This window comes from Phodopus roborovskii, unplaced genomic scaffold (genome assembly GCF_943737965.1).
Source record: "Phodopus roborovskii unplaced genomic scaffold, PHOROB, whole genome shotgun sequence".
Lineage (NCBI taxonomy): Eukaryota > Metazoa > Chordata > Mammalia > Rodentia > Cricetidae > Phodopus > Phodopus roborovskii.
Window position 1 is genome coordinate 27227345 of NW_026126540.1, and position 68234 is coordinate 27295578.

General features: G+C 45.1%; 6 protein-coding genes and 1 long non-coding RNA gene across 9 annotated transcripts in view; 3 read left to right on the forward strand and 4 right to left on the reverse strand.

The window, feature by feature from the left end:
• Positions 1–5556: 5556 nt before the first annotated feature.
• Positions 5557–12488, reverse strand: Mrps21 (mitochondrial ribosomal protein S21). The gene is made up of 2 exons (XM_051199087.1): positions 12239–12488; positions 5557–5915 (listed from the first exon to the last, which is right to left on the reverse strand). Exons 1-2 carry the CDS (start codon positions 12319–12321, stop codon positions 5735–5737), a joined length of 264 nt encoding a protein of 87 aa, XP_051055044.1. The 5' UTR covers positions 12322–12488; the 3' UTR covers positions 5557–5734.
• A 552-nt stretch (positions 12489–13040) lies between these two features.
• On the forward strand, positions 13041–19865 carry LOC127232713 (uncharacterized). Its single transcript, XR_007835424.1, has 2 exons — positions 13041–13136; positions 19698–19865. It is a non-coding gene; the product is annotated as an uncharacterized LOC127232713 (long non-coding RNA).
• Positions 18099–21859, reverse strand: Ciart (circadian associated repressor of transcription). 2 transcript variants are annotated; one of them, XM_051198909.1, is made up of 6 exons: positions 21428–21859; positions 20468–20871; positions 20255–20330; positions 19909–19987; positions 19706–19817; positions 18099–18632 (listed from the first exon to the last, which is right to left on the reverse strand). In XM_051198909.1, exons 2-6 carry the CDS (start codon positions 20810–20812, stop codon positions 18117–18119), a joined length of 1128 nt encoding a protein of 375 aa, XP_051054866.1. In that variant the 5' UTR covers positions 20813–20871; positions 21428–21859; the 3' UTR covers positions 18099–18116. The 2 variants fall into 2 exon arrangements, with proteins under 2 accessions (XP_051054866.1, XP_051054865.1); XM_051198908.1 differs by having other exon boundaries at positions 21285–21434.
• A 1487-nt stretch (positions 21860–23346) lies between these two features.
• On the reverse strand, positions 23347–31082 carry CUNH1orf54 (chromosome unknown C1orf54 homolog). 2 transcript variants are annotated; one of them, XR_007835423.1, is made up of 6 exons: positions 30967–31082; positions 29190–29276; positions 28151–28209; positions 27359–27475; positions 24066–24382; positions 23347–23433 (listed from the first exon to the last, which is right to left on the reverse strand). XR_007835423.1 is itself a non-coding variant. In XM_051198911.1 (6 exons), exons 1-5 carry the CDS (start codon positions 31010–31012, stop codon positions 24287–24289), a joined length of 405 nt encoding a protein of 134 aa, XP_051054868.1. In that variant the 5' UTR covers positions 31013–31082; the 3' UTR covers positions 23347–23433; positions 24284–24286. The 2 variants fall into 2 exon arrangements, 1 of the variants encoding a protein (XP_051054868.1); XM_051198911.1 differs by having other exon boundaries at positions 24284–24382.
• A 3004-nt stretch (positions 31083–34086) lies between these two features.
• On the forward strand, positions 34087–37631 carry Aph1a (aph-1 homolog A, gamma-secretase subunit). The gene is made up of 7 exons (XM_051199343.1): positions 34087–34420; positions 34961–35131; positions 35278–35351; positions 35586–35708; positions 35862–35989; positions 36396–36519; positions 36850–37631. The coding sequence occupies exons 1-7, from the start codon at positions 34308–34310 to the stop codon at positions 36912–36914; spliced, it is 798 nt and encodes a 265-aa protein (XP_051055300.1). The 5' UTR covers positions 34087–34307; the 3' UTR covers positions 36915–37631.
• A 309-nt stretch (positions 37632–37940) lies between these two features.
• Ca14 (carbonic anhydrase 14) lies at positions 37941–44789 on the reverse strand. The gene is made up of 11 exons (XM_051199342.1): positions 44539–44789; positions 42294–42314; positions 41345–41524; positions 40565–40707; positions 40268–40363; positions 40060–40126; positions 39596–39753; positions 39400–39520; positions 39161–39181; positions 38985–39069; positions 37941–38373 (listed from the first exon to the last, which is right to left on the reverse strand). Exons 1-11 carry the CDS (start codon positions 44591–44593, stop codon positions 38307–38309), a joined length of 1014 nt encoding a protein of 337 aa, XP_051055299.1. The 5' UTR covers positions 44594–44789; the 3' UTR covers positions 37941–38306.
• Positions 44790–58720: 13931 nt separating this feature from the next.
• Anp32e (acidic nuclear phosphoprotein 32 family member E) overlaps positions 58721–68234 on the forward strand; it is a 16890-nt gene continuing 7376 nt past the window's right edge. The window contains exons 1-5 of the mRNA XM_051198750.1: positions 58721–59052; positions 62503–62652; positions 63663–63785; positions 65615–65780; positions 66476–66642. Of these exons, the coding sequence (XP_051054707.1) occupies positions 58999–59052; positions 62503–62652; positions 63663–63785; positions 65615–65780; positions 66476–66642 (660 nt within the window). The 5' untranslated portion in view covers positions 58721–58998. The remainder of the gene's footprint in view (positions 59053–62502; positions 62653–63662; positions 63786–65614; positions 65781–66475; positions 66643–68234) is intronic.

Consider the following 68234-nt stretch of genomic DNA (forward strand, 5'->3'; position numbering starts at 1 on the left):
CTCAGACTCACAGAGATCTGCCTGCCGCTGCCTCCTGAGTGCTGGGACCAAAGGCATGTGCCACCAACGCTTGGCTCCTATCTTCATTTCTTAAAGACTGAGATTACAGTCCTAAATCACCACACCCAACTCTCACAATATTTGTTAAGCAGGCTGTCCTTTCCCCTTGAGTAGCTTTGGCAGCCTTGTCAAAAAATGAGGTGAGGGCCACACTGTAAGCAGAGATGTCTGACAATGACCTAAATTTGATTTCAGGGTTCCATAAGGATGCAGGAGAAAATTGACTTCTAAGAGTTATCTTCAGATCTCCATGTACACACAATACAAATTTTAAAGAAAAGGTATTTTAAGTTAACCAGAACTTGGGATGTAGTTCAGTGCTATAGCACTTGCCTAGAGCATAGTTCAGACCTTAGGTGTGATACCCAGAACTACAATTTCAACAATCTGACCATATGAGTTTACTCTGTACTGTTCTGTTCATCCACATTTGTAGCTTATGCCAGTACCCCATCTAGTAGTATGTTTTACTATATTAGTCAATGCTCCTGATACCCTCTAAAGGGATTCCTATTTTTCCCTTCTCTGTCTGAGGTCTGTTTTCTCCAGATTGGCTTTGAATTCCTGGGCTCAAGTGACCCTTATTCTGCAGTTTGAATAGTTAGGATTAAATGTGTGTGTCACTGTACCTGAATCCTTTTGTCATTTCCTAATACAGGAAACAGTTCAGAAAACTTTGTTTTTCTGAACTTTTTTTGAGACAGGTTTCTTTGTGTAACAGTCCTGGCTGTCCTAGAACTCACTCTGAAGACCAGGCTGGTCTCTAACTCACAGAAGTTCACATGCCTCTGTCTCCCAAATGCTGGTAATTAAAGGTGCGCACTACCACCGCCAGGTGAGAAAATTGATTCAGCCACCAGCCAGAAAACTTATACAGAGGAATCACAGCCGGTAACTGAGAGATTAATACTTATTTTAAATTCATCTGATTAAATATTGAAAATAAAATCAGTCCCTCTAAAAACATTTCCCATAGAAAATTTAATCTAGATTGTTAAAAAGCACCGAAAAAAGGCAGGGCATGTTGGCTCAGGTTAATTCCAGCACTTGAGAGGCAAAGGCAGGCAGATCTTGGTGAGCTGAAAATCACTGTGAAAACCTGTCTCAAAAAAAAAAAAAAAAAAAAAAAAAAAAAAAGAATAATTTAGAATTACTGGAAATAATTCCAATAGAAAAAAATGGGAATACACTAATCAGAACACATTTTGGGGGAAAATCCATTTTATTCTTGAGACATTTCCAGCACTATCATCAAGGACCTTTTTGTCAGATTCTTGTAAAAACTAAGATTGGAAAATAGCCACAAACAGATGTGTTTGTCTAAAGACTGCACATGGCAGACAGTAGCCTCAAATTATGAGTACCTGAGCAATAGTAGCCCAGACTTCTCCAGCTTTATTCATATGCAGTGAACAACATGCACAGGTGCTGAGACAAAATGTGGCCCCAAATTACCATCTTGGGGTTGTGCTGGATAGGAATGGGGACAGTTTGCAGAAGACACCCTTGGCCAGCATTCCCAAATGAAGTGACTGTCAGACAGCTGCCTTCAGACTGGGACATGCTGGTACTAGGTGTTGTACATGTGAGACTGAGTGAGCTGAGCAACATGTCCATGCTACCCCACCTTGTCACTCAAAAGGCAGGTTTTATTCTGTTCTGTCATGTTATCCTAGCAGGGAAAGTGGTTTTGTTTGTTTGTTTGCTTTCTTTGTTTTTCAAGACAGGGTTTTTCTGTATTGCTTTGGAGCCTCTGCTGGAACTAGCTCTGTAGACCAAGCTGTCCCTGAACTCACAGAGATCCACCTGCCTCTGTTTCCCGAGTGCTGGGACTAAAGGCGTGTACCACCAACATCTGGCTGAAAGTGGGGTTTTGTAATTTTCAAAAGATTAAACTTATCTTTTAGCTGGGCAAGGTCCCCCATGCCTGGACTAAGGGCTGAGATCAACTATAAAGGAAGCTGATGTAGGAATTTTTTCTTTTTCAAGACAGGATTTCTCTGTAGCTCTGGCTGTCCTGGAACTTGCTATGTAGACCAAGCTGGCCTCAAATTCAGAGTGGGGTAGGAATATTACCCGTACCGGGGAGTTTAGGCCACCCTGAATAATGCAGCAAGAATCTCCTTCTTAAAGTCAGTCAATAAACTTTTCTTTACATTTTTTTTTTAATTATTCAATGGTATTTTGCTTGCATGAGGGTCTGGAGTTACAAACAGCTGTGAGCTGCCATGTGGGTGCTGGGAATTGAACCCGCATCCTCTGGAAGAACAGCCAGTGCTCTTGATTGCCGAACCCATCACTCCAGACCCTAATAAACGTCTATGTAGGTGGGCATTGATCCCCCCCACAAAACTAACAAACAAAAAAACCTGATACTACTGGGAAATTCTAATTCCCATCTTACTAGAAAATAACTGTATTTTCTGATGAGTCTACTACCAAGACAATATTTTGTAATTTTAATTTCTGTTGGGGCTGGTAAGATGGCTCCATGGGTAAATGTGCTTGCCACCAATTCTGGTAACCTGCATTTGATCCTCAGGACCCACAAGGTGGAAGAGAGCCAGTTCTCAAAAGTTGTTCTCTGACTTCCCAATGTACACTGTGCTATGTGCACATACAGAGCAAATAAATAAATGTAATTTTTAAAAGTTAGTGTTTGGCCTTGAGGTGGTGCACGCCTTTAATCCCAGCACTCAGAAGTCAGAGGCAGGGGGATCTCTGTGAGTTCGAGGTCATTTGGTTTACTGAGTTCCAGGGTAGATTCCAAAACTACAGAGAAGCCCTGTCTCAAAAAACCAAAAAGTTAGTTTTTGGCTGGGAATGATGGTGCATGCCTTCAATCTTAGCACTTACCAGACAGAGGTAGGCAGATCTCCAAGTTCCAGGCCAATATTTTGTACATAGTTAGTTCCAGGACAGTCAAGGCTGTACATCGAGGCCCTGTTTCAATTTTTTTTAAAGAATTATTAATGGTGCATACAATGTTCTGCCTGCATATATGCCTGCAGGCAGAAAGAGGGCACCAGATCTCATTACAGATGATTGTGAGCCACCATGTAGTTGCTGGGAATTGAACTCAGAACTCAGGACCTTTAGAACAGCCAGTGCTCTTAACCTCTGAGCTACTTCTCCAGCGATCCTCCCTCTCCATCTCAATTTTTTTTAAGTTTTTGTCTGGTTGGATGCAGGAAGATTAAGTGTTCAAGACCAGTTAACTACATATAGAGTTTGAGGTTAGTCTGGGCTGCAGGGAATACTGAAACCCAAGACCCCAGTAATATAGTTAAATTCTCATTAATATGAATGGTTCAAAGGCTTAAATTTTTAAAAGTATAAAAAAATTAAGAGCAAAAATTTATAAAACTGTTAGAAAAGGGTTAGTCTTCACAACACTGGATTTGGCAATGAATTTGTGGATGAGACACCAAAAACAAAGGCAACAAAGCAAACTGTACTTCACAGCTATGGAAAACTTCTGTGCACTGAGCTGGGCATGGTAGCAGATGCCAGTAATCCCTGGTTTGGGAGGCTGGGACAGGAGGCAGTTCCAAGCCAGCCAAGGCCATTTCACAACAAGCAAACATCAAAGGAAACAATCAACAGAATAAAAAGATAACCCAGAGTGGGTGGCAACATCTGCATGTCAGGTACCTGATGACAGACTTGGTCACAAGAAAGAAACAAACTCCAACTTGGAGGCCAAAAAATAATTTCAGAGGTGGCTAAGGACTTGAATGCTTCTTCAAGGGAGGCATGGTGAATAAGCTCAAGTAAGGGCTCAGCAGCTCCAGCCATTAGAGAAGCCTGTAGCCTCAACGGGAGAGGATAAGGCAGGTAGGTAGATTGTACATTTGAGGCCAGCTTGGGCTACCTAAAACCCTAACTCAAAAAAAGTGAAGGCGTTCTAGAAACCCAATGTGTTACACCACAAGGGGGCAATGTTTACACACTAACCTTAAATTCTATCCCTTAACTCCATGCACAGAAGGTCGTATCCTGGGAGAATACTGGCTAGCCTTCCTGCCTCTTCTACGGGTGCAGGTATCAATTCCTGGATTGCACAGGTTTGATTCTGACACTGTACTTCTCATTCCATTCCCAACACCTCCACTTTTTTTTTTCTCACTGTTTATTTACTGCTTTGTGTGTGTGTGTGTGTGTGTTTTTTTTTTTTTGTTTTTTTGTTTTTTTTTTTTTTTTTTTTTTTTTTTTTTTTTGAGACAGGGTTTCTTTGTGTAACAATCCTGGCTGTCCTGGAACTCTCTTTGTAAATCAGGCTGGCCTAACTCACAGATCCCACCGCCTCTGCCTACCCAGAGCTGGATCAAAGGCGGGTACCACCACAGCCCAGATCATTCACTGCTTTATCAGCCACCTAGCGCCTTTCCCCCTGAACTCTCTCCCTGAGCCCCTTCAGGAAACTCAAGGACAGAAACAGGAGTTAGTCTCCTTAGGTTTGTTCTTGGGATTCTTTAGGACAAGGATTTCAGCACTAGTTTAGTTGTTCTGTATTCTAGGATTTATTAAGAATACATACATACTTCTACTAAGAGGGAAGAGGGTAACTTAGTAAAGAGTCTCATCTGCATTTCCAGTGAAACTTGCTTTGGGGGTCATAAAAATTGAGTAGGAAACGCAGTCTATTTTTTTACAGTTGGAGCTTTTCCTTGCCTCCCCTAGACTCTAAATTTTTAAAAGCACAGCACTGTAGAGCACATCGTTAATTTCAGCACTCTGTAATGCTTCAACACTCAGAAGGCAGAGGCAGATGGATCTGCATGTGTGGGGCCAGCCTGGTCTACAGTGAGATTCTGTATCAAAAAACAAAAACAACAAAAACCAACAAAACAACCCCTCCCACAAAAAAACTAAAAACAACAAACCCAAACAAAAAAATCACAGCAATTTAACCAAATACTAAGTACATTTACTTACTTAAATTTATGAATACATATATATCTGTGTACCACATGTGTTTCTGGTACCTGTGGGGGTCAGAAAAAGAATCCCCTTGGAACTGGAGTTACAGTTGTGAGCCACCAAATGGGTGCCAGACATTGAATTCAGAGTTTCTAAAAGCCAGTTGCTTAAAAAGCTGAGGCATCTCTCCAGCTCCACATTCACTAAACATTTATATTTTCTGTGTAAAAAGTGTTCTGCAAACAGAGTAACCCTATCTTGAAAGACAAAAACAGTTTTGCAAATATGTATTCTACATACATGCAGAGGCCAGAAGGTGTGGAGAGGTCCCCTGGAACTGGAGTTAAAGACCTTGTGAGCCAGCCGGTAGGTGTGGAACTAAACCAAGGTCCTCTTTAAAGGACCAAGCTCTCTTAACTGCTGAGTCACCTCTGCAACCCTAATATACACTTTTTTTTTAATCACCATGGTTTCTAGAACTTTTACAAATCTTTATAAACAGAAAGTGTACCTATTACATATAACTCCCGATTGGTTCCTCTCCTAGACTGGCAACCAATATTACTGCTCCTATTCCATTTTTTGATTAATTTTTTTTAATAAAAGGGTTCATTGTGGACTGAGATAGCTTCTGTATGTTCAAGTCTTCTTGCTTATGTGTGATTGAGTTTACTGAAGAGAAAGGTAACAGAAAATGGGGTTGCATAAAGAAGAGTTAGACATAGAATTGTGGGCCTTCTATCCACAGGTCTTAGCAGCCCTGCCATGGATCTGCCCGGTTCTTTCGCATCAAGAAGTTAATCTTTCGAGCCATTTCCATGTTGTAGATCCTCCGACATGTCTCATAGCTCTCCCGCTGGCGGCGGCGGCAGGGCTTCTCGTAGTAGCGCCTTCGCTTTATGACTTCAGTAAGCCCATCAGTAGTGAGGATTCTGTGTAAAGACAAGCAGGGAAGACAGGTGCTGTGGCTCATCATTGTTCTTTACAGTTCACAGCCTATCAGAAGTCAAGGGACTAAAATAACTAGTGCTTGAAGTGAAGAGGTAACGGTACAGTACTGCCCTCTTCCCAGTAAGAACCTGTGAGGAAACTTTAAAAAGCAACCACAGCTCTTGCTCTTGGGGAGCTTATAGTCAGAGTCATGCTTTGGACTACCACAACACACCTGAGATGTGGGACAGCTTCCCCTGGGCACAGTGGCCCCCTCCCTGTGCAGTGCTTTTTATCCACGGGAGCATTCTGGAAACTGTACATGAAGCTGGGTGTATGGAAGCAAAAGTAGGCAGATCTTTGTGAGTTGGAGGCCAACCTGGGCTACAAAGAGAGACCCAAACCCAAACCAAACCAAACCAGAAATGGGGTAAACCATTTGTAATTAAAAGAAAAAAAAAATAAGCAAAACTGAAGTGATTCCTATTAATCTTTATATTTAAGAACTGATACAGTGGTGCATGTCTGTCAGTCCAGGACTTGAGAGACCAATGTAAGAGGATCTCTAGTTTCAGATCAGCCTGGCAACTTAGATCCTGCTTTAAAATAAAAACAAGTAAATAAATAAAAGGGGTATAGCTCAGTAGTAGAACACTTGGCCCACAAGTATAAACCCAGGCTTAGAGAGAAATTTTTTTTTTTTGGACACAATGGAACTCTGAGTAATATTGGGGGTCTACCTAAGTATAGGCCCTCATTATATCAGTGATACTAATGGAAGCATTACGATAGCCTCACTGGGGCTGGAGAAATGGCTCAGCAGTTAAGAACACTGCCTGTTCTTCCAAAGATCCCTTGAGTTCAATTCCCAGCAACCGCATGGAGGCTCACAACCACCTGTAATGAAATCTGGTGCTCTCTTCTGGCATACAGGCATACATGCAGGCAGAGCATTGTATACATAATAAATAAATCTTAAAAAGAAAAACTCAGCCATTTTGAAAAAAAAAAGTTTCACCATGTTCCAATATATAAGGAACTCCAGTCATGTAGCTGTGTGTGGACATATGTGTGTGTGTGTGTAGGTGCTTGCAGAAGCTAGGGATCAACTCCAGGAATTATTCCTCAGGTCCATCCACCTTACGTTTGTGGAGGGTGTATGTGTCTTATATGTGCTTTTGAGACAGGCTCTCTCATTGGCCTGGAGGGCACCCAATTGGGCCAGACTGGACAGATTTACTTAGACAACTGGGGGTAGGGGAGCAGGGTGAGGGTCCTCAACCAGGGGAAGGAGAAAATAGAGGCCAAAAAGATGAGATGCACTGAATAAAGATATCATCTCAATATCCAGGCATTTCTTTTTTTCCCTTAGTGTTGAAGGTGAAACCCAGAGTATTGATAAGCATGGTGGCCCACATCCTTTAATCCTAGCACTTTTAAGGCAGAGGCAGTCGGATCTCTATGAGTTCAAAGCCAGCCTGGTCTACAGTGCAAGTTCCAGGACAGCCAGGACTGTTCTGCACAGAAACACTGGCTCGAAAACAAAACAAAAGAAAAAAAAGTATGGAGCCTGGGATGTAACTCAGCTGGTAGAATGCTTGCCGAGCATGAAAGGAGCCCTGGGTTTGATCTCGGGGACCACATAACCCAGTTGTACACTGTCATTTGCCAGCATTTGGAAAGTAGAGGTGGTAGTTCAAAATCATACATGGCCAGCCTAGGATACATGAAACCCTGTCCCCCCCACCCCTCCCAAAACCAATCAAATAAACAAATCCAAAAGAACTCAAGAAGTAATTAATAGCAAAAGGGCTGTGGGTGTAGTTTAGTGGTAGAGTGCTTGACTATCTTATATGCAAGGCCCCTGGCTCTAGTTGAGGGGGTGGGGGTGGGGGGATGGGGGGTTGGGTTAGCAACTTACTAAAGTGGAGGATATATAGCTCAATGGAGCACTTTGGGGAAGGTGTTACTAGTACTGCTTCTGTTTGCAAAGGTATTTCTAGGAGTAGCACATGAACAGCTTAGTGTAAACAGATCAGCTTGGAGTTCTGGTGCCTGGCAACCTTACATGAAGGGGAAACCAGCTGCCAGTTTTAGTAAAATTCAACTATTATGTAAAAAGGACTGCACTGCTTACAAGGGGAAGCTGGGGGTGGCAGATCCACATGTCAGTGTAGCCAGCCTACGTCAACCAGTGTGTATACAGAAGGAGACCAGAAGCTGGCCATCAGGAGGAAAAGGGGTCAACCGGGCATGCTTCCAGGGTGCTCGTCTTTCCTAGTTTGGGGGCCAGCCAATCACACAAGGCTTCCTAGCAACCCTCCTCTCCATAGCCTCATCTGAGGGCTCCAATGAGCCCCTGGTTATATAACAGGCATTTCGTGGCAGTCCCTCTGGACAGACACATAGGCTTCTTCCTTTGTAAGGCTCCCCCCCCTGTGCTCCCAACATAGTAAAGGTTTAACAGCCTCTTTGTCCTCTCACTTTTGCTGTAATCAGATTACAAAACAAGCGATTTATTTTTAAACTACAACCATCAGAAAGCTGAGAAAGATAAGAGAAGGCAAGAGTGAGACAGGTATATAGAAAAGGTGACCAAAAGGAGAAACATTAAAGAGCAGCCAAGGAAAAGAGAATCGCTAAGTCAGGAAAGACAGCACTTAGATGGCAAGGAGGACAGGCACCCCAGGCCTCCAAGTGTGAGCTCGCACACTCTCGCCTAGAAAAGTACCCTAGGAGCTCACTGCCCCCACCCTTAAGCTAAAATATAATTTATAAGACATTTTCTGTAACAGGATCTTAAGTGTCTCAGGCTGGCCTCTTAATATGTACCCAAGATTAACCTTCAATTTCTTAACTTTCCTGTCCAAGCTTTCTTGTGCTGATTGGGATTATAAACGTGCCACCCTAACCAGTCTACTATTTTTTGTTTTGGTTTGGTTTCTCGAGACCGTGTTTCTTCTCTGTGTAGCCCTGACTGTCCTGGAACTTGCTGTATAGACCAGTCTGGCCTTAAACTCCCAGAGATCTGCCTACCTCTGCCTCCCAAGTGCTGGGATTAAAGTGCTGGGAGACCTTTGTCTGGTACCAGTCTACTTTTAAAATGCAGCTTTCTGAAGAGTGACTTTAAACTGCCAATACAGTCTCCATAAAGCCACAGTTTCAAGGTCATAAGGAAGCCTGAAGAGGTTAAACCTCAGGGTCTAAGTCCAGGGGCCACACTTCCTTCACTTACTCTTCTAAACACCTCTCTAACGGAAGTCTTCCTTGTTCTATGGAACCTCTCTCCTTCCTTCCTTGCTCCCTTCCTGGTAGTCTCATGTAGCCTAGCTTTGCCTCAAGCTTGCCCTACAACCAAGGCTAACTTGATACTCCTGCTTCCAACTCTGAATGCCAGGGTTACAAGCACTGACCACAAGGCATTTTCAATGGTATTGCTGACCAAGTGCCTTTCTACCAAGTGAGCTATATCCCCAGATCATATATTTTTTTTCTTTCTTGCCAATATAAACCACCCCCTCAAACTTGTAATTTCCTTGGTGTTTTAATAACTGAAGAAAAAAGTACTTTATGTCTTTTTATTTTACGGTTTGTGCAGCTCAAGCTTGAGATCCTCGTGCCTCAGCATCTCCAGGGCTGGGACTGCAAGCATAAGTCACCACTCCCAACTGCTTTGCATTTATTTGTCTATTTACTTATTTATTTTCTCAAGCAAACGGATTTTTAGGCTGGGGATGCAGCTCAAAGCTGGTAGTATGCTTCCTTGGCATATATGGAGTCCTGGGTTCCACCCCCAGAGCCGCAGAGGTGTGCATGGAGGAGAGAACACAGGTCTACAACCCCAGATTTAGGAGATAAGGGCAAGAGGATCAGGAGCTAAGGCTATTCTTGGTTATATGGTAAATTTGAGGCCAACCTGGGCTACATAAGACTCTATTCCCCCTAAAAAAAGGAAAAAAAAAAAAAAAAAAAAAAATCAAGATTCCTTAGAATAAGATCTGCAATAACACCAGGCCAGGTGGTAGACAGTATCCACACAGCAGCTACTTTAAAAGAAAAAGTTTTTAAAGATTTTTTTTTTTTATTATTATTATGTATACAGTGTTCTGCCTACAGGCCAGAAGAGGATACCAGATCTCATTATAGATGGTTGTGAGCCATGTGGTCGCTGGGAATTGAACTCAGGATCTCTGGAAGAACAGCCAGTACTCTTAACCACTGAGACATCTCTCCAGCCATCACAGCACCTACTTTTAAGATTATTATTTTATGTATGTAAATGTTTGCCTTAATTTATGCCTGTGTAAGTGGTATGTGCCTATTACTTACAGAGGCCAAAAACTGATGTCAGATCCTCTGGAACTAGAGTTACAGAATGTTGTAAGCCGGTATGTGGGTGCTGAGAATTGAACCTGGGACCTCTAGCAGAGCATGTACTCTTAACCACTTAGCCTTCTCTCCAGCCTCTATTTTCTGCTATTTATTTCTTTTTCCCTCAAGAACTACTTAGTTGCACCAAGAACCAGGAAGGATTGTATTTTTATTAAATCTTTAATGCTTTAATGTATTACCTTTATTTTGTGTGTGTGCAAGAGCACATGCTATAGAGTATTTGTGTATTAAAGAAAAATAAATCTTAAACAAACAAACCCCTAGTGATGATTAAATAAGACCGTGACTTCAACAAAAAGATAATCACCTCCTTCAGGCAGGGGATGATAAATATTTTATTTCTTTTCCTTTTTTTTTTCTTTTGGACACAGGATTTCTCTATAGCTTTGGAGCCTGTCCTGGAACTCGCTCAGTATACCTGGCCAGTCTCGAATTCAGAGGTCCACCTGCTTCTGCCTCTGCCTCCTGAGTGCTGGGACTAAAGACCTGCGACCCCACCGCCCAGCTATACTTTATTTATCTTTGCTTTATAATCTTGAAATTAGAAATGAAGAATACATTTTATCACACAAAAAGGACAGAGGCAGTAAATGCTGCTGCTGAAAATGAGCAATATGTGAAACGGAGGAGGCTGGGTTGCAGGGCACTGCTGTCTACATCAGACAACTCTCTCTTCAGAGCAACCTTCACATTACAGTAAAGCCCAAGGAAACAGGAGGAAAAACAGCTACAAAGGCAAGCATGGTGGCACACATCCCAGCACTCAAACTACAACAAAACAAAGCCAGAGCCGGAGAGATGGCTCACTGGCTTCCAGCACTCATGTCAGTGGCTCACAACTTCCCTGAACTCTCTAGCTCCAACGGGGTGCAAATGCTTCTGACCTCCAACAGTACCTGCACTTAAGTGCACATACCCACATACACGCAAGTAATTAAAATAAAAACTGTAAACGAGGTATGCCAGACTAGGGAAACCTAAAAGAACTAGAACAGTGTGGCACCAGTACCACACACCAGATGATTTATACCATAGTCTAGTGTTTAAATACCTTTTTATGGAGTCCCTCCTCTCCAATTATGTCATTTTTTAAATGTATGTATGTATTTTTGTTTATGTCACCTGCATGGGTATCTGCAGGGGGTGGAAGAGAGTATCAGATCCTTGACATCAGTTGTGGGCACTGAGAACCAAACTTGGGTCCTCTAAAAGAGCAGCAAGCACTCTTTACCATGGAGCCATCTCTCCAGACCCTAGCTACATACTTTTCTTTATTCTGTAATCCTCCTTTGAACTTGTAATGCTGTCTCATCTTGATTTTTTTCTCCAAGAATAAAATCAGAATTCATTGTTTTTTGAGTTGGCAGGTAAGTAGTAGTGGACAAATAATCTCAGAACTTGGAAGAAGGGGCAGGAGGATCAGGAGTCAAGGTTATACTTAGCTATACTACCCATTCTACACCAGCCTAAGCTACCGTGAGATGAACAAAATCACAAAGGAAATGATTTTCTCCAGTATCCTCACTCCACAGAAACAGTCTCAGCTATTTTTCGCGCACTATGCCTTTTCTTGTTGTTCATTTCCCTTCTAGCTCTCTCTTTTTTGAAATGGGAAGAGGTCAACTGAGATAAGAGTCTAGTCATGTAGCTTACACTGTTCTCAAATTCTTTCTGCCCCCACCTTCCAGGTGCTGACATATAGACAAGCTCAAGCAGGCACAGACTTACGGGCCCTTTCCAAAATCTCAGAGAGAATTCAGGTCCATCAAGGGATGGTGACTGCTGGCTAGATAAACGCCATCAAGTAATAGTAAATTGAGGTGCTAAAAAGAGTCCAAAGCCTAAACACTGGGTTAGGACCAGTCTGAGAACAGTTTATGTGGGGGTAAGCTAAGTGAGGGATAACCCTACAAGCAAAACTGATTCTTTTTACCTGGTCAGAGTCCTGTATGCACCTTCCACGTTCCCCTCCTGAACCATCACAGTCCTGGCAATGAACTTCAGGTGTTTAGCCATGGCCTTGTTTTCAAATCTTCATTCTTCAGGACTTACAGACTGGACAAGGAGCATGGAAACCGGAAAATAAGTAAGAAAATGAAGCCAGAATCACACATTACCATAGGTAGTTTTATTAAATCTGGAAATAGAGCTTGCTCAGGAACTCATGGAACCAGATAGGAGTTCTTCAAATCTTAGAAAGTGCAAGTTGGTCTGAAGAGATGGCTCGGTAGTTAAGACGACCCAGGTTTGATTCCTAGCACCCACCTGCTGGCTCACAACCATCTATCTGTAACTCCAGTCCAGAGGATCCAATGTTCTTTTCTGGCTTCTGTGGTGCACACACATACATGCAAGAAAAATACTCATACACGTACAATAATGTAATTAATTTTAAAAGGCAAGCGGTGGCACATGCCTTTAATCCCAGCCCTCTGTGAATTCGAGGCCAGACTGGTCTACATTGCAAGTGCCAGAACTACAAAACACTCTCAACACTGAAAAAATGTAATTTGAAAAATTCCGTCTCTAGGGACCAGGAGGCCACGCGAAATCCTGTCCTCCCGCCACACGCGCTTTGCCCAGTCACCTTGCCATTCACTTACACCTACTGTCTCCGCTCTCAGAACTCCGGGACGCTTCGGACCGGAAGCGGAAGCGGAAGCTACGGAATCCCCGAGGCGGGACGAAGCCGCGCTGAAGGGCACAGACTGCTGCGGAAGCTGCGCAGTCTGTCCTTCGCTTCTGAGCGCAGGCGCTGATCTATGCCTGACAAAGTCATTGACGGCGTCCTCGCCTTCCTATGGAGTCGTGGTCCTTGGGTCTGCGAGAAGGTCAGCCGGATCTGTAGCTCTTTACTAGATCTGAGCGATTTCGTTTTCTGGGTGGGAAATGGGAAGCGGTCTGAGAACGTTCTCTATTTTAAAGACAGATCCCGGCCGTGGTGGCGCACACCTTTAATCCCATCACTCGGGAGTCAGAGGCAGGCGGATCTCTGTGAGTTCAAGGCCAGCCTGGTCTACAAAGCTACACTGAGAAATCCTGTCTCGAAAAACCAGAAAGGACAGATCTTTTCTCCGGGTGAAAAATAGATTCACACCCTTCATCAGCCTAAAAGTTAAGAAAAAGAAATTATATAGTGTGAGTTTCCCATTTCGTCATTCATTTAAGCCATTTCACTAAATAAAATGGAATAACTAAAGAAATGGGGAACGTCTGTATTTTGTTTAATGCCAACGTTGTCATTTGTTGCCTTGTAAGATCTGGTAGAAACTTCTCTTTTTTATTTCTTCCACACTGTCTTGACAATCTTATGTATATGCTGTCCCCATATATCCCATGTATGATTGTTTACATGGGTTCAGAAGTAATGAAAGCAGAAAACCTCTCCACAAAACACACAGATGCATCTTCATCTGTTATTTCTTTTGAAAATTTGTTTTTATTTATGTGTATGTATGTGTGCCTGAGTGTATGTATATGCACCATGTGCATGTAGGAGCCCATGAAAGATAGGAGAGGTGTTGGATCCCTGGAACTGGAATTAACAGGTGGATACTGGGAACTGAATGTTCTTAACCACTGGGCCATCTATCCAGAACATTATTAGTTAGTAGGTACTCAGGCAAAACTTAAGGCTGCCTCATAATAAGTCATATCCAAAGTACCAAAGTGAAGCTACACTGGGACACTATTATGTTTGTCAACAAACTTTTAGTTGAATATATAGCCTCTGCCAGGCACTGTTGATACCATTCCGGTGTCTCTTGTGCTACTGGAAAACAGTATCTGGACACAAATTTTGACTGGGTAGCATATGATAAGTGCAAAATTAATCATATGAACAGGCACATAATACAGTGGAAAGTGTTCTAGTTTCTATTCATATTCTGAGACCCAGTTATTCAAACTAGGAGTCTGCACTTTTTTATATTAATAAAACTATTGGAATGCTATCATGTTTATTTGTTGATTGTGTATGGCTCCAATGGTGGAGCTGGGTAGAAGAAATGGGGATGGGGGCTGGAGAGATGGACGGTTGTGGGCCATCATGTGGTTGCTAGGAATTAAACTTAGGACCTCTGGAAGACCAGCTAGTGTTCTTAACCGCGGAGCCATCTCTCTAGCCCCATACCTGGGTATTCTATAACAGCAAAAAGTGTTCTTAACTGCTGAGCCAACTTTTCCACCCCTTTGCTAATTTTTTCTTTTTTACTGGATCAAAAAATTTTTTAATGTAGCCAGGTGATGGTGGCATGCACCTTTAATCCCAGCACTTGGGAGGAAGAGGCAGGTGCATGTCTGTGAGTTCAAGACCGTCCTGACCTAGAAGATCAAGTTCCAGGACAGGCTCTCCAAAGCCACAGAGAAACCCTGTCTCAGAAAACAGAAACAAACAAACAAAAAATTGTTTAATGTGTATGGGTGTTTTGTCTGCGTTTATGCCTAATGTCCAGGGAGGACAAAAAAAGGGCATCAGGTTCCCTGGATCTGGATTTACAGATGCTATGAGCCACCATATGGGCACTAGGAATTTAACCTGGGTCCTCCAAAATAACTATTAGTGCTGTTAACCTCTGAGCCTTCTGCCCAACCTCAGTGTCCCCAAGTTTAAGCCTAGTTATGAAGAAAAATGTTGGCATTGTATAGTTCACTAACAAAAGAGGAGAGTAATTAATTCTGTGTACTCAGGCTCAAACATGTGCTCATGTATTTGTGTCATAATAGAGGTCAGAGAACAACTTGTCAAAATTGTTTCTCTCCTTACACCAGGTGGGTTTCATGGTTTGAACTCAGGTCATCAGGCATGGTGGTGGCAGGGGCCTTTACTCACTGAGCTATCTCACCAGGCCTTTTATTTTAAAGACATCCCTGGCCATAAAATGCTAAAATTTTAATGAATTGCTTTTGTTTGTTTTTTTTCAAGACAGGGTTGCTTTGTGTAGCCCTGGCTAACCTGGAATCCACTATGTAGAACAGGCTGGCTTTAGACTCAGAGATCTGCTTGCCTTGGCCTTAAGTTTATGAGTGTTTTGCCTGCATGTATGTTTACAGTAGGCATGTCTAGTGCCCAAGGAGGTCAGAAGAGGGTATCAGATTCAGGACATCAGGTACCTTGCAATTGGAATTACAAAGGGTTCTGAGCCACCATGTGGGTGCTGGACACTAAACATTGATCTTCTGCACAAGTGCTCTTAATTTCTGAGCCATTTCTCTAGCCCTCAATAATTAAATAATAACAAACATATTTGTTTAGTGTGTACATATATGCCTACATGGGTGTGTGCATATGCAGAGGCCAGAGGACAACTTGTGGGAGTTGATTCCCTCCTTGCACTGTGTGGAACTCAGGTATGAAACTCAATAAGGCTTGCCTACAAGAGTCTTTAGATACTTTGAGCATGTTGCTGGCCCCTTCAGTAATTTTTGTATAAGAAGTATATAAAACTCCCCAGCAAAAATGTATACATTCAGTGTACCTTCTTAGGGCAAATGTTAGAACAGGAAATGAAGATTTAGCATTTATCTAAATTGAGGAAATAATAAAGGCAATAAAAAATGCAAAGTTAACATGTTTGGATATATGTAAGGAAAAGCTAAAACTAGCGCCCTGGAGAATACCCACACTCTGGGGTAGGTGGAAACAGGGCCATTAAGAAACCTAGAAAGTGCTGCCAGTTGGGTAAGAGGAGAGTTGGGACTGTGTGTAGTCACAAGATCTAAGGTAGGAAAGTTCCAGAAGGCAGCGTTGTGTCAAGTGATACAGTGCCCAACCTTTGTGAAGGTATCTGGGTTTCATGTGATTAGGTGGAAGGTATATTATAAAACATTGTAGGCTCATTTTGTGGGCTCATGAGTTACTTTGGAAGGTGCAATAACATGGAAGTGTGTGAACTGGGCTGCCAGCAATTAACTACAGTGGTGATGAGGTATTGGAAAAACTACTCTGAGGAATTGTGGGCTACTAGAGCATTTTCCTAGTATGCACGAGGCCCAGAGTTCAGTCCCTAGTACTGAGTGAGAGTGGGACTGGGGAAGAACTATAGAGCAAAGAAGAGAAAGAGGATATGTAAGCTTAAGCAGTATTTTCAGTAAGCCAATAACCCATGGCACAGCGCAAATATAAATTACAAAATTTTCACAAATAAAAGGAAATACAAGGGGCTAGAGAGATGGCTCAGCTGTTAAGAGCACTTGCTGTTCTTGTAGAGGACCTGAGTTCAGTTCCCAGCACCTATATGGTGGCCCACAAACCTCTATATAATTCCAGTTCCAGGGAATTCAGTGCCGCCTTCTGACCTCTTTAGGTACCAGACATGCATGTGGTACACATACATACATACAGGCAAATAATCATACACATTTAAAAACAAAACTAAAAAGGGGGCTTGAACGCTGGCTCAGCAGGTTCCAGAGGACCTGCGTTCAACTTCCAGCACCCACATGGCAGCTCAAAATTGTCTGTGGATCGAGTTCTGGGGATCTGACACCCTCATATAGACATGCATGCAGGCAAAACACCAATGCACTAAAATAAAAATAAGTAAGTAAATAAAATAAACCAGGCATGGTGGTTCATGCCTGCTTTAACCCCAGCACTCAGGAGGCAGAGGCAGGCCTGGTTTAGGTAGCAAGTTTTAGGCCAATCAGGGCTACATAATGAGACACTGTCTCCTAAAAGAAAAATATATATACATAATCTAGCAAAATCACACATGGAGCTAAAAGTGGTGTTTCACCTCTGTAATTCCTGGGGCACCAGGACCACCTTGATTTCCAGGCCAGCATGAGCTACACAAATAAGGTTTTGCCTTAGAAAGGAGGTCATATTTTCTGAAATAAAGGAAGATGATTTATTCCCCAGCAATGGGAAAGCTGACTAGTGAGAAGTGTGCTGAGCAGCTAAGAAGCAATGACTAAGATGACAGAATTAACTGATGCACTCACTGGTAAGGCTGAGAATGAGAGGACATGTTTTTGTTTGTTTGTTTGTTTTTTCTTTTGGTAGGAACTGAGACAAATTAGAAAGAAATAAAGACACAGAGAAGGGCAGAGAACCATCCATTCATGGACTTCACTCGGTAACACTTGAGTAGCTTTCCTTTGCCTAGCATACACGTTTAGCAGTTAGCAATGTAAGGATTGTGGCCCAGAGTCTGAGTCCCCCTATCCTAACAACAATTCTAGGGTACTGTGCCCTCTTCAGAACTGGCACCCCAGTGGCTGTTTTGACTTTTGCTCTTCTGGAGGCAGCAGAAGGTTACATAGACATTTACCCCCAAGCATTGATAGCTCCCATCAAAGCAGTGCTGAGCCAGAGCAGAAGAACCTGCTTGTCTGGCCAGCTGGAAGATTCCACAGGGAGACAAAGGGAAACGTACTAGTTTCTGAGTGTGAACGAAAAAAAAAAAACAAAAAACAAAAACCCCCAGCAACAAACCCACCTGAACTCTGAACCTTAAGTGTCCTAAGGGTGTCCCCTAGGGAAGCAGCAGCTACCGCGCCCCTGCACAGGTTCTGTTATCCCACTCAGACTCTACCTTGCGGAGCTCGTGCATTCACAAACACTTCTGTCCTATCTTCTTTTTAGAAGCCCAGTGGGTAAGATTTATGGTATTTAAGGCGGAAAGTTTTCAATTTACCACAGTCAACAAAGTGTTTAGGTTAAAAAAAAAAAGTCTTTAATCAGAAATGATTTATTTTTCCTCACCACAAATACATTAAAGGTAAAAAAAGAAAAAAAAAATGTACACATAAACATACATTTACACGAACTGAAAACTGGAGGACAGGTGTAAAGCTTGGGTCAGGGGCTAAGGAGCAGGGGCAACGACAGGATGGCTGGCCATCTGTGGCTCTGAGTGTGCTGCTGTCGTCATCTCTCTGACTGTGGTAGGTAGGACAGGGGGACAGACGGTGCAGCTCCAGTCTGATGGCAGGGTTACTGGCAAACTGTGGCAACAAGGCCCCTCTCCAGACAGTTTCTTCAGCTTGCCAGGGATGACAAGAGGCAGTGTAGTTGGTGGAACTGGAGTGTCTGGGGCAGAGTGGGGGAAGGGCTGCCCTCCTTTCTGGAGGACAAGGATGACACCAATGCTGTCCCCAGCGCCTGAGGAACTGTGCACAGGGGTGGAGCCTTGGGAGCCGAGGGGAGGGTTAGAAATTGGAGTGCTGTGAATCCAGGTGAGGTTCATAGACGGCCATTCTGTGAGATGCCAAGGCTGCTTTGGTTTCAAAATGAAATGTCCTAGCTGTGTTTGGCCCATCTTCTCTGTGAGAGGTGCAGCAGGAGAGGAAGCAGCTGAGTCACTGTGGTGGCTTGGGAAGTGCTAGAGAGTAGGGAAAGAAGACAAGCAACCTTTAAGAAAGCTTACAGATTAGCTCCACTTAGCTTGGACCTTTCCTATCCTTGAGAACTCATTGTGCAGTGCAAACACACACTATTTTGTGCAACAGGTGTGTTCTTGCCAGGTGATGATTAAGTAAAAATTTAGCAATCAAGTAATGGTTCCACTTATTCAACAAACAGTTGAGGGGACTCTGTGTAACACGTGCTATTAGGCTATTAAAAATGGACAAGATAAAACAGCCCTACAGTTCTCACTATTTACACAATGATTCCTGTTCAGTTTCTTTAAAGTACTTTTTTGTGGTGTTAAAAGAATCAAACCCATGGCCTGCTATGTGGCAGGAAAGCATTCTAATACACCTGAGCCCCAGCCCAAGAAGTGTAAGTGAATTAAAGTCCTAATTTCTGTATTGAAATCCTCATTTTCCATGTTTAGTTCTTCACGAGGCATGATCCTGTTACTTATTTTTCAGTCAATTCTTTTCACATCATTAAAAACTATAGTTGACTCCAAATCAATAGAGAAACCCTGTGTTGAAAAAACAAAACGAAACTATAGCTGACTTAGTTGGACATGGTGGGTGGCACTCGCCTTTAACTCAAGCACTCAGGAGGAAGAGGCAGGTGGATCTCTGTGAGCTCCAGGACAGCTGGAGCTACAGAGAAACCCTGTCTTTAAACAAAACAAAGAATCCCACTATAGACACTTAAGGCTTAGCCAAGGACTCACAGGAGTCAAAAGATGGATAGGGGAAGGGTTTGGAGGGATGCAAGGAGGAAAGATTTGTAGAGAACTGAGGAACCTTCCTCTGTGAGTCATTTGGCCAGAAAGCACATAAGTCTCAACAGGAGGGTAGGGTTAAATTTCGTGGGATCCCAACAAAATAGAACCAACATCTAGGTTAAATCTAAAAATTACAGTAATATATTAAAGTTAGGCATTCCCTTCCCTGAAAAAAAAAGAGAGAGAGAGAGAGAGAGAGAGACATTTCTCCATGCATAGTCCATTTCTTGATTTTTCTCCCATCTCTCCCTTGGTGTTTAGGTTCTTACCTTGTTTACCTGATGCCCGCTACCTCCTAAGGATGACTTCTGGACAGATACATGAGGAAACCAAGTCTTTAACATCCCTTCCACTTGAAGCAAGGTTCCTAGATAACGTTCTCTGTGAAAAAAAAATAATTATAAAAATCATTATGTATGACTTTTAGAAGTACAAGTCTCTCTCAATAAGATACTGAGAAGAAAAAACTTACCCCATCTGAGGCTTCCGCAAAACACCCACTATACGCTGGATCCGGTCCATGGCCACACTCTGCTGGAAGCTACTCAATCCTAAGGAGAAAGAGAGAGGGTGATCAGAGGGTGTGGGATGAAGCTCAGTGCCAAAGAGCTTGCACAGGGTACACAAGGCACGAGGTTCACTCCCCAGCATGAGAGAAAGCAGAGGTGGAGACTGAAGTAAATGTAAAGACAGAGATAGATAAAGGTTAAAAATGGATTCACCCAAAGAATTAAGTTACAGATGAAAACAGGGAATTAAGTTACAGATGCCCAGGTCCCCTACCCCGCCTCGAGAAATGTAATCAAGCAAGTTATTACCTCTATGGAAGCGGCCCATTTTTAGTCCATTCAGTAGGTCTGTAAGGGGCCGTATGAACCCTTGGAGTTCTTTACACTGTAGAAAAACAGCACAAAGACTAAGGGACCAGCAGTGGTTTTTCTTCTGGCATGTATCTGACAGCCAATACCATCCTCTTAAGGTCAACCAATGAGGTGTCTGACACTGCACTACTGTCTCCTGCTTCCTCTTACCTTTTGAGCAAAAAGCAGGTCTCCTTCTGTGGTACATTCCTGGGTGTGTAGACTGGTCTCCAGTTCACAGTGTCTGGATCCTCTGACCCTAGATCCTCGCTGTTCCAGGTGAGATGCTGTATGTTGGTTACTAGAAACCCTGGGTCGATGTCTGCATCGGATAGGACCTGGACTGGGCTGGGAACATCCCCTTTGCCCAACAGCGTCTGGCCTGAGCCCATGGGAGCTTTTGCCCTCCCTCTCAGTATCAGAGGGGAAGCTAAAGTCACTGTTCACAGGGGATGTAGAAAATGACGAGGAGAGAGAGGAGGAGGAATAAGAAGAAACGCTAGATGGAGAATCCATAAGTCCAGGAGCAGGGGCTGAAGAGCAGCTCCCGTAGTACCAAAGATCAGAACCTGCAACTGAAAAGCAAAGCGAGTGAGTTTGAAATCAGAGTCAAAGAATCAGGAAAGGGACTAGGAGACTGGGGTGTTATGAACAGGGTAACAATTTTTTTTTCTCGTTCTCAACAGAAACAAGAAAAACAAACAAACAAACAAACTTGCTTTTCCACCCCCATTCAAAATCCAGACCGCCGGCCCACGCAGAGCTCTTGACCCCACACAACCTTTCTTCCCGTGGGTTCAGAGTGAACACCCGACTTTACACCTTCCCCTCCTTCTGCTGTTCTGGGCTGTTCCCTGCCAGACCTCATAGTGAGCTTATCGACCTAAAAAGCCACCCGCTAGTGGCTGATCTGCGCACCAGAATCCACTTAAGGTCCTTATGGGTGCCGCCCCCACGAACACATCTCCACAGCTTTCGCATCTCTTACCGTCAGGTGCCCCGCGCCGGTCAGTCTATGGTCGCGCCTTCCAAGTGATGCAATTCCTCCCAACACCCAGATCCTGCGGTCTCACAAGCCTACTCCCTCCGTCGGGGTCAGTCTTCCGGAGCGCTCGGCTCTCGTCTGCTCACCTGGGTCTGCCGGCTCAGCCTCGGTCAGTATCCAGCTCCTTCAACGACTGTGCCAAGTCTAGCCGACCCACCTCCGCCTCACTCTGTGGGTACCGCCCCTTCCCCCTCCCAGACACGTGCGGCTCTGCACGTGCCTCCCCCTGCGTACACAGACCTTGTGCTCTCATTGGATAGCTTGCCGGCAACACGTGACTCTAGATACAGACACTCACAGTCCATTTGCTACAGCGTGCGGGGGCTCGGCCAATAGGGAGATAGCCTAGTGGTGATTGGCTGGAAGGGAAGCAGTCGATGCTCCGCCCGTACATGCGGCTCCTCCGGTGATAAAAAGGAGGATGGAAAAAAGTGAAAATGAAGGAAGGGGCGGAAAAGGGTGGAGCTCGTAGCCTTAAATAGGACGGCGCTGCGCGGGAGACTGCGCGGCTGGAGTATGCCGAGCGAGACCGTGCCACGGAGGCGGTGCCTCGGGACGTGGGCCCCTCTGAGCGCCTCCGCGCACGGGCGCAGCACGTGGGAGCCCTCAGCAACTCGTGTCCGCAACGTGTGTGACAACGGACGTGTGACGCCGGGCATCCGCTCCCCTGTCGGCGGCTCGCCCTCGTGACTCCCCACTCTTCCATCCTCCCCTACTCGTCTCCTAGTTGGGTGCCTCCTGCCCTGCTGGGCCAGGAGGGTGGGGACTGCAGCCGGAACACCGCGTCCTCTCCGGGGCTCCCGCCGCGGCTTCTCCAGCCGGTTCTTACATAACCTGCCATGCACGTTACCATCTCAGATGCCAGCCCGCCAAGACTCTAGGGGTCAAAGCTGAAATCGTCCCTGACTTTTCTGCCCCGGGCTCTTCGGACCCTTCAACTCAGAATTTTCTGATTCTCAGCACAGGGAACAGAGCAGACTAAAGTAGATCTTTGGTCCAGAAGGTTATGGCTTTATCTGAGTCCAGTTTATTTGTTCCTTTGAGAAGACTGAAAAGAAATCGAGGAAGGAAAAGAGGAAGTCACCAACAAACGTTAACATCCGTTTCACCATGCCATAGTTACAATGAAGAGCAGGACCTTGTAGGTTGGACAACAGAGGGATCGCAAGGGGGCACTCTAGTGCTGATTAGGGTAGGGAGAACAGAGACTTAAATTTGTTTTTTATTGCATATTTTTACTAAAAAAAAAGTTGGACAGGGATATATGTCGGGGTTTGGAGAATGCGTGATTATTTAAATATATTCGAATACTTTTTAACTTATATTTAGCAATGTGGTATGGTTATTTTAGAAAAAGAAAAGACGGTTCTAAATTAAACCTCAGCACTGTTTTCCCCAAACAGTTTCAATATAATGTCAAATAAAATGTAATTAAGCAGGGTATGATGGCTCATTCCTGTAATCCTAGGAGTTGTAATGCAGGACATCGGTTCAAGACCAGTCTGAGCCACACGGACATCGGTTCAAGACCAGTCTGAGCCACACGGGACCGTTAGGGAAAAAAAAGGTTACAGGCTCAGAATAAACATGTTATCTGTGAGTATTCTCTTTTCTACCACGCTTTAGATTTATTTACAGGATATGATTCCTTCTAATTAATTGACATCTAATTCAAGTTGTGGGTTTTGGTTTTTGGGGTTTTTTTTGTTTTGTTTTTGTTTTTTTTGTTTTTTTTTTTTTGAGACAGGGTTTCTCTGTGTAGTCCTGGCTGCCCTGGAGGAACTCTCTGTGTACCAGGCTGGCCTGGAACTCAGATCTGCTTGCCTCTGCCTCCTGAGTGCTGGGCATGCACCATTACACTGGTTTCTAATTTTCTTTCTTATCTGCCCTTCATGCCTCCCAAGTTTTGGTGTACACATCGGCGTTGACTTTAGAACAGGCCATCATTAAGAAGTAGACAAAACTTTTTTTATTTTGTCGGCGTTGACTTTAGAACAGACCATCATTAAGAAGTAGACAAAACTATTTTTTTATTTTTCATCCAACTTTTTGCCAAACTCTAGTTTGAAGAGTCATAGTAGACTTCTCTCACCTGGAGGGAGGGGGAATAAAAACAGGATCAGGTGAGTAACTCGGTGTTTAAGAGGACACACTGCTTTTTGTTTTGTTTAACATAGGATTTTGGTGCAGCTCTGGCTGTTCTGGAACTAGATTTGTAAACCAGGCTGGCTTTAAAATCACAGAGATCTGTCTGTCTCTGCCTCTCAAGTGTTCAAGTGTTGGGATTAAAAGCATGTGCCACCACCGACAATTGACAATTGGCCAGCTAAATTCAATTCCATGAACTCAGTCAGGTGGTTTCCAAATCCCTGTAACTCCCATTTCCAAAGCTCTGGTGCCTGTGGCCTACTAATCACCCATTCATGTATATATAACCCTCCTCTAGACATACACATAATGAAAAACATAAATCTAAGAAACAATAACAAGAGACCATCTTTATGCAAACCCCACAGATTTCATGTTCTGAGATGGATTCAACATTCTTTGTTGAGAAAGATGGGTCCCTCTCATGCCTCCTTCCTCCTTCTGCTAAACTTTGTCTTTTGGCTCTACAGGGTTGTAAGGCACCTGCCATAACTTCAAACATGGTCAGAATGGAATCAGCCTTGACTTTTTCCAGACTTGTTGGAAACTTGGAAAAGGCTTCTCCATTCAACCCACCTCTCTCCTAGGAGGTCTTGAAAGTCCTAGGAGATCAGAATATTTAAAAAAAAAAAAAAAAAAAGACATCAGAAAATTTATTCCAAATTTCTTCAAGATTAGAAAATTAGAAGTTTCTAAATGTGATCCCACTTCTTTCCTTAAGCATAGGAGGCCTGAGCATGTTGGTAAGAATTACTTCATAGCACTCCCACCAAAGCCAGTGGCTGCCCTCTTACCTTCTACATAAAATGCATCCCTCCTTGAAGGAGGGTCCATAAGAGAAGACAGGACACAGAACTCTGCAGACTGGACATGGCATCATTCTGATCTGGACTCTGATAAAACACCCCCCCACACACACAACAGGTCATTGTCACCCTTCCTAGAAGATCCCATTCCTCTTCCAGGAAGATAGCCACCCCTTTACACGAATCCCATTCTTCCTTCTCTCTGATCTCAAAGGAGGGTCAGCTTCCACCTTAGCACTGTAAAGAACTCTTCCTACTTGGGAGGCCACAACTCTGAATGACATTCCATGTTTCATCTTTTGTGTTCATGACTTTGAGCTAGTCATGTGGTAGGTGCTTTGGGGGGTTATAAATAAGACATAGTTCCTTGCTTAAGAGGGGCTTACCATCTATAGAGAACCTACTATACATTTAAAAATGTGTGGGATATTTACTGTCAGGCTTTGCCAGCCCTACTGGTTCCTCCCATTTGTGTTCAACTGCATGTAGGCTGCTTTTTGGTCCCTTTGCCCTTTATAGCCATTGGTATTCCTTTTTTTAAAAAAAATTCATATTTTTAAGATGGGTCTATTATTTATGATATTTCCTCATAATGTTCATCACACACCCCACCATAGAGATGAAAACTAGAGTCTTACAAATGCCAATGAGCTACATTCCCAACTCTCCTCTCCTCTTTTATTGTTTTGCTTTTTCAGACAGGGTCTTTCTACATAGCTCTGGCTTTCCTAGTACTCACTCTGTAGACCAGGCTAGACTGAAACTCACAGAGATCTGCCTGCCTCTGCCTCCTTCCTGAGTGCTGAGATTAAAAGCATGCACCACTACACGTACCTTTCTTATTTTTGAGATAGGTTTTAGGCTCTTGGTAGCTTTTGATTGATTATATCAAGCTTTCTCTTCTAGTCCCTATAACACAATTTGGCTGTCCGCCTGCCTCTTTCAATTTCCTTGGTTGATTGCTAGTCTTCTACTGACTTAGTCATTGACCTTTCTACTTTCACAACAATAACTTTGCCCTTAGGTATCTACTCCTGATCTAGCTCAGCTGCCTTCAGAACACCCACACAGGACTGTCAAAATTATCACTTCCTTTTTAAGCCACTCTGGCCTCCAATAGTTCCCATTTTAGTCAACCATTTCCCCAAACATCTTTATTAGGTTTTGTTTCATGTGTACATTGTCGATGTGTGTTATGTGAGTACATGTGTGTAGAGGTCAGAGGACAACATGAAGGAGTGGGTTTATTCTTCCCATCACATGGATCCTGGGAATTAAACTCAGATAATCTTGGTGGCAGACATCTTTACCTTCTCAGCCATCTCTCTGGTACTCTCCAAACATGGTTAAAGTCTGTAAGTTATTTTAACTCTCCATTATAGAATTATCACTGAAAAGATGCATTTTCTTCTAACTTATTTTTCTGCTCTCGGTTTACACACCACTCTCCTAGTCCAGTCCTTTAGCAGGTTTTTCTGGGACAGTGTAAACTTTTCCACTATGCATCTTGAATATAGTCAGGTGAAGAGTTTTCCTAAATTTTGATTCCATTTTTGTCACCCTGCTGGAGGACTTACCAGGCTCCTTATTGCTTGTCAGCCCAAAGTCCCAGCCTGATATCTCAGACTATCTATTTACCCCTAACTTGATGTATATATTACTACACAAAAAGGAAGGTCTTGTGCAATTTTTTTCCAGTTTTTCAAGTCAGGTTTTCCTTGTGTAGCTTTGGAGCCTGTCCTGGAACTAGCTCTTGTAGACCAGGCTGATCTCGTACTCACAGAGATCGGCCTGCCTCTGCCTCCCGAGTATGGGGATTAAAAGCATGCACCACCAAGCCCATTGACTTGTGCAATTTTTTTACATTTATTTATTTAGGTGGGAGGTCAAAGGACAACTCTTGGAATCTCTTCTAACCTTCTACCAGGCAGGTTTTAGATATCAAACTTGGCCCAGGTCCTCAGGCTTGTTAGCAAGTGCCTTTGTTTGATGAACCATCTCACTGCTCAAAAAAGTTTTTTAAGACAGAGTCTATGTAGATCTGGCTGTCCTGGAATCTGCTGTGTAGACCAAACTGGCCTGGAACTCACAGAGATCCACCTGCCTCTGCCTCTAGAGTGCTGGGATTCAAAGCATGTGCCACCATGGTGTCTTGCTGTATCATTCAGGCTGGTCTTGCTTCCATCCAACATCCCCACAGATGGCATCTTTAGAGTTTTTCTCTTCATCACCCACTCCTGCAAGGAAGCCTCCTGTCCCCCAACCCCACATAGGGATAACTTTCTTGAATTTCCTTTTCAGCACAACCCTTGTACATATTTTTATTTGTGCTGTTCCCCTCTGTAAACTTTCTTCCGTCATACCCGAGTCACCAAATATAACTATTTGTTCTGCTCCCTTCCCTCTGCCACTTTCATTCCTGCAGCAGCTATTCTTCCTAATTTTGTTTGTCCTCTTAGAACACCTACCGAGTGAGCAAAAGCTGTCCGTCTTAAGAGGTATCTAAAACAAAATCTGGACTGGCTCAGCAGGTAAAAGCATGTGCCACTCAAGCCTGACAAACTGACTCCCTAAAGTAGTCTTCTGGCCTCCACACATGTGATGTGGCACAAGTGTGATACCTGTCCTGCTGGTTCATTGACACAAACTAGAGTGACCTGGGAAGAGGGAACCTCATCTGAGGAATTGTCTTCATCAGATAGGATTGTGGGACTATCCTTGGGGGAATTTCCTCGATTAATGATTGATATGGAAGGGACCACCCTGCTGTGGGCGAGTGATATAAAATGCAAGCTGAGCAAGCCATGGAAGCCAGCCAGTAAGCAGCGCACCTTCAAAGTACGCTTCTGCTCCTGGCTCCATTTCTTGCCCTGATTCCTTCAATGATGATATGTGTCCTGGTAGCTGTAAGATGAAGCAAACCCTTTCCTCCCCAAGTCATTTCTGTCAGTGTCCTCCCCTTTACCAAAACCCACCCTCTGTTCATTCAAGGTCACTAGGCCTGGGATCTGTCAGGCTAAGAGATGTCTTATCTCCCTGCTCCTTAATCCCCGTTTGACTCACTGGTTCTGTTGCCACTGGTGTTGTCATGGTTACAGGATTGTGATGGTCCACAAGTTCTGTATGAAGACTGATAGTAGTCTCTACTGCTTCCGTTGTTACCTCCGTCTCCAATCTGTTCTGACCTCCGTAGGATTGGGAAACAGTTATCATTTCTTCCATCTAATATCCCCACAGATGCTCTATTAGGGTTTTTCATCTTTTCCTTCAAGCACCACATGACTAAAATTTAAGATCAGGATTATCTGAGCCCAGTGATAGCATGGATTATGTATGTATTCCATTCAACAAGTCCCTTGATTTCATGTGTTAGTAAGCCTACTAGGTTCTGGCTTCCCCACTTCCTAGTTTCTATCTACCAGGTTTTCTTACTTGTTTTCTTTTTTCCTGAGACAGTCTTACTAAATAATCCTGGCTGGATTAGAATTTGTTATGTAGACCAGGCTGACCTCCTGCCTGTGCATCCCAAGTGCTGGGATTATAGGAGTGGACTACCATACCCAGCCCCAATTTTTATATTTTATTTATTTATTTATTTATTTATTCATTTGAGACAGGGTTTTTCTGTGGCTTTGGAGGCTGTCCTGGAACTAGCTCTTGTAGATCATGCTGGTCTCGAACTCACAGAGATCCACCTGCCTCTGCCTCCTGAGTGCTGGGACTAAAGGCATGCACCACCACTGCCCCGGCCCTGGCCCCAATTTTCATTCTTGCTAATCAGTTACATTTCTGCACTTCCCAGTTTCTGATTGACTGTTATCCTGACCCTCTTAGATAGAAAAGGCAGTCACTCACCAACCTATCCTCTGACTCAAACATGGAGTAATCAACAGTGAAGTTCGCACTAAAGTCATCTGGAGAAATAAAAGGGGAGGAAACTGTTCAGAATACTTTACCTTATCTAAGTTATAAAATGTATTGGTACAAACCACTTCTAGTTATTTTTAGTGTTAACAATGTTTGTGAGTTGGAGCTGGAAGATGGCTTTAGCAGTTAAGAGCATGTATTTCTCTTTCAGAGGACCTGAGTTTAGTTTCTAGAATCCATACTGAGCAGTTTTCAGTCTCTCGTAACTTCAGCTCCAGTGGGATTTGATACCTCTGATCTCCATGGCAACTCCACTAATGTGCAAGTACACACCCCTCCAATATAGATAATTTAAAATACTAATGGAAACTAAATCTTTTTTTGTTTTTGGAGACAGGGATTTCTCTGTTTAACAGCCTTAGCTGTCCTGGAAGTCACTCTGTAGACCAGGCTAGCCTGGAACACACAGAGATCCAACAGCCCTTTGCCTTTCAAGCACTGGGATTAAAAGCATGCATCATCACAGCTGGCTTAATCTTTTTAAATGGTAATTGTATATAGATTTATGTTGTCAATCTAGTGTCTAGTTACAAATTGGAAAATTTCCAAATTATCCCAAACATTTTCCAAAGAATATAAATATAATGAATTTAAGAGGCTGAAGAGACAGAGGTTAAGAGCACTGGCTACTCTTGCAGGGGACCTGGCTTCAGTTCCCACCACCTACCTGTTGGCCCACAACCATCTGGAACTCCAGTTGCTCTCTTCTGACTTCTGTAGGCACCAGGCATACACATGGTGCACAGACATACATACAGGCAAAATATTCATACACATACATTTTTTAGTTTAAAAAATTTAGTTTAAAAGAAGTTACAAGCTTGAGAAAAAAAATACCAAAAGTCTTGATAGGTTCTGCTCACAGCCAAAATTTTGTCTGGCCCTCTTGTGAAGGGCAATCTTTGAATTAAGTATTACCTAAATCTCTTCCTACCCCACTAAGAGTGAGAGCCTTTCTCATACGCACCATAATTAGGGGTAATTGTGTGATAATAATATACCACTTCATAGTATTCACTCTCTTCAAGCTCTTCTTCTTCCTCGTATTCCTGTCCTGCAGGGACAAGAGCTACAGGTCAAAAGCATCTGGAGCTCCTTAGCAACAGCACACATGGAGTTGATCCCAGATCTGCTGGGTTTTGTTTGTTTGTTTGTTTTTCCTTCTTGCCTCCTCTCTAGAAGTCTCATCTCCCTGTCCCTGGTCCTCCAAACCCACCCAGTCTCCTGACTCCCAGCTCACTCCTAGTTCTGCTTTCAATGTGGAACTCTCAGGACAGAAAGCAGATCCCTTCTCAAACTCTAAGCCCCAAGAGAGATGTAAACCCTTTATAAGCGGAAGACAGAGACTAGAAATTTAGAAAATCATATACATTCCTTGTGCTCCCACATTTTTTATGCTTGGGGGAGATCTCATCAGCATCTCTCACACAAACGCTAACAATCTCAGGCTTTTAGATTTAGGTTCACTTCCAGTCCATTTATATTCCCCACAACCCCACACTTTTTTTTTTTTTTTTTTGAGTCAGGGGCTCTCTACATATCCCTGGCTGCCTTGAACCTCACTATGTAACCTTGAACTTACAGAGGTCTGCCTCCCAAATGCCAGGATTAAAGGCAGAACCACCACAGCTGGCCTCACATCCCCTTCCTTAAAATGAGTCAGCTGGACCATGACCCATCATCATAGCATTTCTTCCCTTCCAAAACTAAAAATGTGTGGCATTGATAATTGAATCCAGAATTCTAGGCCTTCTGCTAAACACATCCCACCAACCCCAAACTAAGGACACAGGATTTAAAGGAAAGGGAAACAATGAGACACACCTGGCAGTCTGGAGAACAAAGAAGGGAAGGAGACAAGCCACTCTTGGGACTCTGCCCCTAAAGTCAGCCAGTCATAAGCCAATCTATATTTATGTCTTTTTAAGACAGGGGTTCAGTATACAACCCTAACCAGCTTAGAACTCATAGAGATCTTCCTGTCTCTGCCTCTAGAATGCTGGGATTAAAGGAGTGAGCAACCACACCCAGCTTGGTTTTTGTTTTTTGATATAGGGGTATTTATTTACTTGAGACAGGCTTTCTCTGTGTAGCCCTGGCTGTCCTGGAACTTGTTTTGGAGAGCAGGCTGGCCTGAATTCAGTTTTGCCTGCCTTTGCCTGAGTGCTGGGACTAAAGGTGTGAGCCACCATGCCTGGCTGAGGGGGCCTATTTTGAATCTGGGGCTAGTCAGGAATTCACTGTGTAGTCAAGATTGACCTTGAAGTTTTGGTCCTTTCCCCTCTATGTTCCAAGAGCTGGGGGCATGTGGCATCAAGCTTGGCTTTCATACCTATGTCTTTGCTAATAGTTTTTTGTTTTGTTTTGTTTTTTTCCTCCTCTTCTACTTTGTGGGAAGGAGCTACTCTGGCTTCTCTCACTAGTCCTACTCACTGGCTTCTAAGAGCCCACCTCTTTCCTTCACTGTTCCTCACAGCTTTTGCAGTGACAGTAACAGAGATCTGAGTTCGGTCTTGCTGAAGAACTGTTTGGGACTCTTCTCTGAACGGACTTCGGTTTGCTTTCCTTTTGCTTTTCCTGGCTCCACCTTCCACATCTCTACTTTGCCCCCAACCCTGGACTCCAGCAGCTGAGAAAGCACCATCACTGCCCGCTGATGTGCCCACTTACCTTCTCTTTGTATCTCTTCTCTCATTCCGTTTATAAAGAACTGGTACAAAGCTCAGGGTCAGAAGTAGACTTACCCAGGATAAGAGGCACAACAAGGAGGGCTATAAAGAAGACATCCATTCTGGATCTGGCACTATGGCTGTGAAAGTAAAAAGAGGAAATTGCACTGTTTCCCACAGCACTTACTCCGCCTCCCCCTCTGCTGTGAAGCTGGGACGGAGCAGGGATTCTTCTCCCAGGGGATAGAACTCTCCGCCTACTTGTTCAGTAGATCTGTTTTATAGCTGCTGGACTGAGGGGCAAGCTTGTCTGATGGATGCAAACTTGTTACTCTTGGACAGCCCCTAGCCCTAGATTAGGACTTCCACTACTGGGGTCAAAGTTTATCTTCCCTCCTCCCTCACTCCCAATCCCCATATTTTTTTTTTTTTTTTTTTTTTTTGTTTTTCAAGTCAGGGTTTCTCTGTAGCTTTGGAGGCTGTCCTAGCCTCAAGCTCACTGAGATCCTCCTGTCTCTGCCTCGAGAGTGCTGGGATTAAAGGTGTGCACCATCACCCTCCTACTTGCAATCCTTAACGTACCATTTACCATTGCCATGCACAGTTGCTCTTTACTCATAATCTCTTTTGTCACTGTGGGAATGATGTGTGGAAGGGCTGAAGACTTTTTCTAGACAGTAAATAAATTGTGCCTCTTCTCTGCCTGTCTTGGCTATAGAGGATGGGCGTGATGTTTATGAACCATTGTTTGACTCCCAAATCTCCTTCTGCATTGCTGCCGATAAAAATCTCATAGCTGTCAGGTCCAAAGGAAGCTCCAATTTCCCCACCTCCAAAAGGCAGTTCATATATCCAGAAATGAGCTCATCCTGGACTATAGGAGTATTTCTGGAAGTCAGATAAAAAGCCAGCATTCCACAGGAACTTGTGAAACTGGTTCCCATATAACAAATGGAGTCATTTCCCTTCCCCCTGTCAGAAGGGACACATGGCTACTGGTGGCATCTATCAGTTTATCAAATCCTATGCTGGCCTCCAAGCTCCCTCAGCATCACAAGAACCTGTTACACATTTCGAAGTCCACACTAGCATTCTAGCCTTTCTCACTTCTTCTACACCATACTCTCACCAGCTCAGGGACTCCCCACCCCCACCCCATGCATGCATTCTTCTTAGAACCCAGCTATTCTCACTCTCTGTGGCTTTTGCTATTCGCACTATGCTGGCTCTATTCTCTGTCCCCCACTATTTTCCCCTCTTCTTGCAAATAGCCCTGGCCATGTCTAGTCTGTTTGCCATGTTCAGTTTACTTCTTTCTCTTTTCTGAATTCTTCCAGATGCCTCTGGCTATTCTCTCTCTCTTAATAAAACCTTAACCATCCAGTGGTGTGGTCAAGCTGGCAGTTTCTTTACTGCTCTCCCTTGAATACAATAGCCAAAGCCACTTACTTCTCTCCACTTTGGGTTGACCTCACCCCTTCCCCGAAACTTATTGGACATAGGATGGGAGAAGAGAGGAATTAAATACCCTCTTTCCCTCTGCTGGGTGTCACGCCTGTCTCCCACTTTCAGACACATGGCACCTTCCTTATCATTCTGTCTGCTCTGGCATTTCCTATTTCCATTCAGTTCAATTCAGAAGTAATAGTATATTTATTAGACATAATGAACTAAGTTTAGTCTTATAGGCAATTGAGACCTCACAGACAAGACAATTAAAAAACAAACCAGTGCTAGGTGTGGCGTTGTGGCCCTTTGATCCCACCATTTGGGAGGCAGAGGCCGGTGGACCTCTGTGAGTTTGAGGCCAGACTTGTCTACCTACAGAGTGACTTCTAGGATAGCCAGGGCTGCATAGAGAAATCCTGTTGCAAAAAAACCCAAACCAAACAAAATCAACCAAATAAACAAAAAAACCACATACGTACACTAAACCAAAACAAATAAAGATTAGAAGTCAGATGACATATGACTACAAAAATTATTTCCAGACAATTATTTACCTATATTTTGACATAAATCTGTGAGCTTTGTTAATTTTGTAAAACAACGTATAAAGCAAATATATGTAGAAAATAAAGTATATTTAAAATCCCACATACAGTGGGCATGGTGATGCATGCCTTTAATCCTAGCACTTGGGAGGCAGAGGCAGTTGGATCTCTATGAGTTCAAAGCCAGCTTGTTCTACAAAGGGAGTTCTAGGACAGGCCTCCAAAGCTACACAGAGAAACCCTGTCTCAAAACACCAATCAACCAATCAACCAACCAACCAACCAAACAAACAAACAAACAAAATCATTTCCAGGAAGCCTGATTTTCTTCAAACAATTTCGTAGTTTGTTGTTGCTTTGATTACATTCTCAAAAACAGTTTTCAGATATGATCCCATTGTAGGATTCCTTTGCTTAGGCATCCCGTAAGGACCAGTCTGTCCTCAGACAAATGATGATTCGTTTTAATATGAAATCCCTCTCCCCATTTTGAGGAAAAGACACCACTCAAGTTTATTTTTCAGAATATAAATAGAGGAAGTGTGACATCAAAGGCAGCTGGGTGGGGGGAGCGTCATTTCCCCTCTTTCCCATTGCTCTAGTTGCTTTTTGACTCCTAGATTCTTTCTAAACTTTTCCCCAACATTTCTCTCCTGGCCCTTCTTGCTTCTCTGCTTCTGTCATTGCAGAATACAGGTGAAGTCTTCATTTGAGACAGACTGTACTACATAATTCCCATACGAGGCTGCTCAAAGCGCTCCAAATTTTAAGCTCAACTTTGATCCCTTAGGGTGCTTCTCTGGGTCATTTCCTTTAATTCAAGTAAGAACAATGCCCGTCTCTATCCTTCTACAATCCCTATCCTGGGCTCTTTTTTTATCTGTCTCTAGATTCAAAAAGGATTTCTCCCCGCCAAAGATCTTCTAGAAATAAGTAGGGTTGTTATCACCCTTCTCCATAGTAATGAGAAGAAACCGTCGCCAAGGCACAAGCAAATCCAGGAATCCTTGCCCTGATTGGGCCCAGTCCCGACCCACTCTTCTGGACCCACGCCCAGCACCAAGTGAAGGGACCTGAGGCTCGACAGACTACAACTCCCAGAAGGCCGTGCTATCGCGACCCCGCCTCTGCAGTTTCGTCCCATCAAGTATTCATTGGCCTTCCGGGGGTGGGGATTAGATGGGAGGTGGCCATGGGGCAGCGACCGGGGGTTGTTCCCTCTTCGGCTTCCGTAGACGAGGTCGGGCGGACCTTCGTCCGGGGTTTCAGTGCCCCCCCTTCCCCTTCCCCGGGGTCCGGGGGTGACATTGCACCGCGCCCCTCCTGGGGTTGCGTCGCCGCCCCACGCGGACTATCCCCCGGCGCGCTATTCCCATTCGCCTCCCTTGGCCAGGGCTTCCTCCCGCCCCCAGCTGCCCAGTCATGGGGGCTGCTGTGTTTTTCGGATGCACCTTCGTCGCTTTCGGCCCAGCCTTCGCCCTTTTCCTGATCACTGTGGCAGGAGACCCTCTTCGGGTTATCATCCTGGTCGCGGGGTGAGTAGCGATTGGTGGAGATGGGGCCAAGCGTAGAGAAAATGAATCGGAAAGGGCTGGAGGGACTGGGGTAAGCTTGGGAGCCTGAGTTGGGGAACAGAAGTAGGAAAAGGTTGAACAGGGTCAAATCTTGGTCTAGGCGGTTTTCCGCAGTCGGCTTCCGCCTTCCAGGGATTTCACAGATTACTCCCATAGTCCTCCGGGCAACGTCAGAGACGGCCCAAGGCCGAGACCAGTGAGGGGGCTGTGCTGACCTCAGCCAGCTGAGAACCCAGGAATGGATACTTTGCCCGTCCGTCTGTGCCCACACACTTTGACTCTCATCTTACTGAAAACTAACCAGATTTCTTCCCTTTCTGCTGCTTGCAGATTCCTACAGATGAGTCTGTTGGTGAAGACACTTATCCTATGTGGTCCCTGTCTTCTGACCATCCGGAAGTCTAACTTCCACTTTTCATGCTACAGCCTTGGCTGGTTCTCTCCTTGATTTTTCTGGCTGCCCCTATCCTTGCCTCTCTCATTGCCCTTGTGTTTTCTCAGAGCCTTTTTCTGGCTGGTCTCCCTGCTGTTGGCTTCTGTGGTCTGGTTCATCTTGGTCCATGTGACAGACCGGTCAGATGCCCGGCTCCAGTATGGCCTCCTGATATTTGGTGCTGCTGTTTCTGTCCTTCTACAGGAAGTGTTCCGATTTGCCTACTACAAGCTCCTTAAGTAAGGACAAAGGGTGGTCTGGAAGGGAGAGGGGACAGTGGTGTGCATTGTAGGAAGTGGACCAGCCCTTGGATGGTGGTTGGAGTAAGGGTTATTAAAGGTAAAGGAACATCTCTGCCCTAATATTTCCTCTTTTTTTATCCCAGGAAGGCAGATGAGGGCTTAGCATCACTGAGTGAGGACGGAAGATCACCCATTTCCATCCGCCAGATGGCTTATGGTGAGCCAAGGGAGAGGGACCAGAGGAGGGAGCTGGATACCCCTTCCTCCCTTTCAGGGTTATCTAAACATCCACATGTGCTAAGTATTTTTCTTCATACTTGACATCCAAGGAGAGGCGGTCTGGAGGGAGAGTAGGTATGGTAGAATTTTCACTGGGCAAGGGGGAGAGGTACTGGTAATGATGCTGTGGTGATCTTGGATGTTGATGAGCGCCTCCCCCCTCCCCCCCCAGTTTCTGGTCTGTCCTTCGGTATCATCAGTGGTGTCTTCTCTGTTATCAATATTTTGGCTGATGCACTTGGGCCAGGTGTGGTTGGGATCCATGGAGACTCACCCTATTACTTCCTGACTTCAGGTAAGGCTCGCTTCTAATCTCTCCTTTATGCCCTTTCCATCCCTGGCCCCGACCTGTCTTATTGACCTTCCCTGGGAGACTCCTCTGGCTCAGCATCTCAGGAAGCTGGGAGGAGGTCAGGGATGCATCTCCTCCCCATCTCCCTCCCTGCAGCCTTTCTGACCGCAGCCATTATCCTGCTCCATACCTTTTGGGGAGTTGTGTTCTTTGATGCCTGTGAGAGGAGACGGTACTGGGCTTTGGGCCTGGTAGTTGGGAGTCACCTACTGACATCAGGACTGGTGAGTTGGAGATAGGGGCCTGAGTCAGGGAGAAAGCATTTCATGGTGAGTGGGATGGGGTATGTGTTCTCACTTCATATCGGTAACTTACCTTGGGTGGAGGCAGGAAGGTGAGTTTCCAAGGTTCTGTCACCTCAGCCTCAAGTTAGGCCACTTGCTATGGGGAGGAGTCTCACTTGCTTAGTCAGACAAATTCAGAAGGCCTGAGGTGAATAGGAGGAGCTGAAACTTTTGAGGGAATCTAAAGTCAAAAGTTCCCCTTAACTACAAGCTGTTGATGCTTCGAAGGGAAGCATCAGAGTCTGAATAGGATGTCTGGGGGAGGTTTGCTCAGAGGTACAAAGTGGATATACCCATTTAGGTTAGGTGGGGGAGAATCTAACCTCTTTTCTGTCCTTATTCTCAGACATTCCTGAACCCCTGGTATGAGGCCAGCCTGCTGCCCATCTATGCAGTCACTGTTTCCATGGGGCTCTGGGCATTCATCACAGCCGGAGGCTCCCTCCGAAGTATCCAGCGCAGCCTTTCGTGTAAGGACTGACTACCTGGACTGCTCGCCCGACAGATCCCATCTGCCTGTCCACTGCCCATGACTGAACCCAGCCCCAGCCCGGGTCCATTGCCCACATCCTCCGTCTCCTCGCTGATGTGTCCCGCTACCTTCCGGGTTTGGCGTTGTCCATTTGTGACCTGTAGTCTCTAAGCTTTATCAGGAGCAGCCTGGGTGCAGCCCTACAGGGACTGGGGTTTGAACCTGCATTTCTCCCCACCACCTGGGGAGCCCCCCTTATCCAGGTCTCCCCGTGTGTCAGTGCTCTGGTCTCACCCTGCCCATGACTCACCCCGCTTCCCCTCTGCAGGCCGACGGCAGGAGGACAGTCGGGTGATGGTGTATTCTGCCCTGCGAATCCCACCCGAGGACTGAGGGAACATGGGGGGGACCCCTGGGCCTGGGGTGCCCTCCCGATCTCCTCGTCCTGTATTTCTCCATCTCCAGTTCTGGACAGTGCAGGTTGCCAAGAAAAGGGACCTAGGTTAGCCATGGCCCTGGTGGTGACATTACTGGAGGCTCAAGGGTAGATGAGTTCAGTTTTCCAATATCTCCTGCCCAGACTGGACATCATGGGCTTTTTCTCAGGTCTGAAAGGAACCATTTTTGGTATGATAAAGACCCCAGAAATGCCTTTTTTTTTTAAAGTGGGGGGAGGGAGGAGGTATATTAGGAACCTCATAACCCCCTTGGACTGTATTTTTGCTCCTGAAACTGCTGATCATGGCTCATTTCTATTTCTTTTTCCCCCTGGTCCCAGGCCCTGGGGAAAAGGAAGGAAGTGCATGTTTGGGAACTGGTACCACTGGAACTTATGTTTTAATGTCCGTGACCATCAGCACCCCTCCTCTCCCCAAGGTGAAGTGGAGGGTGTTGTGGGGGTTGGCCTACTCCATGGCAGTGCCCCTGGAGGAATCAGACTACCATGGCATCACAGGCCAAGAGGGCAGACATTTTTCTAGTTTTTAATTGGGGTGTGGGAGGGCTGGGGAGGTTTTCTATCACTGTATCATTTTTCTGAGGTTGGGATGTCCCATCCTTTTAATCAAGGTGATTGTGATTTTGACTAATAAAAAGGACTTTATAATTGTGGGGGAACTTGGCTTTTAAGAGAGGGGATAATGGATTAAGATTTCTAGCCCTAGTGGCTCTGGTCCACCCTCCTACCTAGCCTGGCAACCAGCGTTCACCATTGGTAGCTTTGGTGTGATGACAGAAGGGTCAGTTGGTGGCTTAGCTTGTGGGAAGTGGGCTAACTTTTCCCACAAGTAGATTCTTCCTTGTCTAGTAATAGGATCCAAGGAGTAGTACCCCAGTTTTCTTTTTCTCTATGTCTGTCTCTACCACCTAGAGGACAGAAGAACTCTCCCACCCTTGAAAGGCACAAAAGACAGGCCAGAATTAAGGTCAGAAACTTGAATTTTCAAACATACATTGAGTAAAACATGGCTAAAATCTTAGCAGCAGTTCTTTTTCCTAGAGGAAAAATATGTGTATGTATCTAGGTATACGTAGGGAAGGCCAAGAGGGGTGTCAGCTTCTTCATAGCTAAACGTTAAAGCAGGGGCCTCCTGACCTGCATGATTTGAAAGGCCAAAGGCTCTGCTCATTCTTAAACTGGGTCCTTGCTTCTCTGGTGTATGAGGGGGGAGGTGGTGTTTAGAAGGACATGTGTCTGCCTACTACTGGTAGTTTAGTCCCTGCACCTCTTAGAGAGGCTCCTTGACAGGTATGAGGGAAGGCGTTCATGGCATCTTGAGACAGAGTTTAAGCCTCTGTGGTAGCCCGTGCTGAAGTGAAGACCACACTCTTCCTGTTTCCTAGCCTCTTCTTCCTGGAAGGGGAAGCAATGGTTCATGGGAGTGACTATAGTGTCCTAAGTAAAGGTTAGGATAGAACAGTAACACTTTTTTTTCTTAACTCTATATGTATCTGATTATGACCTTAAATTTTCTCCTTCTTCCACCTCTTGAGTATTGGGATTACAAGTGTGCCAGCATGCCAGGTTTAAATGTGGTGCTAGAGATCAAAACCAAGGCTTTGTGCATGCCAGGCAAGCACTCCCATCAACTGAGCTGTAGCCTCTGCTCTGGCTGTCTTGAAACTCACTATGTAGATCAGGCTGCCCTTAAACTCACAGAGATCCTCCTGCTTCTGCCTCCCATATGTTAGGATTAAAGGTGTGTACTATCATGCCAGACAGAGAATGCATTTTTTTTTTTTTTTTTTTTTTTTTTTTGTTTTTTGTTTTATTTTTTCAGACAGAGTTAGTCCTGGCTGTCCTGGAACTCACTCTAAAAGACCAGGCTGGCTTTGAACTCAGTGATCCTCCTGCCTCTGCCTCCCATATGCGGGGATTAAAGATGTGCACCACCACTACCCAGCCTCTGAGAATACTCTTTAATAGAAAATAAGCTACTGCAGGGATAGAAAGTAGGATCTTACCTAATTTTTCGAGCAATGAAATAAACAGCAAGCAGAATGGAGAGACATCCAGCCAAGATTCCCACACCTAGACCCAGCATCTCTCCTGGGGGAGATAAAGATGTTAACAGGTACTAAGCCTTTCCATTTTTCCTGGGGCTCACACCCATTCACATTTCCATACAGGGCTGTCTTACCTGTGGTGTACAATGGTCCCACTGTAGAGGAAGAAAACTTGGGTTAGGGGAATTTCAGAACATCTTCCCATTTGGGAGCTTTTGCTTCCACACCTGGAAAATGACCTGGCACCATGACTAGGGGGGGTTCCCAGTTCAGTATGTGGGAACCCTCCCTTGGCCTTTTCCTGCCCAGGGCTTGACTATTTCATGCCTTTGAGTTCCTCAGTTTCCCATCTCTTGGGAGCCCTGCAGGTCACCTTGGATGAAAGAAGCAACGATGGTCCGCTGGTTGAGAGGCTGGGGGGCTCTGTAGTTTTGTACGAGGGGCTCAGATGGTTCTTCTTCTGTGGAGAACAGTGTCCCCTGGAGCTTTTCTAACTGAGGAGAGGAGTGTAGATGTCATTCTGGGGCCTGGGCAAGGGTCTGATGTTAAAGCAGCTCTTCACCACTCACCTGTCCCATTGAAATCTGGGCCTTCCTGTTGAAGACTGTCCAGAGTACACTCTGGTGGCAGGGGGGAGTTGTGAGCGAGCCATTGTAACGGAAGAACTGCTCCAGCTGTTGGGGGAATAGCTCTCTCACACTGAAGGGAGGCACTGAGGTCGTCTGACCTAGGGGTAACAGCAAGTGTCGACCTTCCTGGACAGGGTTCCTCTAGGCAGAATGCACTGCCAACTCTGCCTCCTCTCAAAGCCTCTTAGGTCAGGTTGTGAAAGTTTCTCTGAAGTTGAACTCTTCAGACAGGGTTTTTCTATGTAACAACAGTCCTGACTGTCCTGGAACTCACTTTGTAGACCAGGCTGGCCTGGAATTCACAGAGATCTGCCTGCCTCTGCCTCCTGAGTGCTTGGATTTAAGGCGTGCACCACCACGTCCAGGCTGCAGTTGAATTCTTACTGTAAGTTTTTAGGGCTCACCTTTATGTCTTATTTCATGCAGGTGACTCAGAATGTGATCATAAGCTGGATTCTCAGCCTCGCCCACCTGTAAAGGGAGTGTATGGTAGAAGCATGTTGTTTGAAGTAAGAGTGCATGGGGTAAATATCAGAGAGGCCAGCAACAGAACAGGCCTAAGGGAAGTAAATAAAAGGTGGAGAGAGATCTGAGGAGTTAGGGGTTACTGACCTCAATTAAGATGCCTAGGACAGCCAGGCCCTGAGGCTTCTGAGCAGCTTCATTCAGGCTGCCGTAGGAATCTGAGTCATAATGGACCACATGGAGCTGTGGAAGGCAGAAGGGAACTGGGTTGGTTACTTCATGTTTCTTCTTTCCTGGACTTTGACTTTTGTTACTACATAAATTCCCCAATCTAAGTCTCTACCCCCAAAGCTTTGCCTTGTCCCTTCAGTATGACTTTTCAAGGGTACAGACCCATCCTTTCTACAATATCAACTGAACTGTATCCCATGTTCTAGTTGGTACCTCTGCAGCAGTGGCTTCACTGTTGATCTGGTGCTCGGAGCCCTCTTGGGATCCTTTCTGACCCCAGTGCAGGTGGAGCTGGGCTGCTGTGTATTTTCGGGGCAGTCCACCCAGGTGTGGGGTGTGGGGCAGGGAGAGCTGCACTGGGAGCAAAAGACAGGCAGGATTGGTGGAGGGGTGTGGCCAGTTGCCACCGCTTGAGACTTAGCTGTCCTCTTATTTCTCCTTCCCAGAATTGCCTGGCTCCTCTCAGGCTATAACTTTTCTAGCAAAGTAGTCTCTCTGCTGATGACCTAATCAGTGTGACGACACTAACCTACATATTGAACTTCATAGACATCCGACCCCACTTCAGCTGCAAGAGCTGAATCTCTCATTTTTTGAGAGGGTTTCTCTGTATTGCTTTAGAGCCTGTCTCCTGGAACTAGCTCTGTAGAGCAGGCTGGCCTCGAACTCATAGAGATCCACCTGCCTCTGCCTCTCAAGTGCTGGGATTAAAGGCTGGTGCCACCAATGCCTGATTGAGCCTGAATCTTTTTTTAGACAGGGTTTTTCTGTGTAGCCTTGGCTGCCCTGGTCTATAGACCAGGCTGGCCTTGAACTCACAGATTTACCTGCCTCTGCCTTTGCCTCCCCCTATACCACCATCAGCCTGGCTCTGAACTTCATTTGTCCACATTCATTAGTATTCTGAGACTTTAAAAGTTAGATGCGTCTGTTCCCTCTGGCTCTTTAAGGCTTGAGCTAGAACCTGTAGTTACTTGGAGTAGAGTCTTTTACCTGTATGGCCATTATTGTGTAGATCCAAAGGCTCAGTACCAAGCTGGTCATATCCATGGGGCTGTACAGCAGGCAGATCAGGGTCAAATATCACACTGTCTGTCTGGATGTCAACAGGGGACTGGGCATTGCCTCCACACTCAGGGTAAGAGGTTGGCCAGTGGTCCTGACCATGTGGGCCTGGTGGAGGGATAAGTTAACATGGGGTAGGGCTGGGTGAGGTGGGGTCTCCACTGCGCTCTAGGCTGCAGCCGCTCTCACCTCCCCAGAAGCAGGGGTGATTCTCCAGCTCCCTAATTAGTGGGGGAGTTGTTGCTTTCACTCACCTGTAGTTTGAGAACAATGAAGCTGAATGAGGGGGAAGAGGAAATATACAGAAAGCCTGAATACTTGGAGTAGAGTCAGGGGGGAAAGGGGCCCTAAGCAGATGAGGTATCTCTGGGTTCCCTATCAAGTAGTCTTAGGGTTCAGATATCCTTTCTATCATTCATGTCTCCCCCTAACACTGGACCTTGCTTTGACCCCAGATAGGTCATTAATCAGAAGTTCAAAGGGATTGAGTTCCAGCCCCTAGAGTCAATACCCTGCCAGCCTCTTCATCCAGATCTCAGGCTGTCCAGTCAGGTTGGGGGTAGCACTGTTTGGGGAGGGGGGCAAAAGAAAGGCAGCCGAGCGCATTGTGCCTCTCCCCACCCAGTTTTCTTCATTTCCACATGGGTTTACAGAGGATTCGTTGACCTTTTTTTCCCCCCCTGAATCAGCAGATGAGGGATTTAATGATTAGATGGGGTCTAGTGGCCACATGTGTAAACCCCAGGGCTGGTTCTGTGTGGTGTCATGCAGGAGAGGGGCCAGTGTGCGAAGCTCAAGGGAAGTTCCTCCTCCCCAGGACAAGTCCCAGCACGAAAGGAGTTCCGGTTGACCAGGAGCACGGGAGGTGTGCCCTCACCTTCGTATGTCCAGTGGTGACCTGTAAGAGAGAGATTTGGACTGAGGCCAGTGGGACAGCACAGCCTGGGGCAGTGTCCTGGCCTCCGCTTTCCTCTCCCTTCAGTGCCCCCCCCCTTCTGCTCTCTCCCCCTACACTCCAGCGCTTCCCAAGTGAAGTCCTGAAACTGGACACCTCGGTGGAAAGATCGGGGGTCCTATTTAAAATAAGCCAGGCTGTGCCCTTGGTTAATGAGTAAAGAGGGAGGAGCAATGGAAAGAGATAACGCCAGGAGACTAAAATTAACCTGGAGCCAGTGTAACACTTGAAGATTGGGTCGGGTCGGGTAAGGGTGTGGGCAGAGGGCTTAGAAGGATAGAGAACAAAAAAGGACGGAAAAATGTTAAGTGTGCCGAGTGACAGGAGGGGCTAGAAGTCCTTTGCCTTGATGCACCACCCAACAGTGAAGGCACAGAACCTACGACAACTTCTTCCTTTCTGGTCTTACTAGCTCTACAGGAAAGCTGCCCAGCATCATGAACCTTGGCTCCTGCACTCTCAGACAGCTCAAGGAGGCAGGAGTCACGCTAGGGTCTATTCTAGGTTGAGGGTGGTGGGTGGGTGGGCACAGGCAGCCAGGCTGGCAAGGACAGGATGAAAGTGAAGCATTGTGTATAGAGAGGAGAGCTGCCAGCCGCGTCACATGCTAGGCTCCCATGCATTCTCTCTGGCCAGAAAGCTGGGGGGTCTCTGGATCTAACTATCCCCCTGTGGCTAACCTGCTTGGAGGAGAAAAGGAAGTCAATTTGTAGATTGGCTTGTAGTATTTAAATCTAGAAACGGGGGGGGGGGGGATCCTAAATTCCTTTTCATTTTTATCAGTCCTTTATTTTGTTTGTTTGAGGCAAGGTTTTGCTATGTGGTCCATACTGGCTATGTGGTTCAGGGTGACCTCAACAACTTGTGGCAATCCTGCCTCAGCCTCATGAATGTTAGTTTTACAAGCATGTGGTACAGTGCCCAGCTTCTTTGTTATTCCTTTAACTGCTCGGACTTAAAGATGTTTTGGCTCTCATCCTTGGTCTGTCCAGCTGGTCCATTCCGCAGCTCAAATAACTGCAAAATAGCTCAAGTGGCAGCACATGGTGGCCCTCACCTTTAGTCCCTGCACTCAGGAGGCAGAGGCAGGTGTTTCTTCCAGGGCAGCCAGGGCTACACTGAAACTCTGTTTTCAAAAACCAAAACCAAACAAACCTGCAAAAAGCGGGAGTGGGGTTGGAGGCGTCCACTCAGTCCCTGTCAGCAGGGTACCACGTCAGCCAGTGCCCTGGCTCTGGGAAGGTGCTTGTTCTTCCTGCTAAACACTCTGGGCCGAGTCATATGGTTTCCCTCTTTCCGTTTTTCTTCACAGAAAAGATTTTTGACTCCGTTTTCGTTTGGTTCCCTTGGTCCCCATTTGCCTCCTGCCTCTTGCTCTCAGGATCCTCCTCTCCTCCCTTAGTTCCTCCAACAAACCTTAATCCCTCACCTTTGTGCTGGGTACTGAATGAGACAGGAGAAGCACAAAAACGGGGTGTAGAAGCCAGGCAAAGTAATGCAGATGGAGAGCAGAAGCAAGAGACTAACTCAGCAGCATAGTGAGTTGGAGACAAATCTGGCTACACGAGACCCTGACGCAAAAACAAAGCCAACAAGCAACAAAAAAGAGGTATGGGAATTCCTGAGGCGTTCCTACACTCCAGGAACACCGTTTTCCAATAGTCTTACCCTATCTCCCACTTCTGAAAGTACACTGTAAAGGGCTAGTCACTGTGTTACTTTCAGGGAAATGGACTGGCTAGTTTCTGTGTACCCCTTGGCAGGTAGTGGGATTATCATCTGATCAGGTGGGAATCAGGGTCTGAATTGGGCAGCCTTGCAGTATGTTCTCTTCTCACTCCTGCTCTCCCTAACGAGCAGTGTGAACAAAGGGCAGGAGGGCTGCCTGAGACTAGGGCAGTAGGGAAGGAGCTGCACAGAAGTCTGTAGCTGGCCGAGTTTCCTACACATGAGCATTCACACAACTGGCCCTGTCTAGCTCGCTCCTGCCACAGCAATAGCAGTACTAGCTGGGCTACAGAGGAAAAGGCAAAGAATAGGAGAGATCTCCTCCGTAGTCTTAGAGCCCCTCCTGCCTTTTTCCTGGGCCCCTAGGCGTCCTTTTACACCTCCTCCCCCACTTAAGTACACATGGTGTGGACATTAGCACAGACCCAATTGTACCTACCCCCATCTGCAGCCAGGATCCAAGTCACCTTTAGCAGGAGAGCGAAGAACAACATATTATCTCCACAGTTGTGCACAGGGAACCGGGAATTTGGGAGCTAGGGGAGAGAGGTGGGGAGGGAGAGAGAGAGAGGAGTTTCAGGCGTTTAGTTCTTCTCTCTGCAGGCTTTCCAGGGATTTGATTTTCCTCAGGTTAGAACGAACTTCTGGATCCCAGGGTAAATCTCTCTCTCCTTCCTCTCTCTCTCTCTGTATGTCCCTCCGAAGTCTCCACACCACTTACTGGCCAGCAACTTCACAGTTGCCTCCCGCTTTTAAGGTGGCTCTGAACCGGTGTACGTGAGGAGGGGGGTGGTGCCTGGGCTGCAAGCGAGCAGCTCCTTAAATAGCGGATTAGGCATGCAGGATGGCCCAGCGGAGCCCAGCGCCCTGGCCTTGGCTCAGCCCAGCTGGTGTGAGCTCTTCCTTTGCCATTTATACTGCCGCTGCGATGGTGTCCCCTGGAACTCTCGGGCAGGGAAGGGGGGTTTCGCACCTCTCTCCCAGGACACTGTGTTCTCATTCGCCTGCCTGAGGAGCACATCCCTGGGTGGTGTGGGACAGCTGGTTGGGAGCCTATTTCCAAACTCAAGAGAACTTGAGCTAGTTGGGACCAGAAAGAGTTCAGACTTAGAGGTAGAACAGAATTTGGGGGCTCGAGACGCAAGTGGGGAGTGGGAAGTCAAAGTTTAAAGTCTGGATTGTGGAGATCAAGAAGTGGAGCGAGGAGAATTTGTCTTTCGTGCTGTCTTCCCACCCCTTTCCCTTGATGAGGCTTAGGTCCACGTGCCTGTGTAGCCTGGGGTGGGGGTGCGGTTTTGTTTGCCGTATAAAGCCCATTTGTGTGCACAGCGGGGGAGGGGTTGTCACAGCACCAGGGAGAGACAGCATTCTAACTACCAGACCCAGCCACCTCCCTCCCCGGGGAGCCCAGATCTAGGGCGCCTTTTGTCACTGAAGAGGACACTGACCCCTAGCAGAGAGGCCTGGGCAGGAGGGGCGATGGGTGACTGAAAACAATTACTGTCACCATGAGAAAAAGGCGGACTCTAGAGAAAGAGGGGGAGGGGCCAGAGAGAGGCCATGTGACTAGGGGAGGTGGTGAGGAGTCCAGGGGCTTCCCGCCCACCCAACAAAGGGTCGTAGCAGGTCCAATGGGACAGAGTGAAACCTGCCACCGTGGAGTTAGCCAGTGGAGCATGGAGGCTGCATGGCGTCTCAGGAATGTGAGCTGTTGTGCGCTCCCCCACGGGACTAGAAATCCCGATCGGAATGTACATCCTAAGTCCCTCATTAGTGAGTGTGAAAACCACAGATAATTTCAAGCTAGATGGTGAAATGTCTCTCTCCTCCATACCCTTCACTCACTAGCCTAGAAAAGCACGTACGTGAGGTCTTTCTGCCCTCCTTGCTCCTTACAAGTAGCAATAAATAGCCAAAACAAAGGGAGCAGAAGCCAAACAAGAGCACAGGATAAAAGCCAAATGAACAGAATAATGCATGGGCCTGGTCATCACTCCCGCGGAGACAGCAGCTCTGAGCTCTTTTCTGTCCCGTGACTGCGCTTCAGAGTAAGGCTGGGTTTTTTGTTTTGTTTTAATTTAATTTAATTTTTTTTAATGCTTTCATCGCTTTGTGAATTCTTCATTCCCCACGGAAAGGTTTCCGTCTTCAAGTCCCTCCAAAGTTCCAATCATCCCATCTAGGAAGAATAAAAGTTGTAAAATGTAAGTTAAGACTTCTTTAGAAGTTAATTAGGAGGTGGGGTGGGGGAGGGAGAACAGATACGTATTTCACAAGGTAGAAAAGAAGAGATAGAATGACCCGGGTCAGGCCAGAGCTCTCCTGGAGCATCTGCGACCGAGATTCAGTGTCCCATGCTGGAAGTGCGTCTCGCCTGGCGCCACCTCCTGGCTTCTCTATGAATTTAAAAATTTTTAAATGTGGGATTCTTCTGGAAAGCAGTCGGTGTTGGGCTTTTGGAGACTTTGTCTGCACAATTGAACACTGCTTCACAAAAGAAATCTTTGCCCCTAGTCAATGTTTCGGCTACCCGAGCAAGCAGCCTGTCCCGGAGTTCCGACTCCCCCAAATCAACAAGGAAAGGGAGAAAGTACGGTCCTCCTCCGACTTGACTTTTGTTTGGCTCTTTGGCGTTACTGTGAACAGCTTTCTAGCTGTTTGAAGTAGATGCAAAGGGATTAATATATGAAAAGGGAAAAGAGAAGAAAGAAGAAAAGGTGACTGAATTATATGACTTCCTCGGGGCAGTTTCTTTCAAACCCCGAGTTTTGGTTTAGATTTTGCCCTTTCCGCTCCCAAGCCTTCTCACCCTGCACCTGGCCCAAAGCCCACCTAACCCGAGACATTCCACTGCCGTATGGCGCCATCTCCTGTTCTTGCAAAGCAGTGAAACGTGAATGTCAGATCAAAAGCGTTCCAGGGTGGTGACTTTTTTGTTTGTCTTTTCTTAAAACTTCTTAACTTAGATATTTAAACTCTGTTTTAGAATGCTCCAGTAGCAAGCCCACTCAGTGCCCTGAGTTTTCGTGGTAGGGTACCAGGAAGTTCAATAAAGGGTGGAGCTAGGTTCAAACAACAATCAAGGTTAGATGGAATTAAGATTTTCTAGAAAAATAATAACAAAAACGACACACAGAAAACAAGCATACAAAAAGAAACGCTAATAACATTGTTGCTGAGATGATGTATGAAGGTACAAACATTCTAATTGGATAGGCAATCCCATTTAGCTTGTCTTCTGACTCCTCAGTCCTGAAGCCCCTTCAGCAAAAACAAAAATGTTCACAAGGCCAGGGGTTGATGGCCCATGCCTTTAATCCCAGCATTTGGGGAGGCAGAGGTAGGCGGATCTCTGTGAGTTTGAGGCCAGTTTGGTCTACAGGGTGAGTTCTAGGACAGAGAAAACTTGTCTTGAATAAAAAGAAATTGATATAAAAAAAGTTTACAAATTAAAGTCACTGAGGAATAGGTGATCTGATTCCTCTGGGTCTTTCTCACAGTTTCCAAATCCAATAGATGCCAGAAGAGAATCTTGTGGACAGAGAAAGGGTAAATTTGTCGTCAGAAATATTACAGGTTTTTAAATTTATACTTTATTCATTTTTATGTACATTGGTGTTTTGTGTATATATATATATCTGAGTGAGGGTGTAGGACCCCCCTGGTACGGGCTACAGACAGCTGTGAGCTGCCATGTGGGTGCTGGGATTTGAACTTGGGTCCTCTGGAAGGGCAGACAGTGCTTTTAACCGACGAGTCATCTCTCTAGTCCCACAGTTTTTGCTTGTTTGTTTTTTAAATTAAAAAGCAACTTTCTGTCATGGATTGAGTACATGGAAAGAATACTGTCGGGTTTATGAATACTTGTGGATTGAATGAATGACTCTCGTTACTCACTTTCGTTCTGCCTCTGGTGTTTCATAGACCTGTAGATCAGTGGGTCCCTAGGCATCCATCCAAACTCCTTGTTATGCTCAGTGGAGAATGAGGGATTTAGGGATTCAACTGTGGTTGATGAGAAAGCTGCTGCGCTAAACCAGCAAGAGAACCCAGGCCCCCTGAGAGCATTCCTCCACACCACTGGCTCTCAAGCACTGGTGAGCATTGGAGCCACTTGAAAAGCTTGTTAACACAGAGTTCCTGTGGTTTAAAGGCATGTGCCACCACTGCCCAGCTATTATTATTATTTTGAGACAGGGCTTCACTCAGTAACCCAGGTGGGTCTCAACCCTTGAGTCAACAAGCATAAGAGGGGAAGCCACAAAGTCCTGAGTGACTGTGTATTGTCGAAGAGAACACAGCTGGGTGCCACAGACCCGTGGGAATGGCACGGTCTCCCGCCATCTCAGAGGGATGGCAAGGCTTTATTTTTGTAGAAGTACAGATGTTGACAGTATATGCAGAAAATATCAACAGCTCCCTTCAAGATGCCTGCACCTGAGTCTGCTCCTTACAGAGACCCCCTCAGAGATTATTAGCTAAAGCCCCTCTTTCTCCTTTGTGTCATGCTTGATAAAGGCCCTGCTCTTCTCTCTCCATCATTGGTCACCCCAGGCAGGTCAATTTTAGGCTGAATAGGTCACAGCATGAGAGATCCAAGACCTCCACTGGAACTTGGTATGAATTAAGGCTGGCCTTTAACATCTGATCCTACTGCTTCTGCCTCTCAAATGCTGGGGTCACAATGTGCGCCACCATATTTGTTGAGAAACTCCCCCCACCCTCCACCGACAGTGTGTGTGCCTGTGTGCGTGTGTAACAGCCCTGCCTGTCCTGGAACTCTAGACCAGGCTGGCTTTGAACTCACAGAGATCTGCTTGTCTCTGCCTCCTGAGCACTGAGATTAAAGGTGTGTGCCATCATCCAGCTTATTGTTTCACTTTCTCCTCTATCTACATCTTTTCTTGAACGCTGAAGGAAGCACGTTAGAAAGATTGCCTTTTCACTCCCTATTTCTCTCTCCCTCTGCTCCACCCGCCCCTCTGGGTGCTGGGAACTGAAGTTAGGACCTTGTATATACTAGGCAAACACTAACACTGAGCACACTACACATCCATCCATTTCCTCCTTTCATTTTTGTGGTTGTTACTATTTTTATTTTATCCCCCTTTCTCAGATGAGGGTCCCACTGGGTAGTCGGCCTTGAACTAAGGTTTTTCTGTAGCCCTGAGGTTTTCTGAGTGCCGGGTTATGACTGTGTATCAGCATGCCGGGCCCAGTTTACTCCTTTTTTAAAAATTGTTTTCAGTTTTGGGAACTGAACCCAGGGGCCTTGTGTGTGATGGCTTCAGCCTCAGCTTTCTTGTTACTTCTCATTTTTGAAATAGAGTCTCACCAAATTGCCCAGGCTAGCCTTGAATTTATCTGCTTCCTTGCAGCCTCTCCAATGTCAGGAATAAAAGCCTTTTCAAAGAACAGAAAGAGCTAGGGGGATAGCTCGACAGAGAAAGTGCTTGCCTAGCAAGCATGAGGAGCAGGATTCAGATCTCTGGAGCCTGTGTAAATATGGACAGGTTTGGTGGCTGGGAGCCACCAAGGCAGGCCTCAAAACCTTATAAACCTGTGGTAAACTTTGGACACACACACACACACACACACACACACACACACACATGCACGCACACCCCACACACAGAATAATAAAAAGAAAAGAGAAAAAATAGTACTTGGAGTTGGCCCCAGAATAGTGGGGAACATCAGAACTCAGCAAATAATAGTTTTCTCCCTCATTTGTTATTTAAATTTTAAAAAGGAAACACATTTTCATTATAAAACATTGTTTAATAATGGTTAACAATTTATAAAATATTTAAAAAACTTGGAATAAAATTTATTTCATGTGTATGTAAACAAAATATTTAATAGTTTTTGTTTGTTTTGTTTTTAAACCCACTATGTAGATCAGGCTGGCCTGGAATTCACCAAGATCCAAGTGCTGTGATTAAAGGCATGCACCCCCATGCCCTGCTAATTATGGCATTCTAAAAATGCATGTTACATCAGGGGCTGGCAAGATGGCTCAGGCAGTAAGAGCATGTGCTGCTCTTTCAGAGGAGCAGAATTCACTTCTCAGCACCCATGTTGGGCTGTTCACAACCACCAACCACCTCTAACTTCAGCTTCAGGGATTCTGACCCCATCTTCTGCCTCCACTGACGTCTGCACAAACCTGCATCCATGCACAGCACACCAATACTGCTTTTCTTGCTTGTTTTCTTTTCTTCACTTTTTGTTTTAGTTTCTCAAGACAGGGTTTTTCTGTGTAGCTCTTGCAGTCCTGGAACTCACTCTGTAGACCAGGCTGGTCTAAAACACAGAGATTCCCCCTGCCTCTGCCTCCCAAGTACTTGCTGGGATCAAGGTGTGTGCTACCACTATACCTTGCCATGAATATATTATTTATTTATTTGTTTTTTCGAGGCAGGGTTTCTCTGTATCTCTGTATTGTCCTGGAACTCACTTTGTAGACCAGGCTGGCCTCGAACTCACAGAAATCTGCCTGCCTCTGCCTCTAAGTGCTGGGGTTAAAGGAGTGTACCACCAATGCCTGACGAATATATTTTTTACAATGTGTGTTTATCAGATAAGTTAGACTGTGTCCCAGATGAAACAATGTACAGAGAAAGAAATGAACTTATTCAACAAGATTTGGTTTTTAAAAAGTTGTGCATTATATACAGTGTTCAAACAATAGAAGCAAATACTAGAATGTCCCTAAAGTAATGCAATTTAAAATAAGAAAAAAAAAAAAATCAATGGCCAAGAGTGATGGAACGTTCCTTTAATCTCAGGAGGCAGGATGATCTCTGAGTTTGAGACTAGTGTTGTCTACATAGAGACTTCTAGGACATACACATAAAATAAAAATAAATAAATCTTAAAACAATAAGTTAAAAAAAGAGCAATTCACCCCTAATGCTTAACAGTCAGCCTGGTAGTGAGAACCCAGAGTCTCTCAAGTATTTTGCCATTGAGTATGTCTTCTTTTCCTTCCAACCTTTCTTTCTTTCTTTCCTTTTTAAATTTATTCCTTTTATTTTGTTTTCTTCGACTATGTAGCTTTGGCTGTCTTGGAACTCCCTACTATGTAGACCAGGCTGACATCAAATTCACAGAGAGATCCACCTGCCTCTGTCTCTCAAGTGTTGGAATTAAAGTCCTGTACCACCAACACCTTGAAATATTTAAAAACTAAAATAAAATAATTTCAAATAGTATATTTATTTTTATTTTAAGTACATTGGTGTTTTGCCTCATTTATGTCTGGGTAAAGGTAGCAGATCCCTAAAACTGGAGTTATAGACAGTCATGAGCTGCCACGTGAGTACTGGGAATTGAACCCAGGTCCTCTGGAAGAGCAGTCGGTGCTCTTAACCCCAGAGCCATCTCTCCAGCCCATAAGAATGTCAAAGCTCATCCAATTAGGAAAAGTTGAAGACTTTGAAAAGTCAGGCATTGTGGTCCAGGTCTGGATCCCCAGTACTTGGGAGGTTTGGGGCAAGAGGATCATGAATTTGGGGCCAGTCTGGATTACCTAACAAGATATCCAAAATAATATTAATATTTAAAAACGGCAATAACAGCAATAAAGGTAACATCTCTCAAAATTCAAAATTCTCCTGGTTGGAAACAAGCACCGCACACATTCTGTCAGTTGTTAATGTGAGACAAAGTCTCACCATGTGGCCCAGGTTGGCATGTAACTCTAATCTTCCCCCACTCCCAGGGACCGGGATAGATGACTACGCCACCATGCCTGCCTAACCTGATGATGATGCCTCCACTTCAGGGCATATCATTATGCCGAGGTTATCTGCTCTGGGAGATCAAATCCGGGGCTTTTTGCAGACTATGCAGGTGCTCTACCAACTGTGATGTATGTCTACAGTCACATTCTGATATCTTAGGAACTCTTTTCTGAGATGCTACAGATAAATGCATATGTTTTGGGTGCATATACATTTTAGATTTTATAAAAACAGGGCCATATAATATGCATAATTTGTGAAAGTTATTCTATATCAATAAATATATTGCCACAATGACTTCATAGTATTGAAATAGCATAATTTTGCCAGGCCTGATTTGGCAGGCTTGGACTCAGCTGCTCTGGGTGGGTGAGTCAGGAGGAAAGTTTAAGACCTGCCTGGACAACTGTGCTGCATAGTTTTATGTGAGCCTGACACAAGCTAAAGTCATCTGAGAGGAGAGAGCCTCAATAAAGAAAATGTCTCATAAGACTGGGCTATAGGCAAGTCTGTCAGGTATTTTCTTAATTAGTGACAGCCCAGCCCATTGTGAGTGGTGCCTTCTCTGGGCTGGTGGTCCTATAAGAAAGCAGGCTGAGCAAGTCATAAGGAGTAAGCCAGTAAGCAGCATCCCTCTGGGGCCTCTGCATCAGCTCCTGCCTCCAGAAGCTGACTTTAATGATTTTCTGCAATGCAGAAGTGTAAGACAATCAAACCCTTCCCCTCCCAACTTTGTTTTTGGTCATGGTGTTTTGTCACAGCAATAGAAACCATAACTAAGATAGCAATGTAGTGAGACCCTGTTTCAAAAGTAAAATGTAGGTTTGAGGATAGAGTTCAGTGGTAGAGTGGTTGTCTGGCATGTGAAAGTCTGAGAAGAAAAACAGCAATAATATTTATTTATTTATTTATTTATTTATTTATTTATTTATTCATTCATTCATTCATTTATGTTTGGTGCCATGGATTGAATGCCAGGGCCTTTTTCATGCTGAGTACATGCTCTCCCACCAAACTATACCTGCAGATCCAGACTGATATATTTCACCCCTCCTCTGTATCTGGACTAAGTCATTTTCAGTTTTTATCTTCTGACTAACAACAACTAGAATATTCTCACTCATATATATTTATCAGCTTGTCCATTTGTGGCTCAGAAGTGGACTTTTAAGTGGGTAGTGCAGCTTATCCTTCAACATTTCACCTTGAAAAAAGTTAACTCAGGCTAAAGGAGGTATAATTTATATGCAACAAAATCGCCCTTTTTAGTGTACACTTCTGTGAGTTTTGACAAATCCATAGGGTAACTACCCCATAATCAAGATACAGAACAGTTTCATCACCACCACCCCCGCAATGAGTCCCTTGTGCCCCCTTTGTAGTTACTTAACTTCTCTTCCCACACTCATCCTTTGGTAACTACCGTTTTCTGACCCTATAATTTTGGCTTCCTCAGCACATCTTATGGATCAAATTATACATCCTTTGGATGTGGCTTCCTACACTTAGCATCATTCCTGTTGTTGGGTATTAGGATTGTGCCCCACTTTATCACTGAGTTTCTCTGTGTGTAGACCACATTTGCCCATTTATTGGCAAGCTGGAAATTGTCTGGGCTGTGCCTAGGTTTGCAGGATAGAACCACTTTCAAGTCTTTGAATGAACACATCTTTTTATTGTGGGTCATATGCCAAACTTTCTCACAATGACTATGGGGTTTGTCATCCCCACCAGCTGTGTATGAGAGCTTTAGTTGCTCATTCTTGTTTTTGTGCATGTGTATATGCTGTGATGTAAGCATGTGTGTGCATACACAAGTATGGAGGCCAGAAGACACTCTTAAATGTCATTCCTCATGGCCTTGCTTTAAAACAATATTTAAATGCTAAGATAATCTTAGGTAGATAGGAATGCTGCTGTGAAATTGACTTTCTCCCTTTAATTCTGTCAGGGATCCCAGAACATAAGATGCTACCACCCAAGCCAGGGCCTTGGTGGCATACACCTTTAATTTCAGCACTTGGAAGACATATGCAAGCAACCAGATCTCTGTGAGTTTGAGACTAGCCTGGTCTACAAGAGCTAGTTCCAGGACAGGCTTCAAAGCTACAAGGGGAAACCCTGTCTCAGGGGGAAAATGTAAAGGGAAAAAAAGCTTCCTAGAATGGATCACTTCTGTGCCAAGGGGACCAGTACCAGTCCTTGTTTTCTGGGGAAGGATTTTTTTTTCCAGTTTCTTTTTTCTTTATTGAGCTATACTTTTTCTCCCACTCCCCTTTCCTCCCATCTCCCATCCTTCCCCTGCCCTCCCACGTTCCCAGTTTACTCAGGAGATCTTGTCTATTTCCCCTTCTTGGGTGGAGCCATGTGTGTCTCTCTTAGGGTCCTCTGGGTTCTCTGTGGTTGTGGCCTGTAGGTTGGTTGGCCTTTGTCTTATGTCTAGTTTCCACTTATGAGTGAGTACATGTTATATTTGCCTTTCTGGGTCTGGGTTACCTCACTCAGGATGACTTTTTTCTAGTTCTGTCCATTTACCTGAAAATTCAGGATGCCTTTTTTTTTTTAAACTGATGAATAGTACTCCATCGTGTAAATATACCACACTTTCCTTATCCATTCTTCGGTTGAATATGAATAATGCTGCTATGAACATAGCTGAGAAAATGTCTTTGTGGTGTGAGTGAGCATCCTTTGGGTACATGCCCAATAGTGCTAAAAGTGCTAATGCTGGGTTTTGAGATAGATTGATTCTCAATTTTCTAAGAAACCACCATACTGATTTCTGAAGCAGTTGTACAAGTTTGCAATCCCACCACTGGGAAAGGATTTTACAGAATTGCCAGTGAGAACTATTTCTGGGGGTTCCAAATCACTTTGAACTCTGAGGAAAAATGCTTTAGAAGCATTAGCTGTGCTTTATTTTGCAAGTGATCACAGATTAGCTAGTTTGTGTTTCTTTTTTCTTTTCTTTTTGTTTTGATGTGTGTGTTTTGTTCAGTAGTTCAGGCAGGCCTTGAACTCTCAGCAATCATTCTGACTCAGCCTCCCAAGTACTGTGAAACAGGAGCATGTTACTAACTCTGCTCTTAGTTTAGAAAAGGGAAAGTTAAGAGGAAGAACAACCAACAGTTATTTTAAAAAAATATAAATTATTGGGTGGTGGTGGCACATGCCTTTAATTCCAGTACTCAGGAGGTAGAAGCAGGCAGATCTCTTTGAATCTAAGGCCAGCCTGATCTACAGTCTTGACAATTTTTTTTTAAAACTTTAAATTATTATGTTTATTTGTATGTTTATACACATGGTGGTCAGAGGAAAATCTGAAGTAGTCAATTCTTTTTTTTTTTTTTATTGTTATAAGACAAGGTTTCTCTATATAGCAGTCCTGGGTGTTCTGGAACTCTCTCTGTAGACCAGGCTGGCCTCGAACTCACAGAGCTCCACATGCCTCTGCCTCCCTAGTGCTGGGATTAAAGGCGTGCATCACCACTGCCCAGCTGAGGTAGTCAAAGTCAATGTCTTCTTTCCACTGTGTAGACAAATATGTGGAAGGCAAGAGAAGAATAATGAATCTAAGCAGGAGAGAATGGCAATGCAGACCGAACAAGGGCCCCACAAAGTGCTTCGAAGTTGAGACAACCTTCACTTTCTGTAAGCTGGCAAATTGGCACTCGAGGTCTTCCAGATTGGTGCTGATTCGGACTTCCTCCAGAAAGAGGTGTAATGCTGAGAAAGGCAATTTTCTTTAGCAAAGTCAATCCCCTTCCAGGGGTGTTGCCTGCTAGGCTCATCTTCCAGCTGTACCCTTCGTAACTGGGGAATAAGTTCTTCATTCCTGATGGAGAGTAGCATAGGATCTGTGGCCTCCAGTAGAGGAGCCCAACCTTCTTCTGAGGACCTGGAAAGGAGGAAGGGAGGGAGGGACAGAAACATCTTGACCCCACTCTCCTAAATTTTGACTTCCTCCAGGACCAATGCCAGTGAGCTGTATGATTCAATGCAGTACATGTTGGTTTAGGGTAACAGAGCAGGATGGAGGCTGGAGGATAGACAGTGAATCTAGACAGGGATGCTTAGCTATTGTTCTGTTGCTGTGGAAAAATATTATGAACAAGGCAACTTATAGGAGAAAGCATTTAATTGGGGGTTTGCTTATAGCTTCAGAGGGTGAGTCTATGAACATCATGGCAAAGAGTGTAGGCATCGGCAGCCAGGCAGGCAGGCAGGCAGGGATCTGAAGTAGCTGAGAGTTTACATACTGACCAGAAGGCAAATAAGACAGTCAGTGGTTGAAGCTGAGCTTAGGTTCTTTTCCTTTTCAAGACAGGGTTTCTCTGTGTAGCTTTGTAGACCAGACTGGCCTTGAACTCACAGAGATCTCCCTGCCTCTGCCTCCCTTGTGCTGGGACTAACGGTGTGTACCACCACTGCCCGGCAGATTTGAATGTTAAAGACATGTTGACTTCAACTTTTTTTTTTTTTTAACATGTATTTATTCTTTTACTTTTGTGTGTGCCTCTCTGTCTCTTTGTGTCTGTGTTTGTGTGGCTATACATGTACCATAGCATGGATATGGAAGTCAGAGAGCAACTCTTGGGACTCAGTTCTTTCCTTCCGCCCTGGGGTTTTCAGGGTTAGAGACTCAGTTGTAAGGCTTGGCAGCCAGCGTCTTTACCCACTGAGTCATCTTGCAGGTCCAAGAGCTTAATAATACCCAGTGCTCCCTTCTCGCTGGCAGGTTAAAGGTCTTCTCCTTCGCCTCTTCTTTCTCTCTGAGACAGGGTCTATGTAGCCCTGACCAGCCTGGAACTTGATATGTAGACCAGGCCGACCTCAAAGTCACAGAGATCTGCTTGCCTCTGCCTTCTCTTCTATTTCTTCTTCAACTCCCATATATTCTCCCCTCTCTTCCCATTCCTGTTTCCCATTCCTGTTTCTTTAGTAGATAACTCCTTCCTCTCTCTCTCTCTCCCCCTCAGTCATGTTTTTGTCCCCTTTTTGTTATCATGCATGTCCTCTTGGGATATTCCTCTCCCCATGGTCAGCTATCAGGTAGGATCGGAATTCAGGATATATTCCCAGACTGGTCCTATATATGTTTTTGTTTTGTTTTTCTTTTTCATCCATCTCCAACCTGTGCCCAGCTCTTCCCCGACATTTTTGGTTTGTGTTTTGTTGTTTGTTTTGTTTTTGAGACAGGGTTTCTCTGTGAAATAGTCCCAGATGTCCTGGAACTTACTTTGTAGATCAGGCTGGCCTTGAACTCACCAAGATCCACCTGCCTCTGCCTCCTGAGTGCTGGGATTAAAGGTGTGTACCACCAGCCCCTTTACTCTTCCCTAGCTGTGTTTTGGTTGTTTTCATGTCCTGGCTTCCTTTAGCATTGTTAACATTAAAGCAAACAAAATCTAACTAACTCTTTGTATACCCTTCAGAGGCGAGGTGATATTTCATTACTATGCCATTTGTTATTAAATTAAGCCTATTGTTTGTTCTTGTGCCTGGGTGGGGCTAAGGGTGTAGAGTAATGAAAGTCTGTTGGAGACCCAAAGGTGTCTTAGGTTGAGAAACTAAAAAATGTGAAATGCATGCTGCTAATTCATTCACATTCCCAAATCATCGGGAATTTTAAAGGAGTGTGGCAGAATATAACAAGAACTCAGAAACGTTAAAAGCTTTAAAATAAAAAATAGCCAGGCGTGTGCCACCACCACCCCGCTTCCGTTCATGTCTTATTTATATTTTTGTTTTTGTTTTGAGACAGAGCCTGGCCTGGAACTTACTATGTATACCAGGCAGTCTTCTAGAGGTCTTTCTGCCTTCCCCTTAGGAGGTCTGTGATTAAAGGCTTGTACCATTATGCTTCGTCTTACTGAGACATTAAATCGATTTTTTTTTTTTTAAATGTGAGTGTTTTGCATGAATGCATGAATGTATCTGGCCCTGGAGCCTGTGAAAGTCAGAAGAGGCTATTGAATTCTCTGGAACTGTAGTTATGGATGATTGTGGGTACCGAACCAGGGTCTTCTGCAAGAGGACATCGTCTCTTCAGTCCCTTATACACTTTAAAAGAACATTTTAAGTAGATTTCTGTAGGAAACTTAGCAAAGGGAAATTGGAAAGGAGAGGCCTTGCTGTGGGGTTTCTGGGAATTGTGTTTCTTTAGGCCGGTGTTGCTTTTCCTCTAAGGTCCCAACTTTTTGCCAGCGACAAATGACCTCAGAATCAACTCCTCCAGGACAGTTTTATTTAAAGGTTTCTGACTCAACGTGCTAAACTCAACTGCTTTCGGAGTCGTTCCGCCTTTTACAGTGGAAGTTAAAATACCTTCTTTATCACGCTGTGGTTTAACAACACGCAAGGGCAGAGAAGGGGAGGTGTCGTGAACTCGCTGCTCACACCGCAGCCGCATAGCAGAGAGCTTGTGCTTTAAGACTACCAAAAGCTCTGGAGTGCCATGTGCTGAAGGACCCGCTTACACCCTGGGGGCGCCAACGACGCCTTTTCCCTCCCTTTAACCCCGAAGCCAGAAAACCCCCAAACAAACAAAAACAAATTCGACAGTCAAACCGTCCCACTACCGAGGGAAAGCGCGCCAATCACACAAAGAAAAGGAGGGGGACGACTGGGATTCAAAATCGTTTCTCCGGGATGTACACCCTCCCGGACCTATCGGAATTAACTGCGCGCTTGCTCAGAGCCAATAGACACTGAGTTTCTGGTCCAGGGCCCCCCTAAACACAGACGGGCAGTCCTCTCACCCAATGGAGTGGTGCGACGCTAAAGACTCGGCCAATACCGCCGGGCGGTGGGTGGGGTGTAGGCCAGGGGGTTGGCGGTGCCGTGTCATGGAGGCTCAGTCTCGCAGCAGCCATTGAAGGGGAAGGAACTGCGGGCGCGCGCGTGTCTCTCTGTGTGTGAATGTGTGTGCGTGCCCGTGTGTGCGCGCGCGGGTGTGTGGACTAGAAGGTGGGGGCAGCCGAGTTAGTCCCAAGTCGTCGGACTCCATTTGCTATTCTTTTCTTTCTCCCCCACGCCCGGGTGGTAGTGGGCGTTCGTCTCTGCGTCTCTTTTCATTCATCTCCAGACCTTTAGAGGTTTTTTAGGGTTGGGGGTAGTGGGGAGGGCAGGCGAGGGGAAAGGAGGAGGACATGGAGATGAAGAAGAAGATTAACCTGGAGTTGAAGAACAGAGCCCCGGAGGAGGTGAGATGACTCAGCCCCCACCCTCCCCTCCCGCCCTGTGTGGTGAGGGGTGGGCTCCGGGGGTCCGGGCGAGTGCGCGTGGCGGACTGGAAACGCGCCCCCACTCAGGGTGGGGGCGGGGTGTTTATTTTAAGTTTTAAACCACCAGGCTCTTGTGCTTAAAATGGCGAAGGGCTTAAGTTTCTAGGGGCATTTTCGAGGGCGCGCGGGGGCTCAGCCCCTCGGCGTCCCCGCAGTCTGGCGGCCCGGCCTCGCGGGGGCGGGCGACGTGGGCGCGACCCTCGGGCCTTCGCCACCTGCGAAGTTGGTGTAACTTTCCCGCGGTGCCGCCATTCGGCCGACCGCGGCCCGGGGCGTGGGTCTCGGGCCGATCTGCACCCTGCGCTCCCTGCGGCGGTGCCCACTCGCGGGCGGCGCGCGCCGGGGCCCGGGCGGCGGCGGAATCCCTGGGCTCGACGGCGCCGGCCGCGATCCTCGTGGCGCGCGGACCTCTACGCAAGCCCGTGGCTCGTGCGAGCCGCGCGGTGCTCTGTGCGGTCGTCGGGAAGAGCCGGGGGCTGGGAGGGGCCCCCGGAGGTGTCGCCTTCGAGCCCCCGGCCGTCGGATTCCCTTGCGGTTCCCGCCAGGTTCATGGGCCCGGCGGGCGGTGACGGCGCCTGGGGCTCGCCGGTTCCCGGCTGCTTGAAGACGAGGGACAAGGGAGCGGCGCAACGGTGGTCCCTTGACGCCCTAGCAAAGGCGCCGGTCTGCCCGGCCTTCCCAGCTGTCTTGCGGAGCTATCCGTGCCTGAGCCCTGTTCTTTTCTGTGGCCGGTTTGCAGTTTTCTCCCGACTTCAGCCGAGAGCGAGGTGGAGGGAAACATTGTTGCTGTGAGGGCTATCTCTGGGAGAACTAGAAGTTTTCTAGAGCGTATTAGAAGATTCTGGAATAATTCAAAGTTAAAAAACTGTCCGTCAGCGGGACATGGTAACTGATAGCTGTAATTCCCAGCCTTTGGAGGCCGAGATAGGATGTTGGCTGCAATTGGGACCCTGTCAAATAAGGCAAAAGAAATCAAAACTGGTAGTTTCTCAGAAGCCTTAGGGGCAAATGTGGGCCTTTCCCTGCATCCTTTTACCTCCAATTTGGAGGATTGCTGGACAGTATCATGGTGTAACAGGTTTATATAGGCAGCTTATTTTTATTTATACTTTTGGCGTTTTAAGACAGGGTTTCCCTGTGTAACTCTGGCTGTTCTGGAACTCACTCTGTAGACCAGGCTGGCCTTGAACTCAGAGATTCACTTGCCAAGTGGGCCACCAACCACTGCCTGCTATATGGACAGTTTATAAAGTGCCTTGTTTATTTACTTACGCCTTTGGAAAACTTGTAAACTGGGTTGTATTGTTTTAGAATCCAAATTAGCAAACAGGAGCCTCAAGGCAGTGAAGTGCTTATTCTGGGGGAAGAACTGGGTTCTGACTCTGAATCTATAAGCCCTCTTGCCCAGCTCTTAGCCCTGGATAAGATTTGGAATCCAAAGGTTTAAGAGGTGGCTAGCGTGATAGTGCATACCTTTAATCCCATAATCCTGACACTCAGGAGGCAGAGGCAGATGGGTTTCTAATGAGAGCTATCCGATCTACAAAGCAAGTACCTGGTCACTCAGGACTAAATAATGAAATGCTATCTCAAAAACAAATGAACCTGATGGTGGTTTTACATGACTTTGGTTGCAGTGTTCACCTTTAATCCCAGGGCTTTCAGACAGAGGTAGGCTGATCTCTGAGTTCCAGGCCAGCCTGGTCTACAGAGTAAGTTCCTGGATAGCCAGGGCTACACAGAAAAACCAAAAAAAAAAAAAAAAAAAACAAAACAAAAAAAAAAAAACAAAACAAAACAAAAAAACACACACCCCAAAACCAAAAATAAATAAATAAATGAAAAATAAAAATAAATTAAGAATCAAGACACCCTACCTTATACTGAGGGTATGAGCTATTAATGCAAGTCATTTTTTTCTTGACTTTGGCTTCCTGGTCTCTAAAAGCGATGCTATGGTTCCATTTCTGCTCATTGGAATAATGATTGCCAAAGTTATACTCAAGTAGAGAAGACAGCATTTGTTGTTCCTGATTTTTAGCCTTTAAGTAAACATTTTTGTACTGGGGACAGAGAACCAGGTCTATTCGGGTGCACTGGTGAGTTTTGTTACGTCTTGGATCTGGGGTTGGAGTGATACTCAGTAGTTAAGAGTACTTGTCCTTGCCCAAATTCACATGGTAGCTTCCAATTGCCAGGGAGTCCCAGTCCTGGCCTCAGGCACCAGGTGTGTGTGTGGTACACACATGAAGGAAAAACACCTGTACACATAAAGTAAAAGCAATAAGCCTACAACTCAGATCTAATAAGAACTCCAGTTCTGAACAGGAATAGTGGCTCAGGAATTAAGGACACTAGCTGGTCTTTGGGGGACCAGGTTTGAATCCCATAACCCACATGGCAGCTCAGAACTATCTGTAAGTCCAGCACCAGGAACCCAACACCCATTTTCTGGCTTCCATGGGTATTGCATTCACACAGATGTACATGCAAGCAAAAACACCAGATACAAAAAACCCGAACCCAAAAAAAAAAAAAAAAAAAAAAAAAAAAAGGAAATCTAGTCTCTCTCCAGGAATGGGAAAGTCCATCGAACTGCTTGAATATCAAGGAGAAATGATATTTTGTCAAGGATATTCTTTTGTGTAATAGTGTCTTCATTTGAGACCCCAAAGGTGGGTTGTTATAGAAGGTTTCTAATATTCCTTCCTGCAGGGCAATAAGGTTGGAATTCCACGGGCATTTATAGCCTAAGATACAGAGGCTTACACTGAAGAAGTGATAAACAGTTACTCTTCTCTCAGCTGGCTGTGTTTTCCACTGTAGCCCAGGACCCCTCCCTGTGGAGGTGTGGGTCGGATAGTGAGTCCACACACATTTTAGTAGGACCTTTTTCACAGTTGGTTTTCCACCTCTGATTTGAAGATTGCACTTGTTAGTCCACGTTCAGTTTAAAGGGTTGCTTCATACTTTTAATATACATGCATATATAGTATGGTGTGATCAGGGTCACTCCTTACCCTTCCTTATTCCTTCCCCCCTCTGATCCCCTTCTTCCCAGCTGATCTTCAGAGTGCCTTCAAGTCATTTTTGGAAAATTTTTTCAATGACTCAGTGAGTTACAGTAGGGTTGCTTACAGGAACATGGGTGAGGAGGAATGATATGTAAGGGACTGGTTGTTTTTTGAGACTACTGCTATGTTTCCCAGCTGGTTACAGACACCAGGATTCAAGTGACCTCCCTTCACTCCCAAGTAGCTGTGATTATAGCCTCATACTGTGCACCCAGTGTTGGGTTGGTGTGTTTAGAGTGCTCAGACACAGGTCTATTGCTATGCAGACTGACTATTAATATTTTTCTTCTGACAGGTGACAGAGTTAGTCCTTGATAATTGCTTGTGTGTCAATGGGGAAATCGAAGGCCTGAATGACACCTTTAAAGAACTGGAGTTTCTTAGTATGGCCAATGTGGAACTAAGTTCCTTGGCCCGGCTTCCCAGCTTAAACAAACTTCGAAAGGTGAGTTGGGAGTGGTTTGAGGTTTTTATACTCAGGCTTATAAGTTCTTGTTCAAGTGAAATAACCATTTCACCTGTTAACAAGAAATCTTTAGGGGGTGGGGGGTGGTGGCACACCTTTAATCCCAGCACTCAGGATTCTCTGAGTTTGAGGCCAGCTTGGTTTACAGAGCTGGTTCCAGGACTACTAGGGCTGTTACACAGAGAAACCCTGTCTCAAAAACAAAACAAAGCTGGGTATTGGTGGCGCACGCCTTTAGTTCCAGTGCTCGGGAGGCAGAGGCAGGAGGACCTGTGTGAGTTCCAGGCCAGCCTCTTCTACGAGTTCCAGGACAGGCTCCAACGATACAGAGAAATTCTATCTCAAAAACAAAAGAAAACAAAAAAGAAATCTTTAAGTTTCTAGAGATAAGAAAAGAGAAGGAGACTAGAGAGATGGTTTAGTGGTCAGGAGCTCTTCCAGAGGACCTGGATTTAATTTCTAACACAATTTCCAGTCCCAAGTTGTGACTCCAGTTCCAGGAGATCCAATATCAACCCAAGGACATACATGCAGGCAAAATACTAATGCACATAAAATAAAAGTAATTAATTAATTTAAAAACAAAAGAGCTGGGCAGTGGAGACACATGTGTTTTATCCCAGTGCACAGAAGGCAGAGGCAGCCAGCCTGGTCTACACATGAGTTCCAGGATGCAGAGAGACTAGCTCTAAAAAACAAAACCACAAAACAAAACAAAAACAATCCCACCCAAATAAAGAAAAGGACTATAGGATTTTGGAATTATTTTCAGTATTGTTTAGAAATTTAAATTAAATTGGATTTAATATCTACCACTGCCCCTCATCAAAAAATCCAAATTAACACACTGGAGCCACAGATAAGCTACTGTGTAGGGTTCTGACACTTTTGCAGATAGATGGGAATCAAGGAAGTCAGAATGAAAGATGTTTTTCTTCAGTTGGTGTGCTCTTAAAAGTTCTTTTTTTCTCTCCTTGTTGAATCTGTAGTTGGAACTTAGTGACAATATAATATCTGGAGGCTTGGAAGTCCTGGCAGAGAAATGCCCAAATCTTACCTACCTCAATCTGAGTGGAAACAAAATCAAAGACCTCAGTACAGTGGAGGCTCTGGTGAGTGGAATGATTGTCTCTGGACTTCATTTTGGGTTAATTTATCTGAGGTTTGTTCATATTCTATTGTATTGATCTCTGTTTAAGTCTGGAGTTTTCTGAAATACCTCTTGTGATCCAGATAGCTGTTTTTTCTTTCTTTCTTTTTTTTTTTAAACTAAAATGTCCAGCTGGGCTTGGAGGGACACCAAGGTGGAACCTGGGCTGCAGTAAGGCCCTTTCTTAAAAATAAAGGCCTCAGTAAGGCGTTGGCGGCACACACCTTTAGTTCGAGGCCAGCCTGGTCTACAGAGTGAGTTCCAGGACAATAAAGTAAATTCCAAATAAAGTGAGTTCCAAATAAAATAAAAGCCTCAAGTCAGGTGTGGTGATGATGCACTCCTTTAGTCTCAGCACTTGGGAGGCAGAGGCAGGTCTTTGTGAGTTCAAGGTCAACCTGGTCTACATAATAAATTCCGGGACAGCTAGGACTGTGTAGAGCTAACTCTACATAGTCTCAAACAAACAACTAAAAATAAAATAAAGGCCTCAGTGCCACTCATTTTTAAAGGCACTTACCACCAAACTTGAAGACCTGCGCCGACCCCCTGCAACCTTTGTATCTATAGTTCATGGAGAGAATCTACTTCCAAAAGTTGTCTCTGACACAGAAACACACACACACACACACACACACACACACACACACACACACACACACGGCATATGCACCTGTACTCCCTTTCAATATAATTAAATTGTTAAAAAAAAAAAAGATTAAAAAATCTGGATAATTTTTGAATCAATGACAAATTTATTTACTTTTTTTTAAATTAATTTATTTTTTACATTCTAATCCTGTTCCCCCTTCCTTCTCCTTTCCTTTCCCACTTCCCTCCCCAGACAAATTTATTTAATGACTTTACTCTGGTCAAATATCTTTTGAAACACCTATTTTTTTTTTCTTCTAAAAAAGGGACACATAGTAATTTTTTAGGTACTAAGGTATTTTCTGATGATAGAAGGAAAAGATAAGTATTACAAAACTGAAGATGGATGCTCAGACTTACATTTTATTTCATTATAGTTGTCTGTGTTATGTGTTTGTGTGTGGATGTGTGAGAGGGTAACTTGTGTGAAACGGTTTTCTCCAGTCCTGTGAGTTCCAGGGATTGAACTCAAGTTGTCAGGCGTGGCAACAGGCAGAGGTACCTGGTGAACCATTTGGCTAGCCCTTGTTCTCAGGCTTTTGAAGCAGTTGGGTGTGATGTGGTTGGTGGTACTTCCCTATAATGTTAGTACACGGGAGGCTAAAGTGATGGAGAGAGTTCAAGACCAGCTTGGACTACTACTTAATGAGACCCTACCCCGTCTTTAAAATAGAAGAAAAGGACGTGAGGTTAGATTGTTGGAAACAAGCTTAGATGCTGGTTTAAGGTTGTGTGCCCTTTCTTCTTCTGAGATGTGTGGCCTTTGTTAACCTAGGTTGATCTCTAGCTCTGCTCCTCCTACCCTGGCTGGGTTTGGGTGTGTACCACCACACTTGGTGTGCAGTTGGCCTGTTCTGCACAGATTCTGTCAGCAAAGATGCCTCAGGTGTCTATAAAAACAAGCTGTAGGACAGATGCTAGAGGTGCAGTGACAACCAGAGTTCTTCCATGCTGGAGGCACAGTGGTGACTTAAGAGAGCTGGCTGTGCTTGGTAGAATGACCCTTACAAAACACTAAAAATGTGCCCCAAAAAAACCCACATTCGTTAACTTCAAGTATATGCTTTTCAGATCTTCCATTAAAATTGAAGAACATGGTGTTTAAAATCTTGATTGTAACCTTTAACTTTACTTTTTCAGCAAAATCTTAAAAATTTGAAAAGTCTTGACTTGTTTAACTGTGAGATCACAAACCTGGAGGATTACAGAGAAAGCATCTTCGAACTGCTGCAGCAAATCACGTACTTAGATGGATTTGATCAGGAGGACAATGAGGCACCCGACTCAGAAGAGGAGGACGAGGAGGGTAATTGTTTTTCTTTTTGAGACAGCTTTTGCTGTTTTTTGGAGCTCACTGTGTAGACCAGGCTGGCCTGGAGAGCCACCTCCTGTGCTTCTGGGTGCTGGGATTAAAGTTGTGCACCCCATGCCTGGCAACAAGCAAGTTTTAGGTGGCTACAAAGTGAAACCAACTACAGTGTGTATAATGTTTGAAAATCTATTTTAGTGAATGCCTGTGTTTGGGAAGTTGCTTGTCCTTTGTCAGGCTGGGGGTGGAGTCAGACATGCTAGGTACATGCTGAACCGTATCCCCAGCTCCAGCAAAGGTACTGTTTCTCAGGTGATAAGTAACAGTGCCATAAAATGGAAGGCTTGGGGTTTTTTGTTTGTTTCTTTATGTTTTTTGTTTTGCTTTGAGACAGGGTTTCTCTGTAGCTTTGGAGCCTGTCCTGGAACTCCCTCTGTGAACCAGGCTGGCCTCGAACTCAGAGATCTACCTGCCTCTGCCTCTGCCTACCAAGTGCTGGGATTAAAGGCCTGTGCCGCCATTGCCTAGCCAGAATTTGCTTCTTTAAGAAAGGAGTGGGGACACCTTCGGGCACCCTCAACTGTTGTCTTGGGGGGGAGGAGTTAATTGGGCAAGAGTGAGGAGGGCCAGCATGCCAGTGAGAAGGGTTGGTTTGTCCGGCTATTTGCTCACCTTTAAAATGTATTTTAAAGATGGAGATGAAGATGAGGAAGATGAAGAAGAAGATGAAGCTGGTCCACCTGAAGGATATGAAGAGGAGGATGAGGATGAAGATGAGGATGAAGATGAAGCAGGTTCAGAAGTGGGAGAGGGAGAAGAGGAGGTGGGCCTTTCATACTTGATGAAAGAAGAAATTCAGGTGAATGGAAACTTGATATTTGTGTACAAGGCTGAGTATTGTAAATGGAGTTGCGTGTTGTTTCCTAACTTGTGGGTAAGCATCTGTCCAGTAGGAGGATGCTCCATAGTGTATCCAGACAACCATGAACATTTGTTGGTGTTGGTTTTTAGCTCAAGGACAGTTTTATTTAAAACAAACAAACAAACAAATAAAACAAAACTCCCAGGGTAGGCAAGCTGTTAAATCTCAGCAGCTACCTGGAGGAGAATGGAGGGGAGAAGAAAAAAACAAAACCAATGTGGTGTTACAGCTGGTGTTGAGGTCAGACACAGATTGGACAAGCCGTGGAGTGGCAGGGAAGGGGACTTCTGAGAAGGAGTTGGAAACCCAGTCATCAGAAAAAGAATTGGTTCTGGCCAGCATCCAAAGAAAGCAAAAGAAAACGCAAAGTTGCCTCTTTCTGACTTGGGCCTCAGATGGGCAGACTCAGCCAAATGTCATGGTGGCTCCGTAAGAACTGCTGTTGTTTGTTGCTGTTTATCTCAGATGGCCTTTGAATTGATTCTGCCCCCGGTGCCATGGGATAGTGGAAACATTTTGTGAATGTCTGAGTTGTCACATTATAGATACTGCAGAGCCCTGGAATAATGTCTTCCTTCCAATTGTGTCTTGCTTTAAATACTCTTGCATCTTGTAGTAGCTTTTCTCCTCCTATTCCTATTCCTTTTCTTTTTTTTTTTTTTTTTTCTTCCAAGACAGGGTTTCTTTGTATAGCCAGGCTGTCATGGAATGAGTTGTGTAGCCCAGGCTGGATCTCAATGACATCTTGGTTTAGGGATGTCCTCCACGGTGTACCTTTATAGTATGTAGATAAGGTCATTACTTGCCTTCTCGATATTCTGTAATGTGTCCCTTTTGCCACCAAAGCATGAATCATTATCTGTAGTTTTTCTTAGGTAATGATGGTTAGGTAGATGATATTTGATGGGTGGTTCTTATTTTTCTGATACTATTTTTAAATTTGAAATGAATGTACAATTTATTATGTATACAATGTGCTGCATGCATGCATCTTTGCAGGCCAACAGATGGTTGTGAGCCACCATGTGGTTGCTGGGAATTGAATTCAGGACCTCTGGAAGAGCAGCCAGTGCGCTTAACCTCTGAGCCATCTCTCCAGCCCTAAAAATCACATTTTGAAGTGTGTGGGTGTGTGGAGATGGTATTATTTTACTCTGCACCCCAGGCTGGCTTTAGACTCATGCATCCCATACTGCTATTGAATTTGTAGCAGTCCTGCTGAGTGCTGGGATCACACACATTCACCACTTCTGCCTTAAAAGTTATTTTCAACCAAGTGGGATGACTTACATTTAGGTATATTATTGTACTGAATGTTTGGGAATATTAAGTCAAAATGACATGGCCAAGCATAGATCAGAAATCTCTGAAATAAACATAGTATTAAGTTTGTGCAGGGCCAGGAAGCGTTTTCATTCTGGATGAGACAGTTTGGGTGTCAAAAATGAAGTCTTAGCTTAACTAGGTGTGGGTTGGCTCCTGACCATGGTCCCAGCAGAGGGTGTGGTAGTAGGACTGCAGGAGTTCAA

What these genes read in the sequence shown, in the direction of transcription:
- Mrps21 (XM_051199087.1), bottom strand. Translation starts at nt 12,321, where the DNA reads ATGGCTAAACACCTGAAGTTCATTGCCAGGACTGTGATGGTTCAGGAG. An exon ending in GCATACAGGACTCTGACCAG is followed by an intron (nt 5,916 to 12,238) that starts GTAAAAAGAATC and finishes GTCTTTACACAG; the next exon opens with AATCCTCACTACTGATGGGC.
- Ciart (XM_051198909.1), bottom strand. Translation starts at nt 20,812, where the DNA reads ATGGATTCTCCATCTAGCGTTTCTTCTTATTCCTCCTCCTCTCTCTCC. An exon ending in ACCTGCTTTTTGCTCAAAAG is followed by an intron (nt 20,331 to 20,467) that starts GTAAGAGGAAGC and finishes GTTTTTCTACAG; the next exon opens with TGTAAAGAACTCCAAGGGTT. An exon ending in GCGGGCATCAGGTAAACAAG is followed by an intron (nt 18,633 to 19,705) that starts GTAAGAACCTAA and finishes CCTACTCTCTAG; the next exon opens with CACTTCCCAAGCCACCACAG.
- CUNH1orf54 (XM_051198911.1), bottom strand. Translation starts at nt 31,012, where the DNA reads ATGGATGTCTTCTTTATAGCCCTCCTTGTTGTGCCTCTTATCCTGG. An exon ending in TGTTGTGCCTCTTATCCTGG is followed by an intron (nt 29,277 to 30,966) that starts GTAAGTCTACTT and finishes TTGTCCCTGCAG; the next exon opens with GACAGGAATACGAGGAAGAA. An exon ending in TTGAGTCAGAGGATAGGTTG is followed by an intron (nt 27,476 to 28,150) that starts GTGAGTGACTGC and finishes TACGGAGGTCAG; the next exon opens with AACAGATTGGAGACGGAGGT.
- Aph1a (XM_051199343.1), top strand. Translation starts at nt 34,308, where the DNA reads ATGGGGGCTGCTGTGTTTTTCGGATGCACCTTCGTCGCTTTCGGCCCA. An exon ending in GCCTACTACAAGCTCCTTAA is followed by an intron (nt 35,132 to 35,277) that starts GTAAGGACAAAG and finishes TTTTTATCCCAG; the next exon opens with GAAGGCAGATGAGGGCTTAG. An exon ending in ACCTACTGACATCAGGACTG is followed by an intron (nt 35,990 to 36,395) that starts GTGAGTTGGAGA and finishes CCTTATTCTCAG; the next exon opens with ACATTCCTGAACCCCTGGTA.
- Ca14 (XM_051199342.1), bottom strand. Translation starts at nt 44,593, where the DNA reads ATGTTGTTCTTCGCTCTCCTGCTAAAGGTGACTTGGATCCTGGCTGCA. An exon ending in TCACCACTGGACATACGAAG is followed by an intron (nt 41,525 to 42,293) that starts GTGAGGGCACAC and finishes TCCCTCCACCAG; the next exon opens with GCCCACATGGTCAGGACCAC. An exon ending in GGGACCATTGTACACCACAG is followed by an intron (nt 39,070 to 39,160) that starts GTAAGACAGCCC and finishes TATCTCCCCCAG; the next exon opens with GAGAGATGCTGGGTCTAGGT.